We start from the raw sequence: 71,863 nt of genomic DNA on the forward strand, positions 1-71,863 counted from the left end.
TCTACTCCTGTAGACTTGTGTCACAGGGTCCCTGATTCAAATGGGCCCACAGCAGAGGAGGGTTCATTGTCCCATTGAACAGCGACAATGGTGGGTTGGTTCTAGAATTGGTTTGTTCAGATGCTTAGTGGCATCGTGGAAGTCCTAGGTCCCGCCCATTTTTTGCCTCTCTGTCACCCTCTGTGTGGCTCCGCATGGCTCCCCAAGGCTGTGACAATCACATTTTTCCCTGTAACTGAAAAAAAGGAGTGGTTTCTTCAGGCCTGTTTCTTCTGAAGAGCGTGTAACAATTCTTCCCAGTGTCGTGCTCTCCTCGGCAGCTCAAACCGAATGGTGATCCCCCTTAAGGCTTGACCTTATGATGACCTTTCCAGAACACAGGGTCTCGGGGAGACAATTTCTTTCCAAGGAAGGAAGGAAGGAAGAGATGGAGTTAGCAGCCATTCAGTGCTGTGTGTCATGTCAGCTTATCCCGGTTCATAAGCAGCACTTTATAGTCCCCGAACTGAAGGAGACTGTCTTACCAGCCACAAGGTGTCTTCTCTCTAACCTGCACCCCATCAGGTGCCCCCACCTCACGTCTCCAGTGTCTTCTATTTAAAACTTGAGAGTATTCTCCATGTGGACATGACTGGGAGATCAGAGCACCATCTACTCATTGATTCTTTTGTTGTTATTCTTAAATTTTATTGGGAGGAGGGTTAAAAATAAAATACTCAATGGGCTTTTTATTTACGTGCGTATGCTTGAGTTTATATCCACCATGTGTGTGCAAAAACCCTCAGAGGCCAGAAGAGGGGATAGGATCCCGTGGAGCTGGAGTTGTAGGTGGTCGTGAACCACCACGTGGATGCTGGGAACTGAATCTAGACCTGTGAGATGTGAATGCTCTTAACTGCTGAGTCATCTCTCTAGCGCGCCCCTCCCCCCCTTAATAGAATCGCATGGAGCCCAAGCTGGGTTTGAACTCTCTGTGTAGGCAACACTGGCCTTGAACCCCTGAATTTCCTGCCATTCCCTCTCAAGAGCTGGGGTGATAGGCTCCTGCCAGCACACCCAGATTAATGCGAATTTACCAAGTAACTAGTGCACGCCAACCTAGAAGTGTGGGAGGGTATGAAGAAATTAAAGCATGCCTTCTGTCCTCAAGGACTCTATTCAGGAAACAAGCAGACAGGAAGCCGCTCCAGGGCTGAGGTTATTACTACCAAGCAAGGCTCCAGGCGGAGAAGGGAGAAAACTCTGGCTGCTGTTCAGGGACACAGTGGGGAAAATGGATGTTCAAAGTAGACTGGAGGCCAAACTACATTTCTGATGTTTCCAAATTAGTGACTTAAGAAATAAATTTTTGAATAATAATTTGTAATTAAAGGTCGGTCTGAAGCATTCCACAATAAAAGGAAAGCATCAGGTGGAGTTTGTGCTCTCGAGCTTTTGAAAGTATTTCTTGATAATGTCACTTAACTAATTTTATCAAAAGCATCTCTTTGGGGGCGTTAATTACAACACCAGATGCTAAAACATAATGTTAAATATTCTACTTTCTTGGAATGTTTCATTTGAGCTTTTTTATTCTATTTCTTTCTTTCTTATTTTCCTTCAGGATCTTGCTAGGTAGCCAATTCTGGCCTCAAACTTGGGGCCATTCTGCTTCCTGAACACTGGATTACAGCTATAAACCACCATCTGGCTCCGCAAATATCGCTTTTCCTTGTTTCAGAGCTGGTGGAGGAATTGGAGCTACCGGGTGATGTGGAGAGTGCCGGGTGTGGAGAGTCACCCTGGGTCTCAGGGGTCTTCCCTTCTTCTCCGAGTGTCCATCCAGTCACCGCTGACACATACTGTCCTTGGCTCCTTCTTGTTCTCAGAGCACACCCTCTCCTTCAGAGAGGCTCCTGCTCACGGGATGTTCCTATCACAACCATGCGAATGGTGCCTGGATTTGCAACTTCGTCCTGTCTCTCTTCCATCCCTGCCAGATGTTGAACTCAAATGTCTATACTCTGAGCAGACACTTCCAGCTGGGCGCATTGCTGGAAACACTTAAAGTTAGGGTATGGCCGAGCGGTGATGGCACACGCCTTTAATCCCAGCACTTGGGAGGCAGAGCCAGGCGGATCTCTGTGAGTTCGAGGCCAGCTTGGTCTCCAAAGCGAGTTCCAGGAAAGGCGCAAAGCTACACAGAGAAACCCTATCTCGAACCCCCCCCCCCAAAAAAAAAGTTAGGGTATCCTCCCTCACCACCGCACTTCTCTCTTACCTTTGTTCCTAATACTTATTTAATATGAATAAATGAATCTCATATGAATACGATTCTCATCTCAGCGAAGTGCTTTCTGATTACTTTTCAGTCAGAAAATAAACATTTCCTGAGTACCTATTAAGGAACTTGGCCTTGGTCAGAGTACACAGAGGAGGGCAAGCTACCAAGTCCTCTGTCCCACAAAGCATCCATTCGGGAGCTTCTTCGGGATGCTAGGAAGGCGCTCAGGATAGCAGAAACTGACCTCTAGAAACTCTGATATCCAGAATCCTAATTGTCTGGGTACAGATAAAATGACAATAACTTGCCTGAAGGAGAGTTTGCTGGGTGCAGCTGCTGTCTCAGGGGCTTAAGACAGAACAGCTTTGTCTTGGTGTCCAATGCTGGGGGTGGGGGGGTAGGGAGCCCAGCGCCTCACACTCCTTGCTTTCTCTCCTCACTAGTGGGACAAGATCTCATTTTGTAGCTTAAGTTGACCTCAAACTCCTGGTGAACCTCCTGCCTCAGGCACCTTTGTCTGGCTTATTTCCCTTCTTCCTCTTCCTCTTTACAGCACAGGCTGGTCTTGAAAAGTGTTCCTCCATACCCAGTTTATGTGGTGTTAGGGATTTTTTGTTGTTGTTTTTGCTGTTATTTTGTTTTTCAAGACAGGGTTCCTCTGTGTAGCTTTGGTGCCTCTCCTGGAACTCGTTCTGTAGACCAGGCTGGCCTTGAACCCATAGAAATTCCCCTGCCTCTGCCTCCCGAGTGCTGGGATTAAAGGCGTGCGCCACCACCGCCTGGCTCTTGGTGTTAGGGATTTAACCCAGGGTCTCGTGCATGCTAGGTGAGCACCCTACTTACTAAGCTATCCCCCCCCCCCACATACTCTTTTTTTTTTTTTTTTTTTACAAGAGAAAACTAAGGCACAGATGGTTGTAAAAAACCCAGGGCTACAGAGTTCACAATACTTTTACTTCCATTAAAACCAAGAATATAATTTTGTTTCTAATTCTGTGTGGCGTCAAAATAAAATATTTGACTTTAAATAGAACCGTCAGTATTCATATACCTACTTTTCAGCAATATTAACCTTCTGGAGAAATACGATGAAAAATACACTAATATAGTGTAAAGTAGTGTACATTTTTTTTTTTTTTTTTTGCTTGCTTCTGGCTCACACGTGGTTTGGCTCAGCCATCTTGACTTAAATCACTGCTAATTTTGTACATCATGGATTTGGGTGTATTAATTTTGGTTATTAAAAACACTGTGTTAGAATGTTATTTTCCTTGGATCACGAGCTTTTGGAAAACTCCTTAAATTTTGTGCCTGAGGTAAGTGCCTCGTGCTGTTCCCAGCCTCGATGGGGGTACGGTTCCGAGCCAGCCAGCCACCTCAGTGTCGTACTCTTGACTGTTTTTCTACCCGGGCTCCGCTATTGCTGGATTTTCACGTCCGCGTCTTCCTTAGTACCGCTCTTTCTGATTAAACCACAGATGCCTCGGGGGCAAACACCATTCATCACTGGGCCTTCCCGAGTTCCCAGAAGCGTCCAGCATGGTGATTGGCTGGCACAGAGGGTGTTTCATAAGAGCTAGCGTCACATGAAGCTTTGTTAGCTCGCTGAACTTTACCGTTGCCTCCAGCTACCTTAACCACAGTTTACAGCTCTTTCTTTCGGATGGCAAGCTCCCCTAATATTTGGGCAAGTATCCCCAATTTCATAAAAATAATTATCCAAACAACCTGTGTCATAGAAAGATGAGGGTGAACATGATGCAACTAAAACTCTTTCTTCGACCCAGTGTTTTCCTTTTAGTGATCATTTTGACATTTTTTCAGAATAATATGGCCTTTCTAATCTTTTTTTTAGATTTATTTTTATTTTACATGTGTGTGTAGTTTGTCTTCATGTATGTCTGTGCACCTCACGTGTGCCTGGAGCCTGAAGAGGTTAGAAGTGTTGGATCCCCTGGAACTAGAGCTACAGACGGTTGGGAGCGGCCACGTGGATGTGTTTGTTGTGGGGTCCTCACCAGAGACGACGTCTAGAACATGGGTTTGAATCAATAGAAAGTCTTTATTAGCCGGCTGGAGACTACACTGCGTGTTCTGAACCCCAGCGTAGCCCTGAGTCTTTCTCAGGGTGAACTTTTAATCACAAAACCCATGTCCTGGGTTGACATACTTCAGTTAACAAGAACAGTTAGCCAGAAGCAGAACTACAGAAGCCAAAAAAACAAGATTAGCACATTGAGGGACTTTCCCAGGACTGTGGGCTTTGATGGATCAGGCCTTTGTTTTAGTTTTGGCAGGTGATGCTGTCTACGTGCTGAGTTTTACAGCTTGAATGATACTTCCATCATGGAGTCAGTTGAGCTAAAGTCTGGGGACCTGCAAAGGCCTGGGACCCTGTTATAGATTCTGGGAATCAAACCCAGGTCCTCTGGAAGAGCAGCAAGTGCTCCTAACCACTGAGCCGCCCCTCCAGCCCCAACCCAGAGTTTCCTCAGTGAACAGATCTGGTAGAGAGGGGAAGAATGCTCACTGACGTCATTGCAACGCTTGGGGAACACCAGGTCGTTCTGAAGCTCACCTCCGCATGCTGGAGCTCTGCTCACTACCTCGTCCTTCCCGCTGTGGAAGCCTCTTCACCCGTGGGTGTCCCCACTCCATGCAGTCTTTTCACACCCACTTCTTGTAGTAATGCACTACCGGCTGGTTGGATTTTCCTCTAGCGCTCCTTCCGGGAGTGAGCGGAGCCTGAGTATTTTCTCTTGACACTGAGCTACTAGAAACATGTTTTTTTTTTTTTTTTTTTTTGAAGAGAGGGGATTAGTGGTGAATGCAGCGATTTCTTCGGGGCACATTATATAAACCCTTTGAGAGCTCTCCTCAGGGTGGGGCTCTCGAAGACAAAAACAATGAAACACATTGCACCAGGAAATATTCAGTACAGGTGACGTTTCCTGTCAGTTTCCTTATCGTCCTTTCTCCACGTCCTTTTCTTCCTCCTCTTTTCCTCCCCTCCTCCTCTTCTTCTCCCCCCCCCCTTTTTTTTTTCTAGACAGGTTCTCACTATGTAGCCCAGGCTGGCCTGAAACTTGAAACCTTCCTGCCTCGGCATCCCAAGTGCTGGGATTAGAGGTGTGTGTCAGCACCCCGAGCTCACCTGTCCACTCTTGGAGTGGATTGAATACTCCACTTTCATTGGTTGGGCTGTACGTCAAGATCTTCTGACCCACGCTTAGCTTCTCTTGGGTTTCAGTTGCGTGTGTGTGCTGCGCCTAGTCATTTATTCACGTACTTTACACAAGAGACTTCTCAGAGTCTGCTTGGAATTTGGAGTACTACAAATGCTTCTGGTTTACGCGGGAGTAAAACACAGCTCTCGGTCAGTCCAGAAACCACGTCGTTAGGTTACAAAGTACAACACAAAGCATTGCGTGATCACTGGGCACCTGCAGGCACTGGGATGGATGCTTCAGGTCTGTCTCATTTGAAGAAATGGGTGTAAAGAGAACTGGCTGGAGCTGTTAGTTTGCTCTGAAGGTGGCTTTGCTGAATGTCACCTCCCTGTTAGCTTTATGCCCCGAAAACCCTGTGCTTGTCCTGCTGAAAACATAAGTGCATACATTCTGGGGAAGAAGAAGCACTCCTGAAAGTCGGTGTGTGTGTGTGTGTGTGTGTGTGTGTGTGTGTGTGTGTGTGTGTGTAGTTCAGTGGTTCAGTGTTTTTCTAGTGTGCCCAAGACCTTGGTTTGATCTGAATGAAGTGCTCCATATAAATAGAAGAGGGAGCTGGAGAGATGGCTCAGTGGTTAAGAGCACTTGCTGCTCTTCCAGAGGACCTGGGTTCAATTCCCAGCAACCACACAGAGTAGCTCACAGGCCCCCCCGCAATTCCAGCTCCGGGGAAGCTGGCACCTCTTCCGGCTTCCACTGGCACCTACATAAATGTGGCGCGCGCGCACACACACACACACACACACACACACACGCACGCACACGCATGCACGCCCATACCCTCACACACAAATAAATAAAATCTTTTAAAAAAGGAGAAAGGAAAGAAATGGAACGGGAGGTTATAATTTTCCCAGTGCAGCCAATTAGTTGCTCCAGGGGTGAACTCATGTTCGCCATCCAGGCCACTGTAGACTGAGGCCAGATTTAAAAACAAGCGGGTTAAAAACTCAAAGACTTACAAAGTCCATTGAAGCGTCTGCTCTAACAAGCTGAGCAAGTTAGAGTGAAGTGCTGAGATATTTACTCTCCAAATATGGAAAAGAATTGCGCAAAGTGAGGAGAGACGTGACGGTGTGTGTGTGTGTGTGTGTATGTGTTGGACAGTCTAACTGCTGGTGATACAATACCACCTCTCTGGATTTTCAGGGGCATCAGTGATGTTTCGTAAACCAGGCGGACAGAACTTCACGGAAGTGTGTCACACTCAGATAGGGACAAGCAATGATGTGCATTTGGATTTGTCCACTTCTAGACCAGGGCTTCATACAGCAGTGGTGGCTTTGGAAGGTAGAGACTGGGAGATTTGTCCACATCCAGGCCAGTGCTGGGCACTGCAGAAGGGTTTCGTCAGGCTGAGCCATGAGAGTTTAAATAGGACGTCTAGTCTTAGATTTAGACATCAGAAGGTTGAGTACTTGCCTGAAACCTCACATTTGGGAGGGAGGAGCAGGAGGATCAGAGTTCAAAGTCATCGGAGACAGAGAGACTTGGAAGCTAGCCTGGGCTACTGGAGATCCCTTCTCAATATCCCCACACACCCCCAAAAAAGGAAGAGGGAAAAAGGGCTAAAAGAGTGACCTGGAAAGCCATAATTGAAAAACATAAATTGCGAGTCCACCATGGGGTTGGTGGCTGAGGACAAAGACAGAAGGAGACATGGGTCGCTTTGGGGAGCCGTGTCTTACATGCGAACTGCTGCAGATTTCCCACGATTGGCTGCTGATGGCCCCCAACAACAAACGCCCTTTCGGGACCACGTGCCCACACAGAGGGGAAGGTCCGCACCGACAGGGTTCCAAGGACCCTCGTGTTATCCATCCTTCCGGCTGTTTGCCCACGCTTGCCTCCACTCTTCTCCCGCTGAGCCTGGCTCTACCCCACACTCGCCTCCCCAGAATGCTAATTATAAGCCTCCTGCTTTAGCGCCTCTTTACAAGGGACGCTTGTGCCAAGGGTAGTACCTACCTATGGGGCAGTATGAAAGGGTGGCTCTCTACACGGTGACGGAGAGGTGCTCTTAGATATCCTTCATTGTACAACTTAACTCGGGTCACGTCAGCGCAGAACAAGTGGATGCGTGGCCGTGCTTAGTGGCAATGATCATGACTTCGTGCAGATTCGAGACTTTGCCTGTCTGGACAAAGAGGTAGAGATCTTGGTGTTCCCACAGTGCTGGGGCTGTTGCACCTTTGGAGGCCCAGAAGGTTTTTCCACTTGGTCTTTGGTCTTGTGACGTAACAGCGGCTTAGGATGGATATTGGAGCGTTCTTCTGTCTATATGTAGTTGTTTCAAGTTTGGGGATCTTATTGTCCAGTCAGAAGCTTTCTTGCTGATGTTACCATCTTGTTCGGGCCTTTCGTATCTGAGCCTATTATGATGAGGTGGGATGCTGTTATTGTTTTTTTTTTTCTCCACTGCAGGTGGACGAGGAGGTGGGAGGGAAAATCACTAATAGGAACCGTATGAATGCTTGTCTCTGATTGATACCCATTGAATCCTCAGCTCTCTAGAAATGCTCATCTTCTTAATACAAAACAAAGGTGAGAAGTCTTCCAGGGTTACAGGGTTACACATAGAGAGTCTGGTCCAACCTATGGCAATCCTTCCTTCCCAGGGACACAAGCTTGCTGTAGGGCTGAAAACTTCCTTCCTGTCTTCCATCTTGAAGCAGGGTTGAACTTTTTTTTTTTTTTTTTTTTTTTTTAAATCAAATTAACAGCCAGGGAGTGTTTTACCTGCTTGACTGGTTCATACTATTCTATTCAGGCTTCAGTCAGAAGTTTCTTCACCTTGCTGGGCGTGGAAGGCTGTGACTCACAGGGAGAGATGATGTCTCCCGGGGAATTGCACAGGATGACTGAGGACTTCTCAACCTGGCCTCGGCCATTTTGTTTTTCCTTGCTCTGTCTTGGATATTGACATGGCTGCTTGCTCCTGAGGAGAACCAGTCGGATGAGTATTCAAATATTAAATTAATTCCTCTCTAAGTGGCCCAGCAAGTTTTTTTTTTTACTAGAAACTTAAACAGGAGCCTGAGGAAAGAGAGAGAGGGGAGGAGAGAGGCAGAGCTGAGAGGACAAAGGAGACCGAAAACTCTTCTGTCTGTTTGGTGATGTTTCCTTTGTCCGCAGTCGTGGTGCGCAAATAGAACGAGAAAATGTCTAAATGAAAATATCCACACATTAAGCTGTTTGCGCCACTGAGCCTTGTCTTCCCTGACTCTGTGACCTGCCTGGCCTAGACAATGGCTCAGAGGGGCCATCTACCACAGTCAATTACTTTTTTTTTTTTTTTTGAGACAGGGTTTCTCTGTGTAGCTTTGCGCCTTTCCTGAAACTCACTCTGTAGCCCAGGTGGGCCTCGAACTCACAAGAGATCCACCCACCCACAGTCAATTACATGTTTCACCCCTTACCTCCTGTCCTCACGGTTGGTTTTAATGCAACGGTGCCATGTTATTCATTAAGCGGTGCTGTTACCGTGTGAGAAAGGCCACCAGGCACCACAAAACCCACTATCAGAGCTTTGTTAGGAGAAGAGAGGGACAGAAGAGAGCGTGACCAGGCCTGTGGAAGACACGTGCAGAGAGAGAAGGCGGGGAGGAGAAGGAGAGAAGAAAGGGAGGGGTCTGTGACCTTATGGATTCCCTGCACATGTGCATGTGGGCTCACGGAGCTGTGCCATGCATGCATAGACTGCACGATCCCGCTGTGCGCAAATTACGCGATCACGCAGCACATGGATTACGTAGGACGTAAGGTCCCTTGCTTGGCTACTGAAGTGCACGCGTGCCGTTATACAGCTGGGGGAGTGGCCAGGAATCCCAACACTCACCCTCTTACAGAGAGCAAGGACTTGCCCAGAACCCTGCTGACTGCAGACTGGGCATCAGGTTTGAGGTAGGGGCGGGTGGAGGTGGGGATGGGGAGTTGGGTGGGTGTCTAAGGGAATAGTGAGGGTAGAGGCCACACACTGGTGCATTCCTGCTCTTCCTTTGCACGCTCAGTCGCTGAGTTCTGTTACCCTCCCCTAGGCTGGTCAGGGACTCACGCTGGTTTCCCGGCATTCCTCCCGCCTCAGCCACCCACATGCTAGGATTACACAGTGCCAGGATTACAGGTGTGAGTCACCACACCTGACTCTCCCACAGACGTTTCTAGAGCTGGTAGCTTGTTATATTTCTTACTCAAAGCTTCCTTCCTTCCTCCCCACTCACTCCCCACTTCTTTCTGTTAATGTTACTAGTCTGTCGAGAGTTATCCCTGAGGGCGTTTGAGTTAGGCCTTCTGTGTACTTGGCTCTGAGCCTTACTTGACCTACAGGACCAGCAGGGGAATTATCTTAAAAATGCTGTCCAGATGATGCCGTTGGTGCATCCAACCAACATTTTAAGAAGAGTTAACACCAATTCGTCTTCAGTTTTTCCAAAAAATCGAAGAATGCGTACTTCTGAATCCATTCTGTGAGCCTAGCCTTAGCCTGAATCTGAGCCCTGAAAAAGATACCACAAGAGAATCAAGCTACCAGCCAGTCTCTGTTGAGAAAGTCCTCAGCACAGTTCTAATGAATAAAATCCAGCAACATATTGAAAGGGTTAATGACCATGACCAAGTAGGGTTTATCTCCAAAAGGCAGTGTTGGTTCTACAATTCAATCAATGTAAACTACCACATTAATAAAATGGAAGACATGATCAGGTGACCATCTTAACTGATTCAGAAAACACATTTGACCTAATTCGATATCCTCTCATGTTGTAAAACATCCAGTAAACTAGCAACAGAAAGGACCGTCTTCAGTGTGATGAAGACCACATGAAAAATCTGAGCGACATTACCTAGAGGTGAGGGGCTGAAAGCGTTTCTCCTTAAATCAAGACTAGGAGATACAGTCTTCTAGTGAATACTGCATATAGTTTCACACTGTAATGATTCAACATAATGTCTGAAGCACCTCAAGCAGCTAATTAAAGGACACAAAAGACAGAAATTTGGAAATAAGAAATAAAATGATCTGTTTGCGGGTGATGTGTTTTCACTCGTAGAAAAATTTAAAGATTCCACTTATAAAAAAAAAATAAAATAAGCAGAGGTCTAGGGATGTCACTCAGGGCGCTTGCTAGCATGCATGAAGCGCTGGGTTCATCCTCAATATCATAGGTACTGAGAACTGGTGTTGGTGAATGTCTGTAATTCCATCACATGGGAGACGGAGGCAGGAGGATCAGGAGTTCAAAGTCATTCTTGATTACATAGTAAGTTTGAGGCCAGTTTGGGCTACTTGAGACTGTTTCAAGCACAAGCACACACACACACACACACACACACACACACACACACACACCACACTACCACAAATAACAGCACCAGCACCAGCACCAAAAACCCAGCTAAATTGAAGCGTGAATTCAACATACTTGCAAGAAAATGAAGAATTCCACTTACAATGGTATCATAACATGGAATATGCCTGAGTCATTCTAACCAGCGTGGCCTCAGAGTTCTACACCGGAAATGGTAGCGCATTGCAGCAGGGAATTAAAGATGAGAGGAGCACAGAGAAAGACACTCTCTGTTTGTGGACTGGACAATTCAATATTGTTAAGATGAAAATGGAACCCCAAATCATATACATATTTTATACAGTCCCTATTAAAGTCTCAGTGGCCCTTTCTTTTGCACAGAGATAGAAAAAAAAAACTATTTTAAAATTCCTATAGAATCTCAAAAAATCCCCAAAGGCCAAAATAATCTGGAAAAACAACAAAGTCAAAAAAAAAACTTACTATGTAGCCATGAAAACAGCACCACAAACCAAGGCAGAAAGCAAGGGCTGTTGTGGACAGAATGAAATGTTTGCGGGTTGTTGGTGGGAATGCAAAGCGGTGCTGCTGTTTTAGAAGTCAGTCACGGTCTTCTCTGTAGAAAACAGTTTGGCAGTGTCTTCAAAAGGCAGAATGAAATACTATATAATCCACCTGTATTCCGTATACTCCTGCGTATATGAAAAAACTTGAAAGCAGGAATTCAAATGATACCGTGCAACAGCGCTCACTGCAGCATTATTAAGAATAGCCAGGAGTTAGAAGCAGCCTGCCCACCGGCGGGTAAGGCGATCTGAAGATTGGGGCATCCGTACAAGGGAACATCGATCAGTCACAAGAAGGAACGAAATTCTGAAACGTGCTATGACAATGTTGACAGCACCGTGCTGAGTGACGCAAACGGACGCCAAAGGACAGCTGTGGCAAGATGTCCTGCTATAAGGTCCTGTCCTGGTCAGTCTTTTGTCATTTGATAAAAGCTAGAGTTGTCTGGGAAGACGGACTCTCAGTTGAGAAAAGGCCTCCATTGGATTGGCCTCTAGGCAAGTTTGCGGGGCAATTTCTTCATTAATGATTGATTTGGGAGGACCCAGCCCATTGTGGGCAGTGCCACTCCTGGGCACATAGTTCTGGGCTGTATTTAAAAAAAAAAAAAAAAAAAGGCTAGTTGAGCAGGCCACAGAGAGCAAGTCCATAAGCAGCGCTCCTCCATGGCCGCTGCTTTAGCTCCTGCCTCCGGTTCTTGCCCTGACCTCCCCTCAGGATGGACTATGATCCCATGAGTAAACCAAAGAAACCCATTCCTCCTCAGGTTGTTTGGGTCATGGTGTTTTATCTCAGGGATAGAAAGTAAACGAGGACAAGTACCTAGGACGGGGACAGAAAGTCCAAGAGAGGCCACAAGGGCTGGGGGATGGGAACCTGGGAGTAACTAGTCTGTGGTGCGATCCAGAAGTTCCGAACGTGGACAGTGGTCATAAATACACAACATGGTGACTATGCTCAATGCCATTCAAATAAATGTGTGTTTAAAATTATAGTCAAGGCCGTGTTTGTGTGTGTGTGTGTGTGTGGAGATTACAGTGGGAAACTTCATCGTGTATATTTTACCATGGTAGGTCTGTTTTAAAGGTGCACTGCCTAAGGCCCCATCCTGAGAAGAGCTGAGAGGCTGATGTGGTAGGAATGAGGTGGGAGCCTGCCAGAGGAAGATGAGCAGGATACAGGAGGAAGTAGAATCAGGGCAGAAACTGGTCTAACTTCCTGTGCAATATCCCCAGAGGGGATTCTGTCCTCTTGGGCAGAATCTTCTCGCTCCAGGGAGTTTGGCCCTGCGGGAGGGTAGGTAGCCTTATGTTGAGGACGTCTTCACATTCCAGAGGTGGGCAGCTGGAGGGAGTGTTAAACCTGTGGGAGTGTAGGCATGCCCCACCCTTGGGCAGATTAGTTAATTATTGAAAAGTGTTTCAGAAACACACCCAGGAGCTTATTCACTGGCCTCCTCGTGGGAGTTGGCATTTCTGAGGGGACACAGAGCTCCTCAAGGAAGCTGCAGGACAAACTACCTTCCACTGGTCAGTCAGGCTTGCTGGATTGGTTCCAGACACTTGCAGAGAATTCCTGTATCGTGCATACCGAGAGAGAAGTTAAATATACTTTGTGGTCTGGTTTGTGAGGTCTTTTTACTTAGTAAGTTTAAAAGTGTGAACCAAAATCTCATGTAGCTCAGGTTGACTGGATGTGTGATCAAGGATGACCTTGAACTCTTGATCCTCCTGCTTCCACGTCTCAGAGTGCTGGGACTGCAGACACGCACCACCACACCTTATTTTATTACATTTATGTGTGTGTGTATGTGCAGGGGTGGGTGCCTGCTACAGCGCTCTTGTGGAAGTCAGAGGACAACTTGTAGGAGTTGCTCTCCTCTTCCGCCATGCAGGATCTGGGAAGTGAACCCTGGCTGGAAGGCTTGGAGGAAAACTCATTTAACTGATGAGCCATCTTGTCAACCCACTGTGTGCCATTTATGTGGTGCCAGAGATCAAACCTAGGGTTTCATGCTAGGCAAGCACGTGGCAGCTTGTATGTTTACAACTCAACGGGAGGAAAGTCTTAGAGAAAAGAATCGTAAGGTCTTTGATAAATCAGCCACAGAAAATTTAATTCTTAATTTTCTTGTATTAATTTCTTTTATTATTTTCAATGTTTACATTCAAATAATTTATGTATAAACAAGATCATAGAATATGTTCTGTTCTTGGATGGATTTTTTTCCCCCAAGACAGGGTTTCTCTGTTTAGCCCTGGCTGTCCTGGAACTTGCTTTGTAGACCATACTGGACTCAACTCAGAGATCTGCTTAGCTTGCCTCTGCTTCTGGAGTGCTGGGATTAAAGGAGTGCACTACCACCGCCTGGCAGGATGGGTTTTCATTTATTTATTTACTTTAAACCAAATGTTCCCTGGAGTTCTTTCTGCATTACGAGATAGGGTTTTCCCTTATTTCCTCCAATAGACACATTCCTTCCAGGTTGTATGGCCATAGCATAACTTTATTACTCCCTGCTCTAGTGAAGGGCACATGTGGTCTTCCATTTCCCATCATTACAAACAGTAAGTACTGCAATGAACACTCTTGTTGAAAGTTTGTGTGCCTAAGGGTGAGTGTTTCTGAGGGCTGCATTCTTAGGAGTAGACTTTTCGGCTCATAGGGCATGCCCATTTAAGTTCTTGATCAGAAATACCACATTTCTTCCTGAAAAATCTGTTATATTTTATATAATTATTATTATTATCATCAACCCTGAATGCCATCATTTTTAAAAAGATTTATTTATTTTTATTTTATGTGTATGAGTGTTTGCCTGCCTGTATGTATGTGTACCATGTGTGTGCCTGGTGCCTGTGAAGGCCAGGAGAGGGCATCTCCCGGAAATGGAGTTATGAATGACTGTGAGTCACCATGAGGGAGCTGGGAAACAGACCCAGGTCCTCCAGAAGAGCAGCCACTGCTATTAAGCACTGAGTTGGTGCTCTCACCTTTAATATATATTGCCAGTATCGTGCGCAGGAACCACCAATGTCATGAAATGTCATTGCCCTGATGTACCAGTTGGGCTCTTCATCCTGGCATATTAGTATTGACCATTTGGATTTTTTTGGTCACATTTTTCTTGAATTATAAAAATACACAAAAAGTCTCTAAAATACAGTGTACGGCTCAACTTACACAAGGTGAATTCTTCCTCACAAGCAGATTAAGGAACAGAACATTATAAGATATTCTGCCGTGCCTCAAATGACCAGTGTCCTGACACTTAACTCCTAAAGATAGCCACGTCCGTTTCTCCCTTTGTATAACTGGAATCATATCCTTTATTCAGCATTGCATTTGAGCTACTCGTATACTTGTGTACAGCTAGGAGATATTTATTTACACTGCTTATTATATCCCCTAATGTGAGTGCACCACATGTATTTACTGATGGACACTTGGGCAGCTTCCAGCTTTTAGAGCATGGATGTCTTCCGGTACACATGTACACACGCTTCTGTTTTTGTATGTATGTAAGGAATGAAACCCCAGGGTGAGGAGGGAGCACTCACCAACTGGATCCGTTTTTCTGTGATTTCCCCGTGACGGCTGTTCATTTGCCGCCGAGTGGCTTGTCCCTTCCTGTTGGTTAGCACGTGTTCCCTTTGTTCCGCACTTGAACTCTGTGCCAGTCCTGTACATATTTTCTCCTAGTCTTTGTTGATAGCACTTTTTATTTCACCAAGTTTAACACTTTCATGGAGTAAAGTCTGTCATTGTCTTTCTTCATGTTTTCTGCATTTTATAGTTTTGCTTGAATGCTCTTCTCTGTCTCAAATTATAGTAATTCTCTTTTGTTTCCCTCAGAGTCATTTTATTTTAGTTCTCACATGAGGTTTTCTAATCAGTCTAGATTTTATTTTCGAGGGTGAGAAGTAGAGACTAATTAATTATCTAGCACTCAGGGGATGAATAAAATTAAATCATTTATTGCTTAGACCTTTTGGTATCTATTTTTACCATCTCAAAATAGAGGCTAACATCAAAGAGATAAAAAACTGCAAAAAAATTTTTGAGCTCATTTTCCCCACTTCAGAAGTCTCCCTTAAGTGACACTGGCTATGGCCTCAGTGAGGCACACATGTTAAATGGTGGTGCCTGCACCAGCTGCCTTGGAGAGCGCTCAGCCACTGCCCACCCTGCTCTTACAGAACTCAGAAGTGGTCTCACGCATCTGCGGGTCCACTAGAGGAAAGGCACCGCCCTGGAACCTCCAAGGAGCCTGAGTCCACAGGGGATGGGAAGCCCACACCTTCCCAAGCCTCCAGTTCCCCTTCATCAGAGCAGAAGTCTCAGATCATGTATGTCCTCTGCTCCCCTCCTCGGGAGAGAAAACCAGCTTGAGTTTACAAACCCCCGGCTTCCTGTGATGACTTCCTCGGGCAAAGCTGACCAGAGGAAACCATGTTCTTGGCTGGCTGAGGGGTCAGAGGAGGAAAGAGTGTGTTTGAAGCTGCTCCATTTCCCCCTTAATCTGAAATGGGTCACGCGCGCACGGCAGGCCTGTGCTGGTTGTGTGTGCAGACTCTCTGGGTGCTCACGGTTGCCCCTCCTCGTCCCTCCAGGCTGGTGGCGAAGACTGATGTCTTGTTACCTTAGTTATCGGGTTGTGGGGATGGAGTCTGTGTGAGGAGTGAGGAGGAGTGGAAACACCCCCTTCTCTGGACACAGAGCTGTCTTGAGGCTGTGGAGCTGATGACGGTGCTGCTGGCTGGCTGGGCTGCTTTTCTTGGGGATTGCTCTGTTGGCCGAGCTCCAGCAGTGTCATCCAAGTGGCCTGAACCGGCAAGTTCTGCTCCTTGCCTTTGTAGTTTCCCATTTTAGGGATTTGCTGGTGCTTGTTCCGGAAGCAATGGGATTCTCTGCTTTTGCTCCTCACAGCACCCACATTGTGTGTGTGTGTGTGTGTGTGTGTGTGTGTGTGGTGTATATGCATCACAGACTTTTCTGCGAGGGTATGTCTTATGGCTAGGTTGTTTACATCCTCAGGGAGGCTGTGATTAAAGATCATAGTGTGAGGCAGATTTCCTTTGATTTTAAGAACGGCACATCTGGATTTGTGCTTCTGCGCCTTTGCAGGGTGGTGATGCGGAATCTTGCAGCCAAGCCCGACTGCTCCGTTGGGGCTGGTCGTTGTGGCTTTTCTTCAGGACTCTGCTTCAGCAGAATCAAGAAGGAAACTCACCCGGGTGGAAGCAAGCATGCCACTTTTCAGAGGAACAGGTGTATTTTTCCACACATTTTGGGGGGAAGTGAAGTCTTGGAGTTTTGAGGAAGTCAAGGGTGAGGTCAGCAGAGACAGTTATTTATATCTGTGTGCTGTCTATCGAACGCCCAAGCTTTTATTCTGCTGTCATCACGGAACCAGTTCAGAGAAGAGGAAGGGCGTATCTTTGAACATTGTCTGCACTAAGAATGTCTAGCGTGGTTTAAATTTCGGGTAATCTGTATGGGGGCTCTGTGGTGTTAAAAGAGTGACCACACGTTCCTCCTTCAGCCTTGCATTGTGGATAAAAGGCTCACTTCCGGTTAGTTGATCCACTGAAGCTCATTTTCTTTCTTTCTTTCTTTCTTTCTTTTTTTTTTGCTACCTTTCCCAAGATGATCCACAATGTGAGCAGCCTGGTGCGTGCGTGCGTGCGTGCGTGCGTGCGTGTGTGTGTGTGTGTGTGTGTGTGTGTGTGTGTGTGTGTATGTGTTGGGAGGTTGAATTATAGTCAAACTCTAAATGAGGATGTAGGACTCTAGCAAACACCAACAACACAGGGTTAAGAATCTCTGGTTCTCTATCATATTAAATAATGTCTCCTGTTACAGTTTCCATCTTTACAGTACTTGAGTTCTGATATTTTTTCTCTCTCAGGCTCTTTTCATTTCGGGAAATGAACGTGTTTGGGGACAAACATGTCAGAATCATGAGGGAGAAACTTGGCCGTGAGACAAACTGTGTGATATGCTTGACGAGAATTGAGAAGCAACCCACCTCAGTTTTTTTCTCAGTCAGCTCTCAACTTCTGGTTCAGGAACATGACTCAGAAGCCACAGAAGGGGAAGCACCCCTCAGCTCAGGGAGGACTCTCTCAGCTAGTCTTTACTAAGGAGCCAACAGTGGCCAGTTCCACACAGCAAGATATAGCACCTGAGGGAAAGCCTAGGCCTGCTCCACCAGGCGCGTTGGGGACCGAAAGAAAGGATGTTTGTCTTTCATAATGAGAAGAGTGGAGGTGAATGTCCAAAAGGCAAATGCCCATAATGATGGGGCAATGAGAAGCTACAAGTGGTGGGAAGCAGGCGTGTGTTGGCATAAATATTGAGATTTTTCTGGGGTTTACTTAACCCCAGTCTTTGAAAGTTTGCCTTTTACGAGGATGAACATGGTTTAATCGTGAGCAAATATTAGTTCACATAATTAGAACCTGTTGAGTTGAACAGGAAACGTTCCGTGGCAGTCCGCAGGTGCTCGCGAGCAAGGCTGAAAGAGGAGGAACCTGGAACGTTGACTCCCTCTCCTCCCCCCAAGGGGAGTGTCCCTGGAATGGAGCCAGCGGGGTGTAAGAGGAGACAGACAGCTTGTAAGATGCATGAACAGCGCAAGAAGGCTCTGAATTTATTAATAAGGTTCCAACTCTGGGGAAGGTGGAAAAGGTGTCCCCAGATTTTCAGTTTTGTTTGTCGAAGGGGTATGGGCATCTCCTACCCCACACTCCTGTCCCTTCCAGAATATGAAATCTGTAAGTTTCCTCCAGCTTAGGGTTTGAGTCGGTGACCAACTCCAGTTCAGGTTTCACACTCTAAAGAGAGAGTTCACTATGACTTAAGAAAAAAAAGTCAGCCTGCTTTCTCAAATCCAGTTTCTCTCTGCAGCCTTCATCCTCAAGCTGCTGGTGTTGAATGGGAGGTGGGCTCAACTCTATGTTAAGTCCTTTCCGAATGAGAGTGTCTAAAAATCAATAGATGGTTGTGTGACTCACCGTAATGCATAGGAAGATGTGATATACACCACGAGAGGAAATAAAGTGCTGATGAAGAATTGATCCCATTAGGGAGATTTATCTGTGCCAGCATTTGGAATGAGCCTGGAACATGAGTTGAATACTGACAGATTATAAAGAGGGCATCATGAGTATGTCTATGTTATTTGTGTGGGGTGGGTGGGTGGGTGGGTACATGGGTGCACATTCATGTGGGAAAGAGAAGTCAATGTCACGTTCTTCCTCAGTCACTTGAAGAACCAGCCTGCCTCCATTTTAGGCTTCAAAGCCATCTTAGTAAAGACACCATAAGCTTATCTCTGTTTGTGATTAAACCTCTGTTACCTCTGTTTCTCTGCCCCATCTGCATCCTTAACTAAAAATGGTTCTGCTACATTGTCTGTTCCAGGAATGGCAATCGTGTTTCTGTTTCAAAAAGTTGTTTATAACCATTTTGCAACCCTACCTTTGTTTCAAAAGGTTACATGACCACCTATGACTACCTTGTTATGACTATTTGTTGTTATAACTACCTTGTTATGCCCACCTGCAACCCTGTCTTTGTTTCAAGAGGTCGTTAGGACTAACTTAGTATGCTTATGTTCTGCTCCTGTAACCCTGCCTATTTTGCCCGCCAAACCCACCATTTGGAAACCTCCTACCCCTGAGCTGTAAAAGCCTTGTCTTCCTCACATCCAATGCTGACCTCTTGAACCCATCCTTAGTGGGAAGCAGCCTGTGTAGACGAATAAAAAAGGCTTGCTTTATTTGCTTGCTTTAATTCATTTGGCCGTGATAATTTGGGCCCATGGTCTTTTCTCCTCCTGTCTTAGTTTTTAAACGGTCTCTCCCTGAACTTGGAGCACACTGATTTGGCTAGACTGGCTGGCTTTCGGTCTCCAAGGAGCTGCCTGTGTCTGCTCCTTCAGTGCTGGGGTGACATTGAAGTGACCCGCTTTCACCTGGGTGCTGGGGATCGGAACGCAGGTCCTTCTGCTTGTAGCAAATGCTTTACCAACTGAACCGTCTCCCCATCCCTTCTATTACTGGGGTATTTGTAACCGGTTACATCTAGAACTAACCATGTCCTGGCACCTCTTTAGGGCTGGTCTTGGCTGGCTCTCCTGCTGACAGGAACATCCCGACTGTCCTTCAGTGGGCCAGCTCTCACCGACGCTCAGTCTAAGTGACTTCAGTGAGATTGGTTTCATCTGGACTATTAGGTAGGCAGTGACCCAGTCTGGTCAGTAAGAAGCTGTTTCCTTAGCCCAAGGATTGGTAATTGATTCCGGCGTGGGCTTGTGTTTCAGATTAGACTAGTTTGGGGGGATTTTTGTTTTTGTTTTTCTTAAACTCTTAGGGGACAGGGCCTCTTCTTTCTGCTGGGATCCCAAACTGATGGGCTCTCATTCTGAAGCTTTAGGAGACCTGTCCACAGAGGGAGATGTCTAGGGATAGAGATATATATCCTTCAATGTTTCATTTGGGCAGTTGGATCCAGCTGGAAGTGAAACTCTACTCCTGAACATTTTAGTAATTTGAGATAATATATCCACTTTTTAAAGTCCTTTTGTGCTTGTCTCTAGCAAGAAAAAAAATCTTACGAGAGTCTTTATTCATTTGCTTTAAAGAAAAGCTGGGCTAGGAAGATCTGCAGACACAAAGCAGGCTCCCTAAGTCTTTCCACTAGTCACCTTCTAAGTAAGCTTTTAGCCCTCAGCGACTAAGACCTTGAGACTTGATTCTTAAACTCTCTGGTCTGAGATATTTTAAATCCGTAGCCAACTTCTATGTGCTACGTATTTTTCCATGAATCAGAGAAGAAATATGCAGCACTGTAGCCACAAGGCAACGGAACCCGGCCAGCTCGCCCTCTGTGTCTTTCCAAGCCTTGTTTCCCAAGTGTCACGCGTAAGTGAAGATTCAGCATGACAATCCAGCTGGATTTATTAACAGTTGAATGGACTATCAAGAAGAGGTTTATTAACCAAGAAGTCAATTCACTGTAAAAGAACTGCTCAGAGTCAGAACCGTGTCTCTACAACACATGTTCTGCTCCTTCAGGAAAACTCCTGGAGAAAGGCCACTTTGGAAAATGTAAGAATATCACTGCTTTCCTTGGGTGCCGCTATGCCTTGGGTACTAAGGACGTTTGCCCACAGTCTCTCTGAAATTCAACAACTCATCAAGGTACAGTCTAACCCCATTTTATGGGTGGAGGAGGAGGAGGAGGAGACTGGTCACTACTCATCTGTTTTCTCCTCGGTCCCCACAGGCAGTCAGTTCCAGGTCGCGAATGCTTCTGGGTCGAAGTAGAGACTTTCTTAGGAGTTTGCTCGGGACTGTCCTTAGCTGTGGGTATCCTCGCGACATAGCTCTGGTTGGTGAGAGGAAGGGAACTCTTCTGAGGATGTCTGGGAAGGTGATGCTTTCTAGGTGTGGATGCCGGCGGCGCTTGTTGTTTCTTCCGGTCTGGGATGTGGGTGGGAGGCTAGCGACAAGGAGGCCATGTTGTCGTCTTCAGCTAACCACAAAGAAAGAAAGATACACTCGACAGACAGCGGGGCAGGAAACGAGAGAGAAGCTAGCGTCTGATTAATCCAGCGAGGCTGGGGTGCTGGTAGATGACTGAACGTGCCCCCTAACTGATTCGGAGAAGCTGGGCTGGCCGTGAAGGGGCTTGCTCACCCTTTCCTGCCGCGGGAGACCCCGATGTCGTGTCTGCTTGGGAGAGCACATCCCAGTTTGGAGTTTGGGAGACAGCTGCGTGAAGGAACGTTCGCAACATCATCGAGAGTGCCGTGGGATGCCATTGGAGCAAAAAGAAAAAAGACAGAGTGGAGTGAGGTGGCACCCACAAGCCAGGGCCACAGGCCGTCTGCGTCGTCGGGCATAAAGCAGAAGGCAGGCGGTCCTGTGGAAGGCAGCTGCAGAGGCCCTTCATTCAGCCATCGCTACAGAATCAGCCACCCTCGAAACCAAGGGGCTTACCTACGGCTTATCATTTCCCATAATTCTACAGTCTGAGCTGAACGCAGCTGGGTGGTTTTGAGTGTCAGCTGCAGTTTGAACACTCAAAACAAAAAAAAACAAGACAAAACAAAACAAAAAGCTTCTTTACTTGACTATCTGGTGCCTCTAGGCAACGGCCGGGGCCTCCCTCTCTTCCTTCGTGGAGCTTCTGTGTGGAAAGCTTGGGCTTCTGCACCACGTGGTGATCTCTGCGTGGTTGGATTTCTTTCCCTTGCATGGCTGCCAGGTACTAAATGTGTGGCCCCAGAGGTACCAGAACATCATTTCTTGTTAGTTCCACTTTCAACCTCATTCTGTTGCTCAAAGCACACCCAAGGCCGGCTTAGTTAAGACAGGAAGTATCATCAGGCTCTGGGTGGGAAGGCTGATACATCCAAATGGAGAGAGGTGCTTTAATATTTCTCTAGTGTTGTTGCTTTTGCTCTTTTGGGGGGAGGAGGGCTGCCACCCAGCTCCCAAATGCGTCACACACGGAGGCTTATTCTTAATTATGAATGCCAGGCCTTAGCTTCTTTCTTAGCTAGTTTCTTGCTAGCTTTCCTTAACTTTTATTATCCCATCTACCTTTGGCCTCTGGGCTTTTCCTGTTCTCTTACTTCTGTAAATCTTACTCTTACTCCGTGGCTTGCTGTGTAGCTGGGTGGCTGACCCCTGATGTCTTCCTCCTTCTCTGGCTACTTTCTTTTCTTCCAGACTTCTTCTATTTATCCTCTGTGTCTGCCAGCCCTGCCTATCCTTTCTCGTGCCTCACTATTGACTGTTCGGCTCTTTATGAAACCATCAGGTGTTTACACAGGCACAGTAACACAGCTTCACAGAGTTAAACAAATGCAACATAAACAAAAGTCACACACCTTAAAAAATAATATTCTACAACATCTTAGATCACCCATGCAGGATGAAAGATAATCAGTCCGTATCTCAGGGTGGTCGATATAAACATCAGAGCTAGGATTTCTGCTTCATATCTGAAATCTGAAAGGAGAATTCCTTTCAGACCCCTGATTCGTCTTTAGTAACTCAGAGCAGAAAGTGTAGTGTGGTTCGGTGGAGGGGTAGGTTTGGCTCCTCTGATCCCCTTCCTCTTCCATGTGGTATGGATTAAGCACAAAGGTTCACATCTGTCATGGCGATGCTTGAGTTGAGAGTCAGAGTTTCCTCTGGATCCACAGAGATGAGTGGAACTGAGTCAGGTGCTAGATGGAGCCAGAGTCAGAGCTAAGGCTGGGTCTGCCTAGGCAAATCACTGAGTCCTGGCTAAACTGAGAGATCAGAGGATCCCCTAACACTTCCAGAAAGGATGAGCAAGGGTGTAGAGAACATGGCGTCAACTCCAGACACCCACCTTCTGACTCTCCCAACTCTCACCTATAAAGCCACTAAACAGTGCACCCCTCCCCCACCCGAGAAATAGCCAGCTGTCACCTTCTAGAGGTGGAAGGTGCAGGACGGACAGCCTAGGGAGCTGAAAATACCGGAAGGGCTGAGAACACCCCTGAGGGGCAGAAGACATGCCTGAGGGGGCTGACAAGCTATTAGCAGGGCTGAGAACACCCATAAAGGGTTAAGGATGCTCTAGAGGGTCTGAGAACACACCTGGGGGGGGGCTGAGGATACTCTGGAGGGCCTGAGAACACACCTCGGGGGCTGAGAACACTCCAGATTGGTTGAGAAAACTCCTGAGGGAGATGAGAACGAGCCTGAAGGGTTTTCGGATTCTACTGAAGTGTTTGTAACACTCCTGACGAGACTGAGAATATACCCAAGAGGCTAAGAACACTCCGGAGGGGCTGAGTGGGATGATCTCATGGCATTTCCTGTACTGTCCTAAAATTTACCCAGCCAGAGAGACTGGAGGACAGATACAATGGTCGGTGTCTTGCGGGTCGAGATGAGGGGATTAGTAATTCAAAAGCTGTGGAGGGCGGACAAGGCTTCTAGGTGATGGGATGGGTGGGAGGTTCCTACCCCACTGACAGATAAGACCATCCAGGTGGAGGGTGTATTTAGGTGGAGAGCAGAGTTCAGTCAGGAGGCAGCTTCGGTTTTGAGGCGCCTGTGAGATGTCTGGGAGGACACAGCTGTGGAAGGATGCAGGAGTCGGGACTCCAGGAAAGAAGTGTTGAAGGCTGTAGCATTGGTGTAAATGGAAGCGGAAGCAGGTGAGAAGCACCAAGGGAGAGCTGAGAGGAAAGCAGGAGAGAGAACCATGGCACTGAGGCCCTGAACTCACTAAGAGAAAACACACACACCCTCCCCACCAGAAACACTCTCCTGCCTCCCCTTGTGGAAGGCAATGGAGATTGGCCCTCCTTGCCTCCCCGCCCCCCATTCAGTCTGTCCAAGTTAGCCTGCCTGTAGGGTTGGCTTTCCTTTCTCTTCAGAAACACTGACCGTGCAGAGAGGAGGCTTCCCCAACTCTCACAGAGACAACTGAAGTTCTTTCTCCGAACCCAAGAGGCCCGGTAACCCCCTGGACCCTTCCCTTCAAGGTCAGACTTGATGAGGGGGCAGAGCCTCCTCTGACATATGGGCCATGGCCTCCAAGGCCACTTTTCCCTGAAGAGTCTTTCAGGGAAAGGTGAGGAGAGTCGGGTGGGGACCATGGCTTCTGTGTCCTCACGGTGAGGACACACAGTGCTCACCTTCTGGTTGGTACCAGGCAATTCTGAGCTCATTGCCTTTTTCATATTTATTCTGGCGGCCCTGTTCTAGGGCCTGAGAAGTCGAATGTCCCAACACTGAGTTCTTTGGAAACTTCACATCTTCAAGTAGCTGGCACCACACTGGCGTTCCTCTCTCCCCGGCCTCTTCCTTTGAAGGAGGAGTACGACATTATTAATAAATGACACGATTTCCTTTGGGTGGGTTTGTTGGCAGCCACAGTCACATGCACAAGCTGTTCCGAGCGCTGTTGGTTGTCTGTGGCTTGAGGGGGACTAGAGGCAGCCTGGTTCTTACGCTTGTTCCTCATTTCCATTTCTTTGTAGTTAAAATAAACACAAGACTTTGTCAGCCTGTGTTCATCCTTGGAGAGAACCTGGGCATTCTCCCTTTGGCTTTATCTCTTTGAACCGGAAGAAGAAAAGTTGATTTTTGTTTGTTTTTTTGAATGGTGTTTGTGTATGTGTGGGTGGGGGGGAGGGGAGTGTGTTCAACCAATCGGGTGTGTGGGAGCTAGAGGTTGACATCAGAATGTCTTTAACAGTTTATCAACCTTCTGTTTTGAGTCAGAGCCTCTTACTGAGCCTGGATCTCACCACTTCTGCTAGACTGGCTGGCCAGGGAGCCCCTGGGATCCACCTGCCAGCACTGGGATTACAGACAAGTATCATCACCCCTGGTTGGACATGGACCCTGGGGTGTGAAGTCAGGTCCTCAGGCTTGCACAGCCCGTACTTGAGCTGTGCCCTCTCCCCAGGCTTCATTGGTTTCCATGGATTCCAATGTGATGTTTACATTCTAAACTGGACAGAGACCCACAGGAGAGTGAGGTGGAATGCGGGTGGGTGGGAGGGGAGAGGTGGGGTGAGGGTGGGTGGGAAGTGTCTGCCATAAATTGGAATTGAGGAAATTTAGGGAAAGCCAGAGCAACAAAACAGCATTTCAGAATCAGGGAATTTCTCAAAGCATTTCCCGCAAACAGTAGATTTCAGTTACAGCAGGAGAATGGATGGTGGGAATGCTAGAGGGTCTCGGCTTGCTTAAAAACAGCCCGGCTGTCAAGAGTGATGCAGCCGTGTGTGTAATACGATCATCAAGGAAAGAAAGTTTTCATGTAGCAAACATTTCAATGATTCACTCCAAACTGAGATCTTAGAGTCGCTTCCAGGGTGGTTCACTCACCAGCTTGGAACTCACCAGCACAAACGGCAACCTTCTGGTGCAAGACACATGCCAAGGTAAGCAGACGCAGCAGAGGGGCAATCTGCATTCTCTGTTTCTTTCTGCCGGCCACCGGCATTCACGCAACTGAGGCAGAACCCACACAGTTCTCGGCCCATCCCTCTGCAGCCGCCTTCCAAGTGAGCTGGCTGGGACACAAGGCTCAGTTGGTGACCTGGCCACCGCCTTGGGGTTTGCTTCTCTTGTCCCGGGTGTCTGACCGCTCCTGATGTGGTTTCTAGGTATCAGGACCCCTTTCAGCCACCCCTCTGACTCTGGGCATGTGGTTCTGTGATGGTCACCCCGACTCCAGCCCTGCTAACTCTCTTGACTCTGGGCCAGGTGTTAGTAGATGAATAAGCTGGAGGAGGGGAGGGGTGGGTGGGAGGCCCAGGCACAACATTTTCCGGAAACTGCATTGTAGTCGGGTCTCCAGAGAAGAGATGTCATTTTAAAGGAATTTCCAGGCGTGTGTGTGTGTGTGTGTGTGTGTGTGTGTGTGTGTGTGTGTGTGTGTAAGGTGGGGGAAGGAAGATAACAGTAAGGCAGAGGAAGTTGGAGTAGAAGACGAGGAAGACAGGAGGAAGACAGTGGCTGCCGTTTATTAGTTCATTCACCCATGTCCCTCCCATGCAGCCATGCTTAGACACGTTCTCCCAGGATCGTATGTACACAGCTCTCCTTATAGACCATGGTCAAATTAAGCCACTTTAAAGCAACTCAGATGAAAATCATATCACTCTGTTTCTTTCTTTCTCTCTCTTTCCTCCTCCTTTTTTTTTTTTCCCCCTGAGACAGGGTTTCTCTGCGTAGCCCTGGCCATCCTGGAACTCCCTCTGTAGACCAGGCTGACTTCAAATTCAGAGCTCCACCAGCCTCTGCCTTCTGAGTGCTGGGATTAAAGGCGTGCGCCACCACTGCCCTGTGTCACTCGATTTCTACAGGCAACATTCAGTATCCCTACAAGGTTCCTTGTCCCAGTAATCTCATTCCGAGGAATCCATAAAAACTCTAGAAGAATAAAAATAACATTAGCCATCGTGTATTGTCTGGTGATTGTGTATTGAGGGGTTTCCACGTGTTGACCCCGCCCTGACAGCAGATGATACCATCACCTGAGATGGTGGAGCAAGGGAAGGGTAGATCTGCGCCACTCCCCTGGACCCCCGAAGAGTCTAGCATCCCCTGTGTTCCAAGGCTGTTGGTGGGAAGAGCAGGGCCCAAAGTCTCGCTCTTACATTCCGTGAGGAGTGGCCCACATGTGACAGAATGAGCCGTACCTCCTCATCTGCCCAGGGTCCGATCCCCTCATCTCTCAGACCACCCCGGCCTCTCCTTCCTCTGGTTCCTTCAGCACTCTGGGGCATCTGCAGCGGAGCGCAGAAGTCTCCCACTCCCCTTCCTCCAGGCACAGTGCTGCTCAAAAATGTGGCCCAAGACTCCAGCTGGGAATTCTCTGGGGGAGCTTCTACAAGTGCTGGCCCGCTGGGCTGGGATCCCCGTTCCGGACTCTTACTGTCCCCTAGAGTAGGAGAGAAAGCTCACTGGGGTGAGTCTCCCAGGAGCAGGGGGGACCTGTCTCACTGTGCTCCCAGCTGAGCACCTGGTGACCTATGGAGTGGTTTCCTGGGAGGAAAATGAGGATAAGGATGGAGGGACATGTGGAGCGACGGTTGTGGGGTGACCGGAGAGGGTAGAGGGTGAGAGCTTTTGCGGGAGAAAGAGACAGAGCAGGCACTCGGTCACCGTCTTTCCATCCCCTTCCTCCCTCAGACACATAAATTCAGTTGCAGAAAATAAGTTCTTTTGAAACTTGAGCTCCAAAGGCCAGAATGAGTAATTGGGTCTAAAGTGGGTCACGAGGAAGTGATAACTAACACACAGACGACTTTAACTGCTGAATCAGAAATCTCTACACTATGTTATAAAATACACAGGGAGGAAAATAAACAGAGGAGAGGCATGGAAGGAATCCTACAGTAATATTTCCACCCACAAATTCTGGCTTAACACACACTTAGGGGGCTGGAGGATGTTCCAATGTTATGTCCAAGAGCTGAAGAATCGAAATCAGACAGAAAAGAAAAGTCCCAGAAGAGGTAGACACCACTGAGGTTCGCTCAGGCCCTCACCCAAGAGCATCCTCCGTCTGTGTTGGCTGCTCTGCTCCACCAGCAGGCAGGTGTGCAGCAAAGCAAGGGTACCCTAGAATAAACTCACAAATAAAGACTTAAAAATCTGCTTCTTGCCGGGCGGTGGTGGCGCACGCCTTTAATCCCAGCACTCGGGAGGCAGAGCCAGGCGTATCTCTATGAGTTCGAGGCCAGCCTGGTCTACAGGGAGAGATCCAGTACAGGCTCCAAAACAAGACAGAGACTCTGTCTCGAAAAAAAAAAAAAAATCTGCTTCTTCCCTGCACCCCATATAGACAAAACCTACCTCTTCGGGTTTTACTGACTTCCCACATGTATGTATGTGTGTGGGGGTGGGGGTGGTGGATGTGTGTGTGGTGCACATGTATGAGCATGCATGTGGATGCCAGAGGCCAATCTTGGATGTTGTTCCTCAGAAGCCAACGACCTTGTTCTCTGAGACAGGGCTTCTCTCTGGCAGAGGCTTAGGATGGGTGGGTGGTCCACCAGCCTCAGGGATCCTCCTGCATCTGTCTGCCTTGCAGACTGGGATTACTAACGTATCACCCTGCCCTTTGTTGTTGTTTTAATTTAAATGTGGTTTGGGGAACTAAACTCAGGCCCTTATGCACACACTTGATGAGCTATCTCCCCAGCCCCGGGTTTTTTGTGTGATAAATGTATGTAGCATAATATATATTATCATTTGAACCATCCTTTGTTGTTTTCAGACACGGTTTCTAGGCCGGCCTAGAATTTGTTATGTAGAGCAAGATGGCTTCGAAGCCACACAGAGCTCTGCTTGCCTTTGCCTCCCAAAAACTGGGAGTAAAGTTGTACACCACCACCCGGCAACTGTAATCCTTCTTAAGTGTGCACTTTATTAGCATTAAACACATTTTTGGTGTTGTACAACCATCCTGATTTCTAGAACTTTTTCTTTATCTACACAGGAACAGTACCAATAAGCAATAACTCATTTTTTTTTCAATCCCTAAGCCCTTGGGAAGATCGCTCTACTTTATACCCTCTGAATTTGATTTCTCTGTGTATGGGGGGGGGGGGGGAGGGGGGTGGGGGGTGCTGGAGTGATGGCTCAGGGGTTACAAGAGCTTGCTGCATAAGCATTGGGACCAGAAAAGCTGGGTGCATGTACAGCCCTGACCCCAGCATAAGGGAGGCTGAGGCAGGAGGATCACGGGAACTCACTGGTTACCAGCCAGGAAAAGAAATAGGAGCTCCGAGTTGAATGACAAAATTCTGCCTCAAAGGAATGAGACAGAGGATGATAGAGAAGGCACCTGATGCTCACACATGTGCAACACACACACACACACACACACAAACAACACACACACGTTGGTGTGTGTGTGTGTGTATATATACAACATATACACATAACACATACACGTACACACACATATACCACACACCATATATATACCACACATTCATCATACACATCACACACACACATACACATATATACCACACATTCATCTCTCTCTCACACACACACCATAGACATATACAACACACACACACACACACCAGCATGTCTGCGGCAGTCCCTCAAGGCCTGACAACCACCGGGACTGTAGGTGGGCCTGCAGGAGTGCTTGCCTACGCAGTGGCTACTTCAGAGGAGATGAACTCCGAGCTAACAGACCCCACATCTTACTCAAGGGGCCACAGACAGGCCTGTCCTTGGCTCTGGAGAAAAATGCTATCTGTCTTCCGAGGTTCCAAGCAAGACCTCCTCTTGCTTTAGAGACATGGCAAATCTATCTTCCAAGGCTGTGTGTCACCCACACATCCTTGGAAAGATGGTCACATGACAGGTGGCCAGTATCTCTGGTCACAAGTTTCACAGAAGTGTGGGAGTGTGCAGAATTGTCTCCAATATTCTCCTTTTCAGGGACCCGGCATATTTTTGGCCAGGACTATCTCACATGTCTACCTCTAGCCAAAAGAGAGGCCATGAAATTGAGTGCATCTGGGCAGAGGGTGCCGCAGGAAAACTGCAGTTCTGTTTGCAGGGAGGTAAAGGAGACCGGAGCATCCATGGAGCCCAGCAAGTTCTGTGCGACCGAAATCCTTTTCCCGTGGTGCAAAATAATAAAATAAAATAAAAGTATGGCTTATTGCTTTGTCTAGAAGCAATTTGTACAACTCAGACATAAAATTTGTTCTTTTGTCCCAAACAAATACCCTTTTACTGGTTTTGAATAAGTTACTTGACTCCATGTGAGTGTGGCACACAATTTCAGGGACATCGAGTAAAGTCTATCTTTATGGCTCACAGCAGTAGAATGCTTACCTAGCATGGACAAGCCCATAGGTCCAGTCCTTTGAAGGGGGTGGGAAGAAGCCAATCATGTGGTGGTCTGTAAAATCATCTATTTTTGGTGTTTTTGAAACGAGGTCTCCCTATCTCCCATGTAGCCCAGGCAGGTCTCGACACCCTGTCCTCTGCCTCAGGCACCTGAGCTGGGATTACAGGTCCATACCTACTATATCCCACTTGGCTCAGTCTTTGTAATGAAGAAAATCTCTGTCCTAAAAGGCCCTCCCATTTTTTTTGGAACATCTATACCTTAAAAAGCACGCCCTACCCTGCGAACAGATAGGTGGTTGGAAAGAGATTTATAAATATGCCTTTTCTGGTATCATTTATTTTAGGAGTATTTTTTCACCTCATGACAGTCACTTGAGGCTGACAACGTTTCCATGGTAACCACGTTCAAAAAAAAAAAAAACCTGGTTGCTGGTAAATATCGATCCTTCAGTGTCTCAACACCCTTGATTACTGCGTTGCCTCCCCACATGAAGGGGCTTCATGTTAGGGCACAGGCCACACCCAGCGCGCCAAGGGCATCCTCAAGGGATCTGCTGGTTCTGGGGGGAGGTGGAGGGATGTGAGGCTCCCAGGGGGAATCTGACTCAGCCTACATGGTGCGGTTCACTTCCCCCACCAAAACTTCTTTGTTTCATTTTCAGAGGCCCGGAGGAGAGCTCGGGAAGCTATCCTGTGCCAGCATGAAAGGGGCAGGCGGGGGTGGGCCTGAGCATGCCTTTCCCAGAGCCACAGAAGTTTGCAAATGACTTTCCAAAGCCTTTGCTACATGACTTTGAAATACAAACGCTCCTCTCCTGAAAGGGAGGGAAAGTTTTGAATCAGGGCTGTGCCACTGGGTTCATTCAAATCCGAGTCCAGGGCATCATGGGAGTAGTGGGCGGGACTAGAGGAGGGCAGTGGATGGGAGGTGTGAGCCTCTTCTGCAATAATGGGGAGAGAGCTTTGTTTTCAGCAAGATTGTGTGTGTGTGTGTGTGTGTGTGTGTGTGTGTGTGTGTGTGTGTGTGTGTGTGTGTGTGTGTGTGTAATGGGGATGAGGGGAAGGCCTGTTAGAGAGAGCGACTTGGAAAACTTAATTTTCCTTGCCAAGAGCTAATGGACCGTCTGTGGTGTGCCTGAAAATTACATTCTGAGCAGCCGAGAGAAGCCAAAGCGAGGCCTCTGCAGAGTGAATTTGGCACCCATCGATCATCTCCGAGTGAGACAATCTGGAGGCTCTTGTGTTTCTCTCCGCTGTAACCAAGAAAACAAACAAAAGCCCCGCGAAGCTTCACCTGGCAACAGTCGGTCACTGGAAAGGAACTGGAACCGAGATAGAGTTACTCAGGCTTTGTCCACGGAGTTTCTGAAGCCCGAGTGCTGATAGTCAGACGGGATTCTTCCCGGTTCCGTTTAAACTTCACCAAGACAGCGCAGAGGTTGTGTGATTAAAAGACTCTGTACACAGACCACCCAATCTCCCGATGGCTTAAGAACTTTGAACAGAATAAAGGGATTCCAGAACTCCTTCCTTATCTTTGTCCGGTGTTTGCAGAGGCGAATGTGTTTCCCTGAGGCGTAAGTCTAGGAGACAGCGCAGTTGGAGAAATCCTTCATTCGTCCCCATAGCCAGCCTTTATGGAGCTCTGGCCACCAACCAGCTGGACACTCTAGGAGTTTCCAAATAAGATCTGATGGGATGTTCCTCCCCCCCTCCCAGAAGGTGAATATCGTGATCGCTATAACAGAGAAGTTAAGTGACTTGTGCACAGTCACACAGCTAAGGCTACAGGAGACCACACTATGTGTAAAAATGACACATAGGATCACTCTAGTTTTGTGGCTCAGGTGTCGGAGCAAAATGCTACAGCATAATGGACAGAGGAAAATCCAGCTGTGGCAAACTGTAGGAAGGGGCAGAGGTTCTTAAGGCAAGAGCAGGGTCTCGGGGGTCAGTGCGCAGTCTCATCGGAGATGTGTTGACAGGCTCCCCAACCTCAGAGGTCTCTCCAGGGTCACTTGTCCCCTGCCCACTGGGGTGGCTGCAGCCACAGAGAGAAGCCCAGGCTGCAGGCTGCCAGGAGCCTGGCTGGTCTCTTGTCCTAACAAGGCAAAAGAGGGAACCATTTCTAGATAAGTTCTCCTTCCGATGATTTTTCTGAGGTGAGTCCTGTCTGTTTGGGTGTCTGCTTCTCAGCAAATCCTCTCAGGCTCCACAAGGACTCATCCTCTGATAGGCATCCAGTTCCCTGGTGCCCTTGCATTCTGTTCCTGCGGGGATTGATCCCAACGTTCCTTTCCTGCAAGGCTCCTGTTAGGCTAACAGCGGCGATGTCTGAATACCAAGCATCTTATCAGCAAAACGCACCCCTAGTTTACGCTGCCTGCTTCCCCGAGGGAATGGAGCTCTGTTTAATCCAGACAAAGAGTTTGGGACTGGGATGTGATCATCTGTTGGCGGGAGTTAGAAAGCCCAGGCTGACGCCTTCCTCTGCTGCTGCTTCACTTGCCCTTCGTACCGTGAGAGCCTCAACCCTGTCATTATGGATCCTCTGGTTATTAAAACTAAGAAAAAGCCAGCTCTCCCCCACCCCAGCACAGTATGACAATGTTTCGATTTTCAAAACATATAGGCACCTCTAAGAAAGCAGGTAACTAGATCAGTTAACACGGTTTAAAAACCCACTGTCAAGCCCCATTGGATGAACCGACAGTATTGAAATCTCAAAGGTTTGGTTTAACCAACGTGCGAGCACACAGGTTGGCGATTCCTCTGAAGGTTTTCTGGAAAGAAACACGACAATTGGGGTCACTGTTCACATCTGCTCGGCGATGCGTCTGTCTGAGAGGACAATGTGAAATTATGAGTTACAAGAGCTTTCAGGTTGTAATGAGAATTGAGGTGGGAAAATTCAAGCCAATGAAAGGGGCATACTTCGAGAAGGTGTTCTCTGCAGGAGGACTCAAGGTAACAGGCTTTGCTGGCAGACATTGTTTTCTTCTTCTGATTATTTGGCTTTTGCCCAGGTGAGGTGGGAGGCGCAGATGTTTTGACTCTCGTGAGACAATAATTCCCTTCATCGTTGTTTGAATGCCTTGTTTGGACCATTCATCATGATGGCCAGGCTGTCTGTGGCACCCCCAAAAGTATTGTGAGGGGCCAGGAGACCTTGACATAAGAACAAAGGAACCCATCCCCCCAGATCCCATTGTCCCCAACAAAAATCGTATTTTGACATCCTCGACGTTTGGAGATGAGCCTCTCCTCAGCTGCTGATGCTGACCGCAGGCTGGCCTGTTGCCCTAGGCCCGACCCAGGGGACTTGAGAAGGTTAATACCACAGTCAGAAGAACGCCCTGCCCCTGGAAAAGCACAGTTCTCGGGAAGGATGCGAACAGAGATAGGGACTCTGTGTGGATGCTGGCTGGGGCAGGTTGGACAAGCTGACGTGTGCTGTGAGTTAATTCTCAGGCTTACCGTGTCGCCCAGGCTAGCCCCAAACGTGTGCTCCCCCTGCCTCAGGCTCCCTTGCGCCGGGATTTATCAGTGGCTGCTACTACATCCGGCTTAGAAGTGGAGAGTCTAATGAAGGCTAAAGAGGTCCAGTTAAAGAGGACGGATGCTCAGCGAGCAGCCCTAAGCAGAAAGATTAGAAGATGCTGGCCAGAGACCCTTGCTGAAGGGAGCTCAGCTTTTGACGGCAAGGGCCTGCGGGCGAGAGCCTTTGCTGCTAGAATCGGGTCTCTTTGGAGGAGATACAAGCTGGAGTTCTGAACGCAGGAGCCAGGCTTGCCTGTTAAGTAGGGTGGGGCAGAACCTGCTGGTTGCTTACCGAGAGCCATTTTCTCCCTTTCCCTGGACACAACCGGATTTTAATGTGGCGATGCGCTCGGCTGAAAGATCAGGCAGCCACGCGGGTGGCTTGAGGCACCAAACCAGTAAGGTGTGAAGCAGATGTTTTGGAGTGAGTCTTCTGAAAGGACTTTGTAAGAGGGAGTAGACTGCTGACACACCTCTGCTGGCCCTTCTTTCTCCTGGGACAGGTAGATTAGGGGAGTAGCTGTGACTCTTGGTTGCCACACTGTGTCCTGAAATGATCTTGAAGTAGGATGTCGTATATGGATGGTGGGAGAAAAGACAGAAGCAGCCTGGAGCCGTGGTGACACTCTCGGTCCCAGACCAGACAGACACCAGTCCTCCCTGAGGGAGCCACGGCTTTCCTTGTTGAACCCCTGTTACTTCCTCATTTTTGGGTACCACAGATCTAGGAATCTTGGGGAAACTTTAAGGAGTGCGAAGTTGTGTCTATTTTGCCATGATTATTTGTTTAAGAGAAATAAACTGTAAGGATAAGGTGAGTTTAAATGGCCAAGTGTAATCTCTGAGTTGCAGCATAAAAAGGAATCAAAGCATTATGTCTGGGGTATTATGTACATATTGGACTTAAACAGAAAGCAAAAAGAGGCTCTGTCCTTTCATATATTTTAAGAAATCCATAGGCTTGGACCTCAGATAGGGCTGGAGATAATGCCTGGGCAAACCAACAAAGATCCATTTTGTGCATTCGAGCGTGCGTGCGTGCGTGCATGCGTGTGTGCTCATCACATCAGCTGAGCTGCCTTTCCTCCCCTCCTTCCCAGTCTTTTTTGAGATAGGATTTCACAATGTAGTCGAGGCTGACGTGAGCCTCACATCTTCCTGCCTCAGCCTCCAGAGTCCTGGGACGTTCACTCCTGGTTTCTGTCTCTTAGTCTACTGTGGGTGGTTCCAGAGTTTGCTCCCAGACTCTCTTTACTGATGATCACAGGATGGCTACAAGGTACACCAGTGGATTTGCATGTGTCCTCGTTCACGTACAGTTAGAGAAAACTGTCCCAGAAGTCCCTGGCACAGCGTTCCTGCCCAGGTAGGTAGGCATCTCTGATGTGTGACAAAACTTCTCCTCGGGAGATGCTATATGCCTTTCTATCACCCGAGATAGGGACTCCATCATAGACCAAAGTACGGGTGACATTGAAGTCACTTACAGGAATATGGGTGAGGGGCCACTTACAGGAACAGAATGACTCAAAGACAGCTGCACCACTAAGGCCCACCCCCAACGTGAGTGACAGCTCACAAAGCTGGGAAGCGGGACCATATTCACAGCCTGCAGGCAGCTCAACAGGTTGGAGTGTGCTTTCTGTGTGCCTCAGTGGGTCTAAACCTCTTCCAGGCAGCTGGTCTGGTCTGAGAGTCAGCTTTACAGTCTTGCTTGTCGACCGACCATCTTTGCGACTTTGGTGGTTGATTCCGGCAGGGAGGGGCGGAATGAAGCTGATCAGTTTCTAGGACTTCCTGAAGATATTTTGGGTTGCTTACCTTCATGTTTAAAGCACTTCCCTGCAGAATGGAATGTCTCAGTCTCGAGAGAAACTGTTAGGTAACAATCTTCAGACCATCACCTGGACTAGTGTGCTGCTGCTCATTGGTTGGCTGAAAAGTACCAAGTTCCTTATGGCGAATGGGAACTAGGTCACCCCCTCCCTGAGACAATTCTGGCAAGTATGGGGTCTTGCTAGAAAGAACAGAGGCGTGTGGGGAAGACACGGGGTGACGGCTATCTCTCGTGCTCACCTCATCAGATAATCTCATTTAGTTTTTTGTTTAGCTCGAGGCCAAAGTCTTCCAAACTTCGTCCTTACTAGTCGGAAGCCTGCAACCTACTGATTGAGATGAGGTGAGGCACCAGGTTTCCAGAGCACCTTCGCCTCTTTAACCTCCGTCCAAGAGCTCAGCCGCAGGAGTGGCTTGAGTTCTATGAGCCGTATCTCCACGGGGCTTGCCTGAGGTGACGGACGTGGCTGGAGAGGATGGACTCAGCATCAACCATTAGGAAGGACCCCTGCACTCGTACACGGGGCAGATACGCTCGTTATGAAGGTCAGAAAGTGAGTGTGAGGGCGTAGGATGGGTGAGTTTTGACAGCGATGAAGGAATGAGATTTGAGCTGGACGTAGGATGAGGGTCAACAGTCGTGCATCACTCAGCAAGGACCCCGAGGGCTTTTGTGAACCCGAGGAGAGGAGAATGAGGCGGATTGAGACCACATCTCTTTTGAGTCTCAGCTTGGCTGGGTTTGCTATCCTGGTGCTGGGTCCCACTGAATAGGAAGTCTCTTTGGGAGGAGAGGTAGTTAGCGGTTCTTAATGTGGGCACATGTGGGGGTGCTGTTAGGATGACAGGAAGCCGCGCTATAGAGATGGTTCAGTGGGTAAAGAGTTTGTGCAAGCATGAAGATTTGGGTTTGGTTCCCAGCGCTCATGCAGAAGTTGGGCATGGCAGTGTGCATTTTTTTTTTTTTTTTTTTTGATTTTTCGAGACAGGGTTTCTCTGTGTAGCTTTGCCCCTTTCCTGGAACTCACTCTGTAGACCAGGCTGGCCTCGAACTCACAGAGATCCGCCTGACTCTGCCTCCCGAGTGCTGGGATTAAAGGCGTGCAACACCACCACCTGGCGAAGTGTGCATTTGTAACCCCGGAGGAGCAAAATGTGTGTGTCCTCGGGGCTAGCTGAAAAGGTCAGCTCCAGGTTTAGTGAGAGGCCTTGTCTCAAAAAAAGAGGGGGGGGGGCTGGAGAGATGGCTCAGTGGTTAAGAGCACTGGCTGCTCTTCCAGAGGACCTGAGTTCGTTCTCAACACCCAATGGCAGCTCACAACTGTCTGTGACTCCAGTCCCAGGGGATCTAATGCTCTCTCTGGTTGCTGCCGGGACTGGGCATGCACGTAGTGCCCATGCAGGCAAAACACTCATCAAATAAAAATAAATTAAAAATATAAAAGGAGAGAGATATGAAGAGAGACAGCCGATGTTGGCCAGTAGCCTCCACATGTGCATGTACAGGCTAGGATAGACAAACACACACACACACACACACACACACACACACACACACACACACACACACACACGATGCTGAGAGTAAAATCTGTGATCCTTTTCCAACCCAGCTGCTCTCCTGACTCCACAACCACAACAGATTCTCAGGGGCATCAGTTTTTCACAACATGATTTCCCCCGCTACAAGAGTAGAAGACTAAGAGGTGAAGGGGACTCCTGAACAGCGGGGGCTTCCTCCCAGACCTTGGATTAGGCACAAACCACACCAAACACCTGTTTTCACAGAGAGATCTTTTATAAAGTAGGGAAGAAAAGTTAAAGTGACTGCGTTCTGACTCACACAGAAAAACAGAAGCAAATAACCTTGCAGGTGTAATTTTAAGAGCAGAAAAAGGGGAGATCTGTGTTAGGATAGACAGGATGGAGGTCTGTGTTAGGATAGACAGGATGGAGGTCTGTGTTAGGATAGACAGGATGGAGGTCTGTGTTAGGATAGACTAGGGTGGAGGTCTGTGTTAGGATAGACAGGATGAAGGTCTGTGTTAGGATAGACAGGATGGAGGTCTGTGTTAGGATAGACTAGGGTGGAGGTCTGTGTTAGGATAGACTAGAATGGAGGTCTGTGTTGGGATAGACTAGGGTGGAGGTCTGTGTTAGGATAGACTAGAATGGAGGTCTGTGTTAGGATAGACTAGGATGGAGATCTGTGTTAGGATAGACTAGGATGGAGGTCTGTGTTAGAATAGACTATCTATCTATCTATCTATCTATCTATCTATCTATCTATCTATCATCTATCTATCTACCTATCTATCTATCATTTATCTAAAACTATCTATCCATTTATCTATCATCAATATCTATCATTTATCTCTCTTTATAAATCCATGGAAGTCTGCTTAAGGAGTAGAAGGAATTTTACTTAAGGGGAAATTAATTAATTAATTAAATTAATATAAATTGGGGAAATACATTCATGAAATACAAAATAGGAGAATCTTCACAGGGTCCTGGAAAGCTGAGGTACAGTCCAGTGCTGTTCTGTCGCTGAGATGGTCTACATCATCCAGCCCAGGAGCAAAAGAAGAGGGCAGGGTATGAGCCTCTCAGGTCTTAAGGGTAGCCCCAAGCTATGCCCTAGGGGGAGGTACTTCAAGGTCATAGGTAGGTGGGACAGTTACCTGCTACATCTCTGGGGGGGGTGTTTCAAGGTCATAGATAGAACAGGTATCCACTACATCTATCTATCTATCTATCTATCTATCTATCTATCTATCTATCATCTATCTGTATATCTATGTATCATCTATGTATCTATCTAGCTACCCATCCATCCATCCACTTATTGGTTCTGTTTCTCTTGAAAATCTTAATACAGAAAGACAACCTCGAGGAAAATAACCCTTGGCCTTGATATAGTGAGTAACCAAGACACATGATACGATCTGTAGAGACTCCATTCACTCTAGAAGGAGGAAAGGAGATAAATGAGGATTCCAGAACATCCCAGGTACAATGTAGGCCCCACCACTCAAGAAAAAAAAAATTCAAAGGTCTGAGAAGATGGTACATTGGGTAACTTCACAGTGGTCTGACGTCAGCTCTCAAGTTTCCACATAAAAAGCTTGATGTTGTGGTTTGAGTGGGGGAGGGGGAGGGGCAGAGGACTGCGGACTTGATGTCCAGTTAGTCTAGCCAAAGCAGCAAGCTCCAGGTTCAAGAAGAGTCCTTATCTCAAAAAATGAGGTGGAGAACAATAGAGAGAAACATTGGACATTGATCTCTGGCCTCCACATGTGCACGTATGGGTGTATGCACCCCCCCATCACACACACACACACACACAGCAAGGACAATAACAACAACTACTACTACAATGGAAGAATTTCAGTTTTGAGACCGATGAGTTTGCACCTGGTTCCAGAGTGTCCTGGACCAATAGAATGCAACCTTACCACCAGGATAGGTTATATAGAGTAAAACCAAATATAATGTGGCTGTTGGCAGTGGTCAGTGGTCATGTCAGAAATGTTTCAGACATGGCCCTTCTGGCCTCCTTCGGAGCCAAGTAGTTCATTACCATAAGCAGCAGTCCTCCGGGCTTGATTCTCTGGCTGGTTGGTAACAGACAGCCTGGGTGAGCAGAGCTTAGCCTCACTGCTTAGGCGACATCTATGGTGGTTTGAATGAGAGTAGTTCCTGCTGTGGGATGTTCTGTATGTCAAATCTGTTGCTCTGATTGGTCAATAAATAAAACATTGATTGGCCAGTGGCTAGGCAGGAAGTATAGGCGGGACTAACAGAGAGGAGAATTAAGGGAACAGGAAGGGAAAGGGAGACACTCCCAGCCACAGCCATGACAAGAAGCATGTGAAGATGCTGGGTAAGCCACAAGCCACATGGCAAGGTATAGATTTATGGAAATGGATTAATTTAAGCTATAAGAACAGTTAGCAAGAAGCCTGCCACAGCCATATAGTTTGTAAGCAATATAAGTCTCTGTGTTTACTTGGTTGAGTCTGAGCGGCTGTGTGACTGGCGGGTGACAAAGATTTGTCCTGACTGTGGGCAAGGCAGGAAAACTCTAGCTACAGGTTCCCATAGGTTTATATATTTGAATGTGTGGTCTCCAGTTGGTGGAACTGTTTGGGAAGGATTAGGAGGTGTGACCTTGTTGAAGGAGGTGTGTCACTGGGGGTGGGCTTTGAGGTTTCAAAAGTCCCTGCCATTCCCAGTTATCTCTGTCTCTCTGCCTTCTGGTTGTGGCTCAGATGTGAGCTCTCGGCTACTGCTCCGGTGCCATGTCTGCCAGCCTGTTGCCATGCTTCTCACCATGATGGTCTTGGACACACGCTCTAAAATTGTAAGCAAGCCCCCAAATAAACATTTTCTTTTAGAAGTTGTCTTGGTCACAGTGTCTCTTCACAGAAATAGAACAGTAACTATACAGTCTCCTAGAGAGGGCCTCTTGAGAGCAGCAAGCTTGAGAGATGCCAAGGAGGAGCTCCTCAGAACTGTACCCCTAAACTTGAGCTTACTTCTCAGTGATGTCCAGACTTGAGGAGAAGAGGATACAATGAAAAACATAAATGAAACACTCATTACTCGCCAGGAAGTGGTAGGATTCTTTCTGTTACCACAATGCTACCATTTGCTGTTACTCCAAGTAAGCGATTAGTGGGTTTCAATTTTAAAATAAATACGCCAACCGAGCCGCTGACCCGTCACTAAAGTGGCTCTTGTCATCATACTCAATCGCTGCCTGGTAGGCAGATCATTCTCCTCCGAAAACCCGTCCTCAGCTGCTGGCAGCGGCTCACACTGCCTGCTTAAATTTGTCTGTTAATGGATGGTTGGACTGCAACTTTTTTATCTTTGACTGGTAAGCAGTGGCAGGCAATTCAGGACTGAAAAAAAAAAAAGTGATGTTTACAGCTTACTTTTTTTCTTCCTGGGAACAGAGGACCCTTGACAGGAAACACATGTAATATGGACTGACCTTCAGAATTGTTTTAATTTCAATTTGAATGATTTCGAATTAAACATTTTTTGATAAGATTAATTTTAATGTTTTTTTTTTTTTTAAATTGGAGTGTTCATTTGGGTGAAGAAGGATGAGAAAAACCCCTTCTGCAGAGGAGATGACCCCAAGTGGCTGTGGTGCTGTATGCCACTGCCCTGCGGTCTTCTGAGTCTAAAGCGAGCTCACAGTGGTCATCACCGCTCACAGCATCATGCTGCCTTTCTGACTCCCGGTTGGGAAAACACAGCTGTGATAAAAGGGCCTCCACGCTGGCATCTTCAGTGGTCCCCCAGGCAGTAGGGACATCTGACAGAGCCGCTCCACAGTTTGGGGCCGCTTCATAGGCTGGCCGTCTTTATACGTCAGGATTTGTCTCGAGCGCCTTTATCAGCCTGCAGGTCTCCTGAGGGTTCGTCAGGCTTGTCATGTCTCAGACGGTGAGGATCAGAAGCGAAGAGTCACAAAAATAGAGAACATTAGTGTCTGGTGCTCTAAGATATTGACTGTATCGTTATGTATACAGTTTCTCAACATGCATTCAGTCCAAACATACACAAGCCATCCTGAGCACAGGAAGTGACTTTTTCTCCTTCACTGTTTCACGCTCATTTGTGTGTGCATAAACACACGCACCTCTACCCACCAAGCCATCTCTCAGCTCCTACATTTAAAGATGAAAACTACTCACACACCTGTTCCAGGGTAGTGTGTAAGAATTATGCAGCCCACTTGTGCTAGTCCGTTTGTGCTGCCATGACAGAATATCAGAGTCTGGGGTGTCTATAAAGAACAAAAACTGTCTGGCAGGATTCCCAGAACCTACTTCCAGATGGAAGGAGAGGGCTGACTCCACAGAACTGTCCTCTGACCTCCACATAGACAATATGCATGCACGCAATAATGCATAATGATGATATAGTTTTAAAAGAATTCATTAGGCTCCTGGTTCTGGAGACGGAGAAGAGCAGGCTATGCAGGCCGCAGCTTAGGGCCTTCCTGGAGCGTGATACACACTGAAGGCCTCCTGAAACAAGAGAGCCGACCTAACACAACAGTGGTCACGGGAGTGGGCGTGTTAAAAGTTCCCTAAAAGTCCTTGTAATACCTCCCTTTTGTTTGTGTTTTTGAGACAGGGTCTCACTCTGTAAGCCCAGGCTGGACTCAGACTTACTAACTCACCCAGCCTGGCCTTGAACTCAGAATCTTCCTGCTTCAGCCTCCTGAGGCCTGGGGTTTCAGCTCTGATGACCCCCTGGACACTGTTGCACTAGGCATTAAGTTCCCAGTGCGTGAATGCTGGGGGCACATGGCAACCACGGGACCATCTCTATCCCGAGAATAGCCCTTTGTCCCCCTCGGTGAGGGAGCAGGGTATCCAGACGGAAAGAAGGAAGCAGGGAAGCCAGAGAACGAGGCTGGGATGTGAGGAGACACCCCAGAGCATGCCCAAATCAAGTGGGTACTCCTATTGAGCAATCCTGCAAAGGCCCTGAGCTTGAATTAAAGACAGAAACATAGACAGCCTTGGAGGGCATTGTAAGTGTCACTGTTTATGTTGTTTCAGAGATGAGGAAGAAACACTCTCCCAGACATTTCAGCCTGGGAAAATACAGTCTTTGAAGCAGCTCAGGGGCTTCTCGGCTGTGGCCTGCCACTTTGAAGTTCCTAAGTCATTCTCCTGAGGAAACTGGGAGGCTCCGAGTGGTTGAAGCCAAAGTTCCATGGAACCGAAAGCCAAGTGGCTCCTGGCAGGAAGCTCGGCTGAGGCGGCTGAGGCGCTGTGGTCGGTTGGAAACCTCTCAGTATGGGCTGTGCTTCAGCCGAAGGGTCAGATTCAGACAAGGAGGGAGCGGGGATGAAGCCTGGGACAAGCAGAGAGACGGCCTTGAAAGGAGGTGGGGGTCACCATGGAGGGTTTCAAACTCACCAAGGCTTTTCTGCTGAGGGGAGGGTGAGGGCACTGGCCTAGAGAACAGGCCGCAGAGAGCCCTAGCCTTGTGGTTTTAATTACCCAGTTAGTCATTGGTTCACTGTCATCCAACTTTAATAAGCTCGGCTGGGGCCTTCGAGAGGAAAAAAAAAAATCACCCAAGCTTATTTGTGTTTTGCCACCGTGGGCCCCGTAGCAGCTTGAGGTGGGATCCTCCAAGGCCACAAGGAGGGGTTAGGGACCCGGGATGGCTTATCTTTTCTATCTTTGGAACTGTGGTCTTGAGCGCATGACATCAGGCACTAGCCTATCCAGTTAGGCTGGAAAATTTTCAGAGCCCACAGTTTATAAACTGCTCAGGGCGAGGTTTCCGAGCACAGGGCCTCTGAAGGCAGACTCCAGATTGTCAAGCCCTGAAGGAGGGTGGTGCAGGTGGGGGGCCGGGACCCTGATGGCCGCTGGATTGTTCACCCAGGAAGCAGCAGAGCCCCCATGGTCCCCAAACCCCTGCCAATGCCTGGAGAGGAATGAGTGTGCCCGGCTGGCGCCCTCGGGGGTAGAAATAGGCAGGGTTTTGTGCCCCCGACCTGGGAGCAAAGCCCGAGTTCAGTGTGCACAGCTCCAGCTTCCGTGTTGAGAGAAACCTGATCCTCCGGGCCAGAACAGTCTGCCCCTTGTGCTTTTCACCGCAGGGGTGTCCTGCTCCTGGCTGGCTCAGCTCGGTCTCCTGGCTTCAGCTTCCCTCCTGAGCACCTGACGACTCTTGAATGTACTGTGACTCGCTGCTATTCTATCTGTCTGAGCTTTCCTTTCCGGTGCTTCACCGTAGCCGCCGTGACCCAGCTCCCCCGTAAGACTTTGCACGCCAAGGCTGCCAGGCTAGCAGGAGAGGAGACCCCCAATCCATCTGTCAGCATTTGAATCGTTTCATGCACACGGAAGCCTCTGGGCCACCTGGGCTACTTTCGCTTCCTTGAACTGTGCAAACCGAAGACACCGGTTGGGGTGCCTCTTGTCTCCTTCACCCGCGCATGTCAGGAGCTCGCCACACGGGTTTCTCTCCAGGAGGCCACCTTTGCAGAGGCTTCCTGAAGCTCCAGCCAACTTCCTGTTGTCTTCACATTCTGTTTGCCTGGGTTCTTAAGGTGTTTCAGTCCCGTAAAAAGCGTAAAGGCGCCGGGCGGTGGTGCATGTACTCTGGAGACTGAAGTGGGGCCAGTGTGGGGTACATTGGGAGATCCTGCCGTGAAAAAACACGAACAAAACTTCAATCAATCAAACAAACAAAAACAACGACAGGAAAACAGTCCTGCATACGACTTTTTGCTGGCTCCTGGGCGTCAAATTGCACTGGATGCACAAGGTCCCCAAGAGTGCTCTGGAGGAGACCGTGTTTACTTGAGTCATGCAAGGTGAATTCCGTCTAACAGGAGTCCCCACTTTGCCCACACCCCCCACACCCCACCACCACCACCAAAGAATCCCACTATCAATTAAATTTACGAATCTGCATACCCATCCCACTCTTTGTGATTCGAAACACATATTTATATAACGAAGGTTCTGAAGAGTCTTATAGCAACTCCTGGTCTCCTTTGGAAGCCACCATTTCCTAAACCCAGCATGATTCTGACCACAATTCTTTTCATTTAATACCTATTTATAACCCCAAAGACCTAATTAATGTCTGTTGGACTGTATTTTAGGAAATTATCTAGCAGTAATTTTCAAACTAAGGAGGCACCTAATCCTTTAGGAGTGTGTTTAGGACATAAGTGCCATTTTGGGTTGTCACAAATCTTGTGAAGTGCTATTGGCGTTTAGTGTGTGTGTGTGTGCTTTGTGGTAGACTGGGGAGCGGGATTAGATATGCACTCAGCATTGGGTTTTGAAGGGCTCTTGCTCTCCTGCTCCCCCCCCCACTCTCCATTCCCCAGTTCCTGGAGAGTGTCCACTTTGGGGTTTTGTGGGTCTGAGCCCATTTGGAGTTGGCAGATGCAACCACACAGCTTCGGTCTGTGGCTTCATCTCTTCTGGAGGAGGAAAAAAAAAAGGGTGTGGTTCAACTGGTCCCTGGGGAATGCTGGGGAAGCTACTTTATTATTTTAAAAAACAACATTTGCCTCTCACAGTGGAAAAGAAGAAGCCCGTGGCTTTAGCCTTAGAGAAAACACCTTGGTACCTCGCCAAGGTCAGGAGACTGGAGACCAACCTTGAGAACAGAGTGGACCTTCCCATCTCCCCAGAGTGAGGCGACAGCCGCAGAGGAGAGGCCCCCCGAACACACCAAATTTGCAGCCCAAACTCGCTTGACTATGCATCCCTTCTTGCATCAAAACAGAGGAGGCTCCTGGCAACTGGCAAATGTGCCCAAAGAGGCAGCGTGTGTTTTATGAAAACAAAGAGAGCCTCCCAGGCAGCGGCCCGGGGCTGGGGGTGGACCTCAGGCCCAGGAGCCCTAGCACGACGGACAGGGCAGCCCAAGTAGCCTAGCAGCTGCAGGGTCCCCGCGGGGCAGCCGCGGGACACAGGTGCAGTTTAGCTTTGGACTCTGGAACAGGATGCTGGGGAGGAAGTGCTCAGTCAGCCTGCCTGCGACTCGGTTCCTGCTTTCAACTGAGGAAGTCTGCTGCCACAGAGCTCAGATCAGGAGGGCAGCCCAGGGATTGTTGGCGCGTGGTTTATTTGGATGCTTGCCCCTCTTTGCTTCCTTCCCTTAGCAGGATGTGTGGGGCAAGGGAAGCGAAGCCCCTTTATATTAAAAACAAACAAACAAACAAAAAACCTTTAGAGCAGATTTTACAGACCCAGACACTGAGCGGCTAGAGAACAGATTTTAGTTACAGTACTCCTTGGGCATGAGGCTTCCCACCGTCGCCACGGTTTCCCCTTTAAAAGCACCCACGGAAGCAAAATTTTGTTGATTTTTCCCAGTGTTCAAAGTTACATCTGGTCCTGGTGGTGCACACCTGTAATCCCGGCGCGAGGGAGGCTGCAGCAGGTAGCTCAGGAGTCCGACCGAGGCTAAGCTGGACTACACAGAGAAGTACTGTCAAAAACAACCGAAACAAAAAAAATCCCCAGAACTGTAAATACTAAAGGGAACTGGAAAAGGCCCTCTCAGTAACTGCCTGTTTTAATTAAACAGTAATTAAACGTTACTGCCTGTCAGGACCATTGGACAGTGTGCCTGGCCCTCCAGCAGAAGGTAACTTCAAATTGCTGTTCTTAGGAACTAGAGCCTACACATCTATGACAAGATTAGATGACCCTGACTGGAGATGAGAGACTGGGAGTCAGACTCCCTGGTGCAGACAGATAAGGAGAGAGGTCACGGCTAGGTCATAAAGGTGCTGAATTTCCAAGAAAACCAGCTTCTTCAAGCCTGGCAGCTTTTGGCTCCCACCAGCTGGCCCCCTGCTGATGGACTAGTTCAACAAGTTCATGACCAGATCGGGACATGTCATGCGGCAGTTTCCCGCCAATCAACCATCCTTTATGTCTTCAAACTGACCAACCCTGAAGGAGGAGGATGAAACACTTCAGAGGTTTTAAAACCCACAGCCCTCCAGAAGAGACTGCATTTTCCACCTTCCCGAGAGTCCCCTCTCTGGTTGGCTGAGGGCCCTGTTCTGTGTGTATCCGCTGCCTGTGTGTCTCCTCACCTCCAATGGACGCCTTTCTTCAACTCTGTTTGGGATTTCTCGGCTGCTACCTGTTGCATTGCTTTTGAATTCTTTTTTTTTTTTTTTTTTTTTTTTTTTTGGTTTTTCGAGACAGGGTTTCTCTGCGTAGTTTTGCGCCTTTCCTGGAACTCACTTGGTAGCCCAGGCTGGCCTTGAACTCACAGAGATCCGCCTGCCTCTGCCTCCCGAGTGCTGGGATTAAAGGCGTGCGCCACCACCGCCCGGCCCTGCTTTTGAATTCTTTAACTGGCCTGCAGCACGAATCCTAATTGGTCTTAATAATAAAAACCTGAAGCCGGATAAGGGGGTAAATGCTGAAAGATCAGTAAAGGAGCCAGGCTGAGAGGGAGCCGAGTTCCAGTCTCCTCCCGCTTTATATTCCTGTCTCCACCTTATCACTTCCTGTCTTCACCTCCTCAGTCCTGGGATTAAAGGCATGAGATCCCAAATGCTGGGTTCAAAGGTGTGTGTCACCACTGCCTGGCTCTGTTTCTCTTTCAGACTGGATTAATCTTGTGTAGCCCAGGGTGGCCTTGAACTCACAGAGATCCTCTGCCTCCCGAGTGCTGGGATTAAAGGTGTGTGCCACCACCGCCTGGCTAACTAGTGGTTTAGCTCCACACTCTGATCTTCAGACAAGCTTTATTTGTTAGATCACAAACAAAGTATCACCACACTGGCCGAGAAAACAGACCTGATCAAGACCCCCTCAGACTGTACCATTTCCAGACCCCTAGACTGTACCATGTCCAGACACTCAGACTATATCAGACGTTTAAAATGTAAATGACTTCTCTGTTCAATAGAAATGCAAATCACATTTGTCAAGTATGGGGGGGGGGAAGCCCCCCCATACATAACCCTAAAGGTTACAGTTTTGGGGCTCCCCTGGACTTTAGTCATATTTAAATGTTAACTTTGCAGCTCAGTTCAGCTCTCCTCTTTGTTCTCTGAGTGCATATTTACCCCTCCTCGTATTTTGTCCTGTGCTTGCCACCGTAGATTCTCTAATAAATGAGTGACATGAATCCTTTTCATACCACCTCTAGTCAAGACCCGTGTTCCTCCTCCCCTCTAGACCCCAGCCCTCTACCCCAGCATGGCATGCACACGGAACACCCATCGTTGACTCTCTGACCTGAGCGGGTGCCTCTGGAGCATCCTCTCGACAGCAGCAGGACCTGGGGCCATTCATGCCCCACCTTTACAGCATAGAGGAGATCTCCAACTCAGAAGTAAGCTAGAACATGCCGGTATGAGAACTCAACAAGCCTCTCCAAGTCATCTCCCGCCTGCCCGGCCCCCCGCATATTTTATTAATGTCATATCCATGGTCTGAGGCTGGGGTCTTGACCCTCAGAATGCCTGCTGTGTCCTCAGCTCTGTTAGGAGCCTCTGCTACCCAACTCCCTCCCATTCCCATGACTCCTAAGGCTGATCGACCTGCGGCTGTGTCCTAGCTGGCTGTTCCTAGTTGCAGAGCTCACATAGGAAGGCTCAACCTAACCGGTCCACAGAGAGCCCTGCCTTGGCAAATTTAACACGGAGACTTTCAGCGAGTACAAGAGAGAGATGGAGCACTGGTGGTCAGGGGTCAACAGATAGATAAATAGTCAGAACGGAAGAGCCAAGGAGCCCCATGACGGAGCAAGGAAGAGCTGCTGGGCTGGACAGGGGATAAAGTGGCTGTATTTATTTATTTAGACAGGGTCTCGTTATGGACCCTGGGCAATTCTCCTGCTTTAGCTTCCTGAGTGCGGGAATCACAGACACGTGCCAGACACGTGCCAGCACAGCTGACTCAGCTGTTTATTTTATGGGCTGGGAATTGAACCCAGGGCCTTGCACATACAGCAGAGTGCGCTGATGCCGCCACACCCCAGCACTTGCTTTTTAGAGAGCTATTTGAACTGGGAAGGCTCTGGGTTCCGGAGCTCCATTCTGGGCTGCCAGGCAGCATCCGCTGCTCCCAACTGGCCACCCTGTGTGGCGTTCCCCCGGTGTCTGCTGTACTCATCATTGGTTTATTACCCAAATGTGGTCTAAAGGGACCCCACAGTTCCTGAGTTAGCCTTCAAAGGGACCCCAAATTTCTGAGTTAGCCTTCAAAGGGACCCCACAGTTTCTGAGTTAGCCTTCAAAGGGACCCCACAATTTCCTGAGAACTATTGGCATGTGTTTACTTCTTCTAACAAAAACCTCTTGACTCACCCTTTCTAAAAACTTAATAATTAAGTAATAATAGGTTAACCATTATATAAATAATGAAAAGTACATCACACTGTTGACAGGAATGTAAATTGGTCTAGGTATTATGAAAAACAATACATGAGTTCCTTTAAAAATCTACAACTATAAAAGCTGTGTGATCCAGCAACACCATTCATGGATATATGTCCAAAGGAAGTGAAATGGATGTGTGGAAAGGCACACCCGAACGCCCGTGTACACTGGAGCACCATGGAATCAGCCCATGGTGAGCACTAACACACCTGAACGCCCGTGTACACTGGAGCACCATGGAATCAGCCCATGGTGAGCACTAACAGGTGAATGCCTAAGGACGAAGTGCAGTCAGGGGTGTGGCTCAGTGGTCGAACATTTGCTTAATATGTTCAAGGCCCCGGGTTCAATCCCCAGTACCCCAGACCAAGAACAAAGAAGAAAATACGGTCTATCCATTTACTCCTCAGCCAAAAGAGAAAAGAGGTCCTGCCATATGCAGAAACCATGCATGGGTGGAAGCAGGGGAACGTGATGGTGGGGAAATGAGGTACAGAAAGACCATGCGTGCTCTCGTTAGAGTTGGATGCTTTAAAGAGGTTGTCTTAGAAGTGGAGAGTAGATGGGGCCACAAGAGTCTGGGAGGGGTGCAGGGGGGAGGAGTGGGGAGGGAAAGAAGGGGAGACCCTATTAACGGGCACAGGGGAGTAATCTGATAGAGAATTACTTATAACATTCTAGAACAGAGTTGTTAACTATGGTTAAATGCAATTAATTAAATACTCCAAAATTGTTAGGAGAATGATTATTTTAAGACAGGGTCTCATGTAGTCCAGGGTGGCCTGAAACTCACTGTGTAGCAGAGGCTAGCCTCAAATTCCTGGTCCTCCTAGGTCTTGGGATCACAGACCAGACTCCATCACATCTGATTATGTGATGTTGGGGATCAAACCCAGGGCTTCCTACAGGCCAGGTAGGAGACACGTTCCCACCCCTTCCTCAAGGATTTTCTAGGAAAAAATACGTTTCTTTGGTTAGACCAATTCATGTTTGATCATTCATTCACTTTTACCATTAGCACATCGCAGATTTAAGATAAGTAAGGCAGAGCTGGGCGTGGTGGCGCGCACCTTTAATCCCAGCACTCGGGAGGCAGAGGCAGGCGGATCTCTGTGAGTTCGAGGCCAGCCTGGGCTACCAAGTGAGTTCCAGTAATGGTGCAAAGCTACACAGAGAAACACTGTCTCAAAAAAACAAAACAAAAACAACAAAAACAAAAAAAGATAAGTAAGGCAGTGTTTAAACTTCGAAGAAGCTCTCAATCCCGCAAGCACAGGGAGAGGAGGGTGGAGTTTGTGCAGGGGTGAAGTGTGAGGGTGGGTGCTGTGTCCATTGGTAGGCGGGGATGGGACCCTGGGCTGTCCTGGGCGGGGTGAGAAGGAACTCCACACTTGGGCTGACAGCCTTTCTCCTCTGGTGTTCATAGCTCTGGCCAGGAACCTCACATAACCAAAGCCATATGTTCAACTTGGATTAATTAACTGGCAGCCTCAGCCAAAATTTGGTGCTCCTTCTGATGGTTTGTGTGTGTGTTGGTAATGCCTTTATAGTTTTGTCTTTAAATATTTGTTAATGTAAGTTGTTTTATTTAACCCTATGGTATATTCTATTTGTGTGTAAAATTTAAACGTTGAGAGACTTCTGGTCCCAATTTTTTTAAATGAGGACTATTTGTGGTCTTTTCCATGAGGACATAACTTCGCTCCTCTAAGTTGGCCTCAAAGGCTACTCAGCTTTGATTTTAATGGGAGGTGACTGTAAATTTTGTGGGGGGTTTTCTTGATAGATTTTATATAACCTAGACCGACTTCAGACCTACTCCGCAGTCAAGGACAGCCTTCAACTACCGGTCTCCATGTCTCTCAAACACTATTTAGTGCCACACAGAGTGCTGACGGCGCTCTTAACTCCGGATGCATAAGAAAAGTGTGTGGTAAATGGAAAGTACCAATTCTTGCTTGTCACCCACTAAACTTCAGCTAAAACAAAGTCCCTGCCTTGCTTCTAGTCCCGAGTGTCCCGGCACCCAGAGTAGCAAGGCTCTGAGGAAGGAAGGACCCTTTTCTAGAGATGGGTATCCCAGGGGCTACCCCCAATGCAGCAGTCAGGCTGTGTGCAGGCAAACCCAACTGTGCACTCTAGGCGGTGGTGCCCTGCAGGGGCAACGGTACCATGGGCTGGCCCATTTCCCTCTCCCACAAAGATCACCGCCAGTGCTGGTGATAGAATGGCGGGTTTGGTCATTTTTATTTGGTGTGGGGGCTATAAGTTGCTACGGTCGTTATAGTGAGGAAGAGCTCCTGGGATTTTTGGTGAGGTCTGTTTCAGCTTCTGCTTGCTTATTTGTTTGTTTGTTTATGTTGGATACAAGGCCCCACTGTGCCGTCTAGGCAATCCTCCTGCCTCAGCCTCCCGAGTGCTGTGATTACAGGTGTGTGCTGTGACTCCCGATTTCAGCTTCTTTTGTAACGCACACAGGGACAACGTCTACTCCCAGGCATTGAGTGTGCAAGGGCCAGCTATGTTTCCAGAGGTTGTTTTGGTTATGATTTCCTGCAGGGAGCAGAGATTCCTCCTGGTCCTCAAACTGTACACTTAGGCCAGGCATCCTTCAGACACAAGCAGGGCTCTCCTGGTTGTGCAGCACCAGAATTTTCCTTGGGATGGGCCGGCCATCCAGGCCTATCTCTGAAGCAAGGTGGGGTAGGGCCATGCTGACCCATGAGTTCCTTGACCTCCTTGTTTTAACTTCTTTCTTTGTTGATGGAGCACCAGACAAAAGCTCCTTAGGTAGGAACAGTTTATTTTGCCTCCCAGTTTGAAGGTTCAGTTAGTTACCAGGAAGTCATGGCTGCGGGTCACATTGTATCCAGTCAGGTATCAAAGAAAGATGAATGGTGGGGCCCTGTTTACCCTCTTCCTTTTTATTGGGCCTGGCAATCCGGCTCACAAAATTGGACCACCCACATTTAGGGTGGGTGCTCCCACCCCTATTAACCCAAACTAGAAAATCTCCCACCTGCCTGGAAGTGTATCTCCTAAATGATTCTGGATCTTGTCTAATTGACAGTCACTATTAACTGCCACACACACCCTGAGGCTGAGCAGGCGAGAGTCCACATCACCTGGTCTGTGAGGGCCAGGCTTTCCTTTGAATTCACCAGGTACCAGCTCACATACCCTCTCTAGCCAATTTTTTATACCCAGCCCTATACCTGGGAGCTTTTTTTTTTCCTCTCATGATTTCAAGAAAGAAACAGGACTCAAGTAACATTCCTCTATTTCTAATTAATATTAATTAACATAATAATAATTAATAGTATTATAGTATAATATAGTTAATCAAACCAGCCTTTTTCTGATGTTCTGCCCTCCTCTATGGCAAGGGGCCCCAGCCTTAGCATCGTCCTTGCTACCCAGATCCTATTAGCACTCAGTGGGGACAAAAGGGATCCTTACCCTTAACCCCTGCATCTTTCCTCCCTTTCCAGCTCCCTTCCTTCCGTCTCAGGTGTATTTCTGTATCCAGTAGAGGTACTGAATTAGTGAGCGAGGCAGGTTTACCTTCTGGGCCAGATTGAAGAAAGGCAGGTGTCTCTGGTTGGATTGGAGGGGGAGGGGGAGGGGTGCTGCTGAAAAGGGAGCTCACTCCTAGGAGCACTTAGAGCTCTGGTGGAGGACCCAGTTCCTATGCCCAGCACCCACATCACGTGTCTCCCAATGGCCCATAGCTCCAGTTCTAGGGGATCGGATGCCCTCTTCTGGTCTCCCTAGGTGCCTGCACACATGTGGTGCATATACAGATATGCAGACACATACACATACATGTAAATAAAAATAATTTAAAAATTTTTTAAAGAAACCTTTGTTTTGACTGCTCAGCATTTTCCTCCCCCCCCCCCACTTCTTTTCACATCATCATCCTTCTTCTACTTACATGCACTTGTCTGTGCTGGTTTCTATTGCTGTGAAGAGACACCATGACCACAGCGACTCTTATAAAGGAAAACATTTAATTGAGGTGACAGCTTACAGTTTCAGAGATTCAGTCTGTTATCATCACGGCAGAGAGCATGTCTGTGTGCAGGCAGACAGTGCTGGAGAAGTAGTTGAGAGTCCTATATCTTGCAGGCAACAGGAAGTTGGCTGAGACACTGAGCAGTATCCTGAGCATAGAAAACCTCCAAGTCTGCCTCCATAGTGACACACTTCCTCCAACAAGGCCACACCCTCTCCAACAAAGCCGCACCTCCTATGAGATTATGGGGGCCAATGACATTCAAACTACCAAAGGCTCCTAGTTCTGATGAAGCTGACTCACCCGGCCTCAGAACTGACATGGACCCAGGCCTAATCATCAACAATGCATTCAAGGCTAGATATGGGCCCAAGTCAGACAAACAGTGGCCAGTTCCTGGATATTTGCTGAAGCTGGTAGAAAAGAAGGCCTAACCTGTTCCACAGTTTCCCCCAACACTTCTGATGTTCATCTTCCCACTGCATGAGGGTAGAAAAGCCATTAGAGGAGAACAACTTTGAGAGAGCTCAGGGACTGTTGAAGTTAGAGGTGCCTCGAACTTCCAGAACTGGAGTCTGTGAGGAAACATTTACACTACGTCCATTTGAATTAGGGCCTCCCCACCCCTACACCCTTGTTATAACCATGGGATCCATCTCCACACTATCAGCAGAAAAAAGAGGCTCGGTGGGTGTCCTAGTCAGCATCAAAGGAAGCGGGGCAGGAACCTGGAGGCAGGAGCAGATGCAGAGGCTGTGGAGGGGTGCTGCTTACTGGCTTGCTCCCTCTGGCTTGCTCAGCCTGCTTTCTTATAGAACCTAGGACCATCAGTCCAGGGGTGGCTCCACACACAATTGGCTGGGCCCTCCCCATCAATCACTAATTATGAAAATGCTTTACAGGCTTTCTTTTCTCTCTCTCTTTCTCTTTCTTTCTTCCTTTCTTTCTTTCTTTCTTTCTTTCTTTCTTTCTTTCTTTCTTTCTTTCTTTCTTCCTTCCTTCCTTCCTTCCTTTCTTTTTTTCTTTCTTTCTCTCCTCCTCCTCTTTCTTTCTTTCTTTCTTTTTTTTTTTTTTTTTTTTTTTTTTGGTTTTTCAAGATGGGGTTTCTCTGTGTAGCCCTGGCTGCCCTGGATCTTGCTTTGTAGACCAGGCTGGTCTCCAACTCACAGAGATCCACCTGCTTCTGCTTTCTGAGTGCTGGGATTAAAGGTATGCACCGCCACCACCCGGCCTAGGCCCTCTTTTCTTAACTGAGGTTCCCTCCTCTCAAATGACTTTGGCTTGTGTCAAGTTGACCGACTAGCCAGCACCATGGGCTTGCAGGGGTTTCAGTCCATAGTGGGGTATATTCCTGAGAATTCTGTCCTTGTTGGACTTCTCCCCCGACTCAAACCCGCTCCTGCAGTGACTGTGGCGTTGGCCGTCTAGATTCCAGCCCACAAGTTAGAAAACAAGTCATGGAGTCTGTCCGTGTTCTATTTGAATGGGTCTTCAAGTCTTCAGGTTACAGTGGACTTCTGTGGGATAAGCAACTCCATGCCCTACCCAGGAGCCAGTGGAAATTAGATTCAGTTCTTAACGACTCCACCCTCCCCCACCCACAAATGATTTAAACAAGATAGAATCTATTTTCCTCTCATATAAATAAAATCTGGTTGGAGGCTTTCTGAAGCTGTCACAGTGTGGTATCACTCTATCTTACCTTCTTACCATCCTTAACATCGGGCATACACGTCCGTCCCTCTTCTCCCCAGGATAGGATGCTCTTCTCCACACCCACATCACTTTCCCTGACATCACTGCACATGGAAACACCGGCAAGGGAGGCTGGAAAAGGTGTCTCTGTGTGCCAGGTAGATATCAGGAAGCTCTTAGTGAGGAAGAAGAACAGTCAATAGATACTGGGGGGTGGGGCACTCTGTGGCAGGTTAGCCTAATGTGCCACAGCAAGATCCTCACAGGGTTAACCCCACAGCTGGTGGGAGCGATGAGGCCCCCTGGGGCAAAAGGATAATTGATTCAGACAACTCAGTAGACACCCCCGTCCCTGCTGTGAACGCTAAGAAATGGCTTGGGACCCCAGGGGAAACCTTCACTATTATTATCTGTCCTGACCATTCACAGGTCACCACCCAGGTCAATTCCACAAGAACAGCTGGGCTGACAATAGTGTGAGACCTCAGAACCAGTTCAGGAAGTTTCCAGGGAGCCTTGTCCTTACTTGACCCCATCTGCCGGAGAACAGACAATAGCAGCATTCTTCAGGCCAAAGTGGGGAGGGGCTTCTTGATGTGTGTCAGCTGATAGGAGAGGGGCTGATGAATAATCGAACAGTGGCATTCCATACAGGGTTGCCTGAGGGCCGTCTAAAGCTCAGGAGAGCTGTAACTGGATTTCAAATATCATCTTGGCAAGTCCTCAGCAGCCATGTGACAAACACTTACCTTCCCCATTCTCTGGTTGTGCTCCACACGGTGCTTGGTTCAGGTCCTCAGCCCTCCAGGTAAGAGGAACCATCATCATCTTTATTATTACATGTTCATTCCAGCTCTGCGGGGCACACAGGACTGTTGTAAGCACCGTGGAAGGTCTTAGAGATGAGAAATGATACTGTTCCTCCTCTCACAAGGTTTAACAGAGAAACTAAGAGTTATTTCAAAAGTCTCCTCGTGGGGTGTGAGTTTCCAAAAGCAAAGGAAAAAGTTCAGGAGAAGGGGAGAAGCCGAGTGCTTCGCTTCCTGCACTCACCCCCCGAAGCATCTCAAGAGGCTGATTTCTCAATCCCCGTATGTGTCTTCCAGAAGAGATGGCGAGGGTGTGTTCTAACCTACGTGGGTCAGGGCTTGGGGCTCATGGGTGAAAGCTGTCCTTGTAGACAGCAGCTCGGGCACCTCCTGCCAGTTCCAAGCCCCTCCGGCTTTCTAGCTGAGCCCTACCTCAGTTTACCCTCTCCAAAGTGGAGCCATCGTGTTTACGTCTTGTCATCACTGTGCTCACCCCCCTCCCCCACTGGAGTGGCTTCCTGAGAACTGGGTGTCAGTCACATCTTTCTTGAAGATGTCACTGTGACATGATGGACGGGCTTTTCAAAACGGCTGATTTTGCTTTGAATTTATCTTTCTTGAATTTTTTTTTTCTTCAGGAGTGATGAATGAAGGACTGACATCGAGAAAAAACATGCCCCGGGAAAATGACCGAGACATCAGAAACCCTGGGGGAGGCCCCAGATCTCCCAGTCTGATGCTTTGTTTGTGGCTATAAGGCAGCTCCCTCATGGCTGGAGCCCTTGTCTGCTGCCTGCACTCTTGGCAGCCACCACCCCTTCTTCAGGGGGACGGGGACGGGGGTCCTCCATGCTGTACAGCAATGTGGAGTCCCCGAATCTGTCCACATACAGTTTTCATTCATTCGTTCGCCTGGCTTTTCACCCTGTGCTCACTCAATGTTTACTGAGTGCTGGTCCCTGGCTTGTGAAATCCTTTTGCTATCTCTGTTTGCTATCTGGAGGGTTTGCACTTACCTTCTTTCCTACGTCATTAGCCTCGTTTCCCGAGAGCGATTGGCACCTGCCAACAGATGTTTCTCAGCCCCTTTTCGGACGGCAGGGTCTCAGTTGCTTAGGGAGGCACCTTTCTCTCCATCAAAGCCTCACATGTCCTGGGCCCAGGTTAGTGTCCATCTTCCTGGGCATCCTACAGGTGTTCATAAAGGCCATAGCATCTTTACTTCGTCACCAAGGAAATCAGAGCCACCTGGATCTAGCCAACAAAGACCCATGTCAGTAGGGCAGACTCACCTGACAGGTCTAACTGTAACGTCCTCCTCTGGGCCAAGGGGAAGGAAGCTGGAAGACCAGCATTATGGGTCAAAATGAAGATAAAGCTTAGAAGGAATAGAAGCCGAGTTTATACTTAGTGATTAAAAGATGAGAACAGTCACAGAACAGAAGGAACTGCATTTGATGTGTGTGAAAAAAAAAAAAACTTAGAAATTTTGATTGGCTTCGAGCTCAGGGTGAATCTCATGCTGCGGTAACAATCACGTGTCTATGGAGGAGGTGGAAGCCATCTGGCATATTACCTGCTGGGCAATGGATCCATGTTTTTTTTTTTTTTTTTTTTTTTTTATTTTGGTTTTTCGAGACAGGGTTTCTCTGTGTAGCTTTGCGCCTTTCCTGGAGCTCACTTGGTAGCCCAGGCTGGCCTCGAACTCACAGAGATCCGCCTGGCTCTACCTCCCGAGTGCTGGGATTAAAGGCGTGCGCCACCAACGCCCGGCTGGATCCATGTTTTAAGACACACTTTAACACGGAGAAGAATTCCTAGAGGACGGTGTTGTTAAAGTATGTGAGGATCACACCACATAACCACAGTCTATAAATCTGAATAGAGATGTGATTATCTTCTTCAAAGATTTGATTGGTTGGGTGGGAAAACTCCTGGAGAGCCAAAGGTAGAGACGGGCCTTGCCATTCTCAGATCATGGTCCCGTCACCTCAAACTTCCACTTCCTCTGTTCCTTCTCATCCTCCTGTCTCAGAGGTAGATTAGTTCTTCTTCCACAGGCTGACCCCATCTCCTGTGAGACATACCATGGTGATTTCCACCTCCAGAAATTTTCATTTTTCTTCTTCCCATAAGCTGAAAATCTGAGAGATGACAATTTGGCCTTCATCAGGTGCCAGATGCACAGTGATTAATACGACTTATCTCGACCCGTCCTCGGTGGCCCAGTGAAGTAGGTGAGGACCGTCTGTTCACAGTTCAGGGGACAGTGTTCATGATTTCTCTCGAAGCTGTGATCAAAATACCTTACACACGCAGGGTAAAGCAGCGAGGACTTACAGTGCCCGTGGCTTCTGAGGACTCAGTCCGTCATGGAGGGAAAGGCTTGTTGAAACAAAGCAGTGTAGTGGGCCAGGAAGCAGAGAGAAGGCATGCTGGCACTTGGCTGGCATTTTCCCCTTCTCCTTTCTGTTCTTTCGGGGTCTTTAGTCCATGAGATGGCACCACCCCCCACTCAGAGTGGGTCTTCTCCTGAATTAATCTTCTCTGGAAATGCACTCACAGACACACCCACAGGGCTGCCTTACCAAGCTCCTAGGTTTTTCTAAATCCAGTCAAGTTGGCAATGAAGCGGATGACTCTCAGCATCACAGATGTTCAATGACTTTCCCAAGCTCACACAGTTACCACAAGGTGGGACTGGGATTCGGTTCGAAGTCCATCACCCTGAGAACCTTTGACTCACTTTCATGAGGTTAAATGCTTCTCTTTCATTCTAAATACTTAATCTACATACCCACAGATAAGTGCAGCTCTCATGCTTCATCAAAGGAGTATTAGAGGCTACTACACAGACCCACAACAGGTCAAAATGCAGAGAACATGTGATCATGAACGTCCCAGCCCCAAGCACCACATCTACAACCAAGGCTCAGGGAACATCATGGACAAGGGGACAGAGAAAGCTAAGATCCAGAGGACCAAAAGGCCTTCTGTGAAGTAGTATCTTCTAGACATGACAGAGAAATCGAACCTATGAAATCTCAACAATATGGCTCCTCAAACAAGACCTGTATGATGACAACATCAGTCAACATAACAATAAGAATGGGGATTATTTCACAAGGCCCCATTCCTACATGAAGAGCTACAGGCAATCGGTGGCTGCTGAGAGAGGGAGAAGCTGTGTTCTCTAGGGATGAGTCTCTGAGAGACTATCCAATTCCAAGTTGTTAGCCCTAAACATACGTACATAGAAGCAAGTAGTATGTATAGACTTGGTAAGATATAGGTATGTATGCACATACATTGCACACTAATATTTGAAGAAGAGGTCAGGAATTTGTGAGGGGGCACAGGGGGAGTTGGAGGAGGGAAGAAGGGGTGGAAATATTATAAACACATTACTCATATAGGAAATTCTAAAATTTTTTAATTAAAAAAGAAAAAAAGAAGCAAGGTGTGGAGGTACATGGGAGGCAGAGGCAGGTGGATCTCTGTGAGTTAGAGGCCAGCCTGGCCTACATAGTGAGTTCTGGGACAGCCAGGGCTACACAGAGAGACCCTGTCTCAGAAAATAGAAGAGGAAGAGGGGGGAGGAGAAGGAAGATGAAGAAGGAGAAGGAGAAGGAGGAGGAGGAGGAGGAGGAGGAGGAGGAGGAGGAGGAGGAGGAGGAGGAGAAGAAGAAGAAGAAGAAGAAGAAGAAGAAGAAGAAGAAGAAGAAGAAGAAGAAGAAGGACTTCCACAAAGTGAATAGTAGGTCATGATGGCCCTCATGGATGAGATTAACGACTTTCTAAGTGAGGTTTGAGACAAAGCTTCCTCCTTTTCGCCCTTCCATCCCTCTGCCCCATGTAGACACAGCATTTGTCTTTTTTCCTTCACCTCTGTGTGAGAACACAGTAAGAAATCAGTGCATGAGAAGGCCCACACCAGACACCAAACCATCTGGTGCCATCCTGACCACCAGAACAACGAGATAACAAACTGCTGTTTATAAATTAGTCAGCATGTGGTGTCTTACAGCAGCATAAATATTAAGACAAGGTTAGATGTAGGGTGTGAGTCCAACAACCCATCTGTTCTCATACCTATAACCAGCACGGTTAGAGATAATGTGAGAAGTTGTAGGGCAGGGACAATAGACCGAGGGTAGGGACTGGAACTAGAGGGTGCTAGAAGGGGTGAAGGCCGTGGGCAGAGGGGTGAAGGCTGTGGGCAGAGGGGTGAAGGCCGTGGGCAGAGGGTGAAGGCAGTGGGTAGAGGGGTGAAGGCTGTGGGCAGAGGGTGAAGGCCGTGGGCAGAGGGTGAAGGCAGTGGGCAGAGGGTGAAGGCCGTGGGCAGAGGGTGAAGGCCGTGGGCAGCGGGGTGGTGAAATTCAAGGAGAAGATATGCTTATAGGCTCTAGGGCACAGACTTAGCATTCCGGATGAGGTCCTGGGAGAGGCTGACTCGGATACTGAGTGTCTTAATTAGGTTTCTATCGCTGTGATAAAACACAATGACCAAAAGTAACTTTGGGGAAAAGGGTTTATTTGGCTTACACTTTCACATCATAGTCCAGCTTTGAAACTCAAGGCAGGAACCTGGAGACAGGGACTGAAGCAGAGAGCATGGAGGAGTGCAGCTTACTGACCTGCTCCCTTTGCTCTCGTAGATGCCCCAGGACCACCTGCCCAGAGGTGGCACCACCCACAGTGATCTGGGCCCTCCCACATCAATTACTAACCAAGAAAATACTCTACAGACTCATTTACAGGCCAGTCTTATGGAAGCATTTTCTCAGTTAAGATTCCCCTTTCCCAGGTATATCATGTTGGCAAAAGCTAACCAGCATACGGAGCAAGTGAATATTGCTGGAACCACAGATCTTAAGGCATGAGGATTCTAGATCGTTGCCTGGGTCATTCACTTAGACTCTTAAATCCTTTTAAAATCATGCCAGGCTGTAAGTTTCACTTCTCTGACATGTGCCTGTGTCCAGTGTGAATCACAGTCATTGTCATCATCAGCATCAGCATCTTCATCATCATCATCATCATCATATCATCATCACCACCACCATCATCATCATTAGCAGCAGCAGCAGCAGCAGCAAGATTTTGCATCCCTTGGGCAACATTCTCTTTCCTGGCCTTTCCAGAGCTTAGCATTCCTACTTCAGATGACCAAAGCCATTTATCCAGTGCACCAAGTGGCCCTTCCCACAGACGCCCAGTACATGCCCCAAGCAACCCAGATAAGCACTTTCTGCAAGAACAGGTGGGTTCACTCCCTGTATATCTTATTCCAGTTTAGTTCACAGCATTTTGTAAGCGCCCACTGTGGCCATCTGAGGGATGGTGAGGTTAAGTCAGACCAACCTGAGGAGAGGGGACAGAGGAACAGTCTGTTGCTCAAGTGCTTGATGTACTTGTGGGTTATGAGGACATAGCCTTAGTATTCCAGATGGGACCTAAGTTTCTCTCTCTCTCTCTCTCTCTCTCTCTCTCTCTCTCTCTCTCTCTCTCTCTCTCCCTCTCTCTCTCTACACACACACACACACACACACACACACACACACACACACACACACACGCCCCTCTGGCTCAGCATTGGACAGTCTCCTTTGTAAACCCAGAAATGATTTAGCTTTGTTAACAAGAGGATGATGGTCTTGGTGGTCACTCAGGGTTATCTGGCATCTCTCAGGTACTGATTCCTCCCACCCCAAGTCACCGGGTTGTAGCACGAATTCTAATAGGTCTTAATAATAAAATCCTGGAGCCAGATATGGGGTAAATGCTGAACGATCAGAGAGACAAAGGAGCCAGCCACGGCCACCTCCTCAATCAAAAAGGGGTTGAGTTCCTGTCTCCACCTTGCCTTATCACTTTCTGTCTCCACCTCCCTAGTGCTAGGATTAAAGGTGTGAGATCCCAAGTGTTGGGATTAAAGGTTCGTGCCACCGCTGCCTGGCCTCTACGGTTAACTAGTGGCTAGCTCCTGACTCTCTGATCTCCAGGCAAGCTTTATTTGTTAGAGCACAAACAAAATATCACCACACCAGGAGGAGGAAGTGGGAATACACAAACTTCGGCAGAGCTGTTGCTGGGCCCTGCAGGCAGACATACTCTTCTCTCTCCATGCTCCTTGCTGAAGGAGAAGGTACTTACTGATTCCCCCTTCCCTGTACCTTCCACCTCGTTTGCTTCTGATAGGAATCTAAAATTCTCCATTTATACATGAAAACAACCCTTGGTCTTGCCTCTGTGTCAGCAGAAGCTGAGGTAACACAGGGTTCTTCCTCACCAGGGTCTTAGTGAGGAGGCGCCTGGTCCACCAGGCAGTGGGCAATTCCTTTATGCAGAGGCTGGCTTCCCAGCGCAGTGTGTGTGTGTGGGGTACAGCAGGGAAATCCAGAAACCCTCCATCAGAGGCTGACTCTGAGACCTAGAGCCTAGGTCTGTGATACTGATGACGCTCTGCTGTATCTTGGATCACAAGTGTCTCCCAAATGCCCTATGTTGCAGGGGGTGAACATTTAAAAGTTACGGCTGGGGAGACGGCTCAGTTGGTGGATTGCTTGCCATATAAGTGTGAGGACCTGAGTTTGGATCCCCAAGATCCACACTAAAAAGCCAGAGGCTGAGACAGGAGAATCCACTGGACTTGATGGCCAGTTAGTCTAGCCAAATTGGACTCATCTCAAAAAAAAAAAAAGGTGGGGAGCGATAGATGAGAATCCAACACTAACCTCTGGCTTCCACAGGCATGTGTGCATTCACACATAAGTGCACCCACACAGGATCTATAGACACACACACAAAGTGCTGGGGTCTAGAGGAAGGAGGGTAAGTCCCCAGAGTGTGCCTTTGAGGAGATATTGGGACTGCAGCCCCTTCCGGTCTTTCTGTTTGCTCCCCCCCCCCCCGCCCGTGGACTCCCACCGTGATGTACTGGGCAGGCACAAGCCCAGAGCAACAGGCCAAGAGACCCCGGAATGATCCCTTTGAAACCGTGAGCCAGAGCACCCCTTTCCTCTCGAAACATTTGTCACAGCCGTGGAACGCTGACTGCTGCTCCCTCACACGGAGATCAGGTGATCACCCCTGCACTAGCATTGCTGACCTTAAAGAGAAGGACTTCTCTACATGCTAGCCGCCATCCAGAGCGATTTTCCATACCTGCACCTCCTGACTCTCAGCACCCGCGCTGGGAGGATTCTAGGCTAGCCAGGGCTCTGTCAGTCACAAGGACAGGAAGTAAACTCACCTATTTTGAACAATTAAAAGGAAGGGTGGCTGACAGACAGGCCTGTGATTCTGGGAAGGACACCCGAGAGGCCGCAGGATTGAAGGGAGGTCTGAGGGACGGAGATGGCCACTCAGCCCTGCCAGGACTCCCCCGGCTCTCCTTTCTGCCCATCTCTGTCCATCTCTGCACAGTGGCTTCATTCTCTTCACCAGAGATGCCTGCATCACGAGGTGAGGATCGTGGCCACTCACAGCCCCAGGTTAGAAATATTAGCAGACAAAAGCGCTTTCTTTCTCCGCTTCTGAAACTCAGTTCCAGGGAAGGTATCTGCTTTTATGTGGGTCATCAACCTCGGGCTGCTTTCTTTCTAAGTCACTGGTGTAGCTGGTCATTGATTAAGAAGGTGACATTAGTTATTTAATCTCTTTTTAAAAATGCGAGGAGAGGCCATTACCACCCCTATTACAAGCAAAGGAATAAACCCGGAGAAATTATGGAGCTGTGGTCAACAGAGGTTGGCATGGCCTTGGAGAAACAAACTTTGCCTCCCTTTCCATCTGTTGCCTGGTGCTGATTATTGGCTGACCTTCTGGGTCCCTCATCTTCAAGAAGGTTAGTCAGGGGCCTCCGAGATGGTTCAGCAAGCAGAGGTGCTTGCCACCAAGGCTGACAACCTGAGCTTGAGACCTGGAACCTACATGGCAGAAGGAGAGAAGCGACTCCCAAAAGTTAGCCTCTGAACTCCCCAAGAGCAACACACACACACACACACACACACACACACACACACACACACACACACACTAAAAATGTCAAAAAAAAAACTTGGAATAATGTACATGCTAATTTGGGGTGGGGTGGGGTGGGCTAGTCCAGGATTCTTCACAGGTAGCACTGAGTTCTAAGAGGGAAAGACCAGAAGCGTAAGGGCCTCTTAAGGTGTGAGTGAGTCACACAGCATCACTTCCTACAATCTGCTGCCCCAAATAAGCCACCAATCCAGTGCAGGAAGATCCAAGGGGTGGAGACATAGATGCCTGACAGGAGATCAGTCACTCAGAAGGGGATTGTTTATACAGCAGTGAGAGGAGCATGTGGCTTTTTTTTTTTTTTCCCAATCAATCACATCTCATTTGCTCTAGCTCTTTAATTAACGTGGCATGTGTCTGGGAGTATAAAGATAACAACGTGTAGTATGTGTGGGAGAATGTGGCAAACGCTGCTAGCTTCACTCATTATTCAGCTTCTATTTCTTTCCGATTAACAGAACTTCAGCTCTTTTTTTTTTTTTTCCAGAGTGGCGGTGTGCCCAGTTACAAATATTCACTTCCCCAGATTCCCTAAGGGCTGCTGTCACCATGTGACCTAGGTCTGGCCAATGAATGGAATCAGAAGTCTTCGGAGGCGGGCCTTAGGGGAGCTGCAGCTTTCTGAGTGAGAGGAAACAAAGTCAGGAGTGGGTAGTATGTGTCCCTCTCTTTCTCGCTGCTCCCTCTCTGGGCAGCTCATGGGTGGAACCCCTGGAGGTGGAGCCACCACTGGAAATCATGAAGGACAGCAGAATGGATGGACAGAAGCCAGGCAGCATGGTGGCATGCCTCTGGGCTTCCAGAAGCCTGAAAATGAGGCAGGATAGAAAGCCAGCGTGGATTATGGGGGGCATGGGAAGGAAAGGCAATCTCTCACCCCAGAGTCTGACTGAAGTCTGTCACCAGCTAAGAATCACAACACAATTAGCAACATTTGATGTCCACAAAGAGGTGATATTCCTTTTATGCAGAGGTCGTTCAAACAAGAATAAATAAATAGCAACATTACATTACATTTGAGGCCTGAATATACATATACATATACACATACACACACACATACACATACACATACATATGTATATACACACACATGAGACCTTTCCCTTTCCTAGCTGCTTGACTGGAAGGTTCTAGGAATCTCATCAGAAACACCATTTATAGTAAAGGACACATCATCACCGCCCTGTGCAGCCCTGGCTGCTCCTAGTTTTATTTTATCAGATTGTAATCCCATCCAAGTCATCTCTGGAGCCATTTTATAATCCTACTCATTAAAAGGAGGAAGGCTCTTAGCTACCCTTTGAGATTTAGCTTGAGAGCCACTAAAATGGCATTCACGGCTACTTCGAAGACACATGGTCCTTTGAGAAGACTGTACCCTTGCCCTCTGGCCCACTTTATTCTTCTCCAGAACACCTGTCATTTTTTAAAATAAATTCTAGTTCTGCTTCCTACCAGCTAATCCTGAAATTCCTCTCTGCAGGGAAGTCAAGGACCTGCCTTTGCCTGAGTGGAAGCCCCTACAAGATGAAGGCCACACCTCAAGCTGCTGGCAGGAGAGCTGGGCTGTGTCTAACCAGTATAACTCCTACTTGGTTAAGTCATGAGAGCTGTGGTTTCTACTACCGAGGGATTGCTGAAAAGATAAGGCTGGGAAGGAAGGCAGGACTCTGATCACAGGGCCAGAGCTGCTGTGAAAGCTGATGTGAGTTTTTGCCTTCTGTCCTATGCACGTGAGTTTGCGTGTGTTTGCACGTGCATGGGTCTGGATGAAAATGAGTGTGTGCATGGAGTGAAATGGTCTTAGTGTCTTCTATTCTGCTGCAAGAGAATACACAGACTGGGTAATTTGCAGTGAGCAGAGAGATTCATTCGATGGTTTTGGAAGCTGGAAAGGTTAAGAACGTGGTGCTGGCGTCTGGGGGGGGTCTTCTTGATGTATATCATGAGATGGCAGAAGATATCACAATCCAGGAAGAAATGGAAGGAGGGGAGGAAGGGGGGGGAGGGAATGTTCAAATATGCTTTTATAAGAAACACGCTCTTGTGCTGGGGAGATGACTATGGGTAAGAGTGTTTGCTGCACATGCCTCCCAGTCCGAGTTTCAAATCCCAGAGCCCCCAGACAGGCTGGATCCAGTAGGGCAGGCCGTAAGCCCAGTGTGCTCCTACAGGGAGATGGGAAGCAGAGACTGGGGACTCCTCGGAGGCTTGTGGTCCAGCAGGCCTGGTTTACGCAGCAGCAGAGACCCTGTCTCAGCTGGTGTGAAAGGGCAAGGATCAACACCCAGAAGTTATCCTCCAACCTCTGCATGCACACTTCTGCATCCCCACACCCGCAGAAACAGTGAAAAGGCTGGAGAGAGATGGCCCAGAACGTAAGAAAACTATGTGTTCTCTCAGGGGACCTGGGTTCAATTCCCAGCACCCACACAGTGAGTGGCTCAGAGTATCTATAACTCTAGTTCCAGGGGATCCAAACCTACAAATGTATATGGTGCACAGTCATACATGCAAGCTAAATATCCATCATATACATTAAGACACACACACACACACACACACACACACACACACACACACACACGCACACACGCACACACGCACATGCACGCACGCATGCACGCACACGCACACGCACACAGATACACACACAAAAGAAAGCAAATCTTCTGAGAGCAAACCCCCTCCCATTTTAACGCCATGACGCCAGTCAAGAGGACAGAGACCTCAAGCCCTCACATCTCTGAGAGAGTCCACCTCCCAGTGCTGTTGCTTTGGGAAATAAATGTCTAACACATGGACTGTGGAGATACTCAAGCTGTTGCAGAAATGTTACTGTTGCAAAACTTTAAAAACAAATTTGAATCCAGAGACTGAATTAAGAAGCCGAAAGTGGAGAGGTAATGGTAACGGCTATAAGATGCACACTTAGGTTCTCTAAAATGATGTTAGCATGGGAAGGCTTCGTTTCACAGCCTGGGGGGTTGAGCTGACTGAAGAGGCTTTGGATGAGCTCACAGAAGGAGCTGTGAGTGCCAAGAGTCCGGCTTTCTCTCTGCCTGCAGTGTGCAGCCAGGATTCAGAATCCTGGGCTGCCAGCCCACAGCCTCCGCACAGTGCATGCCCTAGTGATGAGCACCAGGCCATCTCAGAACTGGCCAATGGAGCCCATCCAGAGGAAGACCAGGATGCCAGCCAGTGACCAGGGAGTTTAACTTGGCCAAGGAAAAGCTTGGCGGGATCTGATAATAACTGTAATAGTCATCTATCATCGTGCAGAAGCCACACCTAAAACCTAGTGTCCTAAACCAACAATAACTATTCATTTGCTCACAACTCTACAGTTGGGCCAGAGAGCTTTTGTCTGTCCAGTGTGGGGTTCCTGCATGTCTGAGGCCTGTGGGGCATCCAGGGGCTGATCTCCTTCATGTTCCTTCATCCTCCTCTGCATGACTTCCCATTCACTGGATGGTGAACAGAACACAGCCTCTCAGAGTATCGGATCGGTGGGGGAGACTGCTCTAGGGTGCTTTGTGCCCGTCCCCAGGATTCCTGTCACTTTCCATGTCACCAAGTGAGTCCCAGAACCAGCCCAAGGACAATGTGGAAAGTGATCACCCCAAAATTCAGGCATGCGACTGCTTGGGGGCTGGTCTATGACAGTCTATCCAAATAACTAATATTTAGAGTTCACAAAGAGCAGTACCTTGCACTGTCATATTCGATCTTGACAATGAAATCAAAATACAATTAGTGTTTAAAAAAAGCCCAAACCAGAGAAGCCCGACAATTTGTAGCATTTGCCAACACCCCCGGCACAAATATTGCCATAATGCCAATTTTAAACAAATATTTATTTAATTTTTATTTTCCATGTACAAATATATGTATGTACACCATAAGTGTGCCTGGTACCCAGAGAGGCCAGAGGACAGTATTAAATTCCCTGTAACTGGAATTACAGACAGCTATAAGCTGCCATATGTAAGAGCAACATGTGTTCTTGATCAGTGAGCCATCTCTAAAGCCTCCTAAATTGCCAAATTAATATACATGTGTATATATATATATATATATATATATATATATATATATATATACACATATACATATATGTGTGTGAATGTTATTTTTATCTTATGTGTATGGGTGTTTTGCCTGCACATATGTCTGTGCACTACAAGTGTGCCTGGTGCTCACAGAGGCCAGAAGACAGCGTCAGAGCCTCTAGAACTGGAGTTGGAGATGGGTTGTGAGCCACCATGTAGATGCTAAGACTTGAACCCGGGTCTTCTGCAAGAGTAGCCAGTGCTCTTTACTGCTGAGCCGTCTATCTGGCCCTGTGGATTACCAATTTTAAGTGCCCGATATGAGGTCATCGGGTGTGGAGAGGTGAGGCAGTCCCGCCGTAGCTGGCCATGGCGCCGAAGAGTGGGTCATATTTCTGCTGACAGTTGAAATGATGACGCTTACTCAAAATCACACACTACCAACAATGCCAGACCTGGGACTCAGCCAAGTTGTGTTCCTCGGTGGCGGCCTCACCCTGCCTGATAGCATTTGTCTTCAAATCATCTGAAAGGCCACCAGAGAGGAGAAGCCGTCAACTAGTTTGTCCCAGAAGACAAACTAAGTCACGGTAAGTTTTGGAGAGGGTGATTTCAATGTAAGAGAGTCAATGTGGGCCTGGAGCCTGGGATTGGAGAATCTTCCAAAGGGCACTGAGTGCGTGATGCCAGTCTTCGAGTCCTCAGAAAAGTGTCAGGTGGAGAATAAGCCTTTGAAGGTTTCTGAATTGGGGAAGAAACTGAACTAGATAGACCACATGGAAGGTCCCATTTCTCTCTTGTACTCCTGGTTGTCAGAATGTAGTGATCTCCCCAAACTGGAATCACACAAGGTCCTTTTGAGACCAGATCAGGCAAGGGGAGCAAAGAGAACAGGAAAAGAGGGAGGAGGGAAGGGAGGATTAAATCTTGGTGGGGCATGGCCAGATGAGAAGTCCTGTTCTGGAAAACTAGGAGTCCCAGACAGTCAGTGATGGGAAATGGCTGCGACTAAGGTTGATTAGCTAGGGTCTAGGGGGCAGAGCCTGAAGACCCTTAACACAGAAACCCAACTTAATTTTATTTCAAGTCAGTTCAAATGACAGCAGATAGCTCCAGATTCGGTGTGTCTGAAACTCCACTTGTTCCCAGCGTGGCAGAGCACAGCCACTGATTGTAGCTGGCTTTGGATAATCCCCTGTCTTTCTAAATAGGCTGCTTCAACTTTTCCAGGACTTAGCATTGTGTCTCTTTGGCTCAGCCAGAGCCCAGCTGCTCCTCCCTCTTGGAGCCTCACTCCAGCTCTGTGGGGGCATTCAGCATTCTGCTGGAGGGCGACTCGGACACTTTGGCTCTGGCCCTGGGGGCTTCTTGAAGCAATTCATGTTTTATAATGAGAATCATGCGCCTGGAAGCTTCCCTGAAGGAGCAGCTCAGACCTGGAGGGTGGAATCCAGAGTTTGCAAACAGACGCCCAGGGTGCTCCTGGGATACCTCGGGCATCACTAACAGGGCCAAGAGATGACACAGAGTCACGAGGACTCAGAGCTAACAGGGAATGCTTGAATCAGGAGTAGAGGAACTCATGACTGCACAAAGCAGTTCACCCCTCCCACCCCACCCCCCACCCCCTGCAAATAGAATCTCTGGCTCTGAGGAGAGCTGGTATTTCTTGGTGCTGAACACACAGAAAAGAACGCAAACTGATCACATGACATCCAGCTCTGTCTCCCACAGGCAGGATCACTGCTGGGACTTTAATACAAGCTCGCCAGATTTTTGGGTTAGCAATCTAATTCCATAATTAATATGTTGATAGTATTTGGGGGTGGGACCTTTGGGGGGTAATTAGGGTTAGATAAGTTCACATGGTGGGGGGAAGGTTCTCCACAGTGGAACCAGTGGCTTTATCAAAAGAAGGAGAAATTGAGCTCACATGCTTGCCCTTCCACGCTTGTTATGATGTAGCATGGAGGCCCTCACCAAATGTTGAAATCTGCAGCCTTCAGAATTGTGAAAAACATTTTTTTTTTTCTTTATGAGTTACGTAGTCTGTGGGGCTGAAAGGACGGAGCAGACGCCATAACAGGCTGCTCAGCCTTCTCTCAGAGATCAGGCCTCCATTTCAGTTCCTTGAGACTTGAGCAAGCAGTTTCTGGGAGGGCCATGAACAAAAGACATAGTCCTTGCAGTAGCTCCCTTTCTGCACATACTCTGACTGCTCAAGGTTCAGCCAGTTGTTTACTGTCTGGGACCCCTCACCGACTTAGAGCTACAGGCATGGGTCAAGGACAGAGCCTGGGCTGCTGAGTCAGCCCCCACAGTCAGTAGGTGCTAAGCCAGCCAACCTCCATGGCAGCTCAAGGACAGAGCCTGGGACTTGTCCAGGCCTGCCCAAAAATGGATAACTGTAACCCCCAACTGACCCTAGCCAATTAAAGTTACTAACATGATTGCCACTCGCATAAACCAATCCTGAGTCTGTTCCTATGTAGTCTGTAGTCCCCAAGCCCTCCTTGCTTTAAAAACCCTGCCCATTGCTACTCAGGGTCTCTCTTGCTCTGCTGCTGCGTCAGACGGACAGAGAGTCCTGAGTTAACAACACAAAGACTCTTTGCTTTTTCTCTTGGTGGTCTTTGGGGGATTCTGGGTAAAACAGGCCTAGAAAGGTGGCTCAGTGGGTTAAGAGCATTTCCCCGTGAAAGCATGAGGATGTGAGTTCAAATCCTGAGCACCCATGTGAAGAGGTATGATGGGATTCTCCAGACCCTGGTGTGATAGATAAATGCATGTATCTGGTGTTTCTGACATAATTGATACAGTCACAAGTGTATTTATCGGCACAGATAAATTATTTATCGGTTTGTGCTTTCTGGCATGTTGGCAGGTGGTGGTTTGTTTACGTGCATAAATAAAAAGCAGACTCCTTCTCCTTCCGTCCCTATACTGGAAATGACTGTTGACTTACAAAAAACGAAGCAATTCAAGGCTGGACACATCCCGCAGGACGGATTTCTACACAGCACAGGACAGATTTCTGATGAGATGTCACTTCTGAGGTGAGGGTAGAGAGGACTGTGTCTAGCCGCCGTCTTGGGCTCTGTGTTTCTCTTGGCTCGCTCACGCTGGGAGAATCTAGCTACCACATCCTGAAGACAACCAGGCTGGGGGTAAGAGGCTCTGGTTGTGAGGAATGGGTGTCTCTGAGCAATGGCCAGGAAGGAACGAAGCCCTGAGGCTACCACATGACTGGGTCTGCAGGCAGATCCTTCCCCAGCCCCTCTTGGGATCACTCCAGTCCCGTAAACAATTTAGCTGAGGCCACAGGCCAGAGCCAAAGGAGAAGTCACTCCAGGTGTCTAACCTGTGGAACTGTGAGGGAGTGTTCATCGTTTTAAACTGCTGAGTTTAAAAGTCATTCACTAGACGACGATCAAAACAGACAAACAAACAACAAACATTTCTTTTCTTGACCTTGCACTTTTCCTAGGGTGGAAAAAAGGGCAAATATGTGCTTTCACCAGAGGCCTTCAAGAAGGCCCCTGCCCTCCTTCAGGGGATGAAGCTGTGGCAAACAGTCAGCATGAAGGAAGCGTCCCTTGAGGCCTTGAGGGGGAGATGCACAGATCTGAGGAGACTTTCCAGGCCGTGGGAAGAGAGCTGCTGTGGGCTGTGAACATACTCTTGCTCCTGAACACAATTGTGAGAACGTCTTCAGTGCCAATGTTAACCAGATAAACGGCACCATGTACAGACCTCACAGTGCGGCAGAAATGGTGTTCCTCTGCTTGTCCCCACGCTTCAGGAAACAGAATGGGCTCTCAGGACCCCGGCTTCCCTGTTGGGATGGCAACTCCTGGTGATGGTTTCTGGAATAAGGGCAGAGCCAGCACTCAGCACTGATTCCTTACTCTCCCTGTGGGTCGCACCCTTTCTACCATGCAAACATTTCCAAGACAGGAAGGTCTTTGAAATGAGCAAACAGCATCCCAGGAGGGTGTGCATTCAGCAGAATACAGTCCCACTTGGTTTTTCTGCTAGACTTACTCATTGGTGGGTCCAGCATCGTGGGCTCCGTGAGTGACGTCCTCCGTTATGCGCATGCGCCAAGTTGAGCTCTGCCTTCCTTTCTATAGCTAGAAGTCTAACCTGAGCTAGAAGTAGCTAGAAAGTATGAAACCTATAGCTATAAATATAACCTGAAGTGCCTAGCATTTGTTTTCTAGAGTATAGTTGAACTAAGTTAATGCTCTCCCCCTTCCCTTTGAAGTGCAGATTCAGAACCTCTAAGGGAGCTTGTAAAGACACAACAAGAATACAGCCCTTTCCTTCCCCTTAGAAGAACACGGAACAAACAGACCAGGAAGCCTGGTCTCTGAGGTCAGGAACAAGCGGCAGGAGTCGGGAAGCATCCCTCTGCAACGCGTGACTTCGTAGTGTGCAAAACCGCGCCAAGCTAATCTGGTGCAGCCGGGGAGGAGGGGAGGCTCCGTCAGAGTCTGTCGTCTGTGAGCCAGCCACCTCATCTCTCCAGCTGTTCGTGAGTGTGTGTGAGTGTGTGTGCGTGTCCCAGAGGAAACAAAGATGTAGAAGAAAATGAAGACGTCGGAGCCAGCAGCCAGTTCCTGCCAGCGGGAACAATGGGTGCGATTGTGCTTCTCCAGGGGCACGAGACACCCAGGCATGCTGCGCCAGCCGAGGGCCTCGCCATGGGAACATCCAGATGCACTCTTTCAGAACCGGTCCAGGGATGTCAGGGCGCGGCCAGTGTCTTCGTGGCCTCTCCAAGGAAGAGAAAATGCAAATACTGTGCTTGCTCCGTAGCTTCCTCCAAACCAGTGTGAGTCTTTCTCAGTGCCAGGCTCACACGTTCCTCTCGATAGTAATTAAAAACAGTCCGGGTTTTGTTTCAGGAAAGCTTCCCAGGACAGTAGCCAAACTTTCGACAAACATTCTCTCTCTCTCTCTCTCTCTCTCTCTCTCTCTCTCTCTCTCTCTCTCTCTCTCTCTCTCTCTCTCTCTCTCTCTCTCCTGCCCTCCCTGGAATTGTGCTGGAGTGTCAGGAGACGTGGCCTGCCTGCCTCAGCTCTTCCCAGCATCCACCTCAGGCAAGCGCCTTGGCTCCTCTGAGTAACTGCCTTACAGTGGAGAAAATATCTACCCTGTGGGTCT

At 48.2% G+C, this 71,863-nt stretch overlaps 1 long non-coding RNA gene across 1 annotated transcript; it reads left to right on the forward strand.

The window, feature by feature from the left end:
- The first annotated feature begins 24,959 nt into the window (after positions 1 to 24,959).
- LOC119088979 lies at positions 24,960 to 29,601 on the forward strand. The gene is made up of 2 exons (XR_005092741.1): positions 24,960 to 25,317; positions 29,351 to 29,601. It is a non-coding gene; the product is annotated as an uncharacterized LOC119088979 (long non-coding RNA).
- The last annotated feature ends 42,262 nt before the right edge of the window (positions 29,602 to 71,863 follow it).

This window comes from Peromyscus leucopus, chromosome 14 (genome assembly GCF_004664715.2).
Source record: "Peromyscus leucopus breed LL Stock chromosome 14, UCI_PerLeu_2.1, whole genome shotgun sequence".
Lineage (NCBI taxonomy): Eukaryota > Metazoa > Chordata > Mammalia > Rodentia > Cricetidae > Peromyscus > Peromyscus leucopus.